General features: G+C 53.6%; 3 non-coding genes and 2 pseudogenes across 3 annotated transcripts; 1 reads left to right on the forward strand and 4 right to left on the reverse strand.

Moving 5' to 3' along the window:
* Positions 1 to 2,477: 2,477 nt before the first annotated feature.
* Positions 2,478 to 2,677, reverse strand: LOC142016240 (small nucleolar RNA U3; annotated as a pseudogene).
* A 21,741-nt stretch (positions 2,678 to 24,418) lies between these two features.
* TRNAG-CCC (transfer RNA glycine (anticodon CCC)) lies at positions 24,419 to 24,490 on the reverse strand. Its single transcript has one exon. It is a non-coding gene; the product is annotated as a tRNA-Gly (tRNA).
* A 752-nt stretch (positions 24,491 to 25,242) lies between these two features.
* TRNAS-UGA (transfer RNA serine (anticodon UGA)) lies at positions 25,243 to 25,324 on the forward strand. The gene has a single exon. It is a non-coding gene; the product is annotated as a tRNA-Ser (tRNA).
* Positions 25,325 to 26,715: 1,391 nt separating this feature from the next.
* TRNAH-GUG (transfer RNA histidin (anticodon GUG)) lies at positions 26,716 to 26,787 on the reverse strand. Its single transcript has one exon. It is a non-coding gene; the product is annotated as a tRNA-His (tRNA).
* Positions 26,788 to 34,312: 7,525 nt separating this feature from the next.
* LOC142016260 (small nucleolar RNA U3) lies at positions 34,313 to 34,512 on the reverse strand (annotated as a pseudogene).
* Between the last annotated feature and the right edge of the window lie 22,829 nt (positions 34,513 to 57,341).

A 57,341-nucleotide genomic window follows, 5' to 3' on the forward strand; every position in this document is an offset into this window, starting at 1 on the left:
ACCCAAAACCCACCCCTGCATGAACGGCTCTTGCTTTACCTCCACAGTGTTGTGGAGCGAGCAGCATGTACCCACCACATCTGGTACATTGCGTGGGATGACCTCCAGTATCCTGAGGGGGCCCTGAAAGTGCCCTTCAGCCACCTAATATTGCAAGCCCAGTTTAGGAACTAAATAAAAACGTCCTGGCTGGGCTCAGTGTGTCCCATGTAGGGCCAGCTCAGCCACTCATGCAAGGGGTAAATGGCATTGGGCATTATATCGCGGGGCTAGTGGTGTCCCCATTTGGTAATTCCCAGGTTGGGATGGGTGTCTTCTCCTGCATGCTGCAGCAGAGCCATGAGTTGGAAGATACCTGCATTGTGGGCTCACCCAGACAAACCCACACAGAATGCCATAAATTGCCCCTTGGTGTCCACGCAGGTCTGGAGCACCCCAAAATGGTACCCCTTGCAATTGATGAAGATGCCTGTGCTGCATTCTGGGGCCTGGATAGCAATGTGGGTCCCATCCAGAGCTCTGAAGCACTTGGGGAAGTCCAGCTTCTCAGCCCCCATGAGGGTGACTTGCAGATCCCAGACAAGGACAACCCAGTCAAGTAGGTTGTTTTTGATTGCCCAGAAGACCTGAATGGTGTGTGGGGAGAACATGTCCATGTGTGCGTGGTGGAGTGCCCCATGCATCCCCTTCCCCTCCTGCCACCAGGTCCCAGCCACCCCACCCTGTCCCTCTCCCCTGTCTCTGAGGGTCCCCCTTGCCTGGTAGCCATCCACCCCGTGGTGGGGAGGTGCCCCAAGCATGCCCTACCTCCAGCAGAACAGCCGCAATGGTGGCCCTGCCCACCCCCAGTTGGTGGCCAAATGACTGGTGGCTGTCCAGGGTAGTGAGCCTCCACGTAGCAATGGCTACCCCCTTGTGCAAGGGGAGTGTGGGCTGCACCTGTGTGTCATGGTGCTGGGGGGCCGGGGAGGGCCAATGACTTAGCTCCAGAAATTGCCTCTTTGTCATACTGAAGTTGTGGGGCCAGCGGGTGTCGTTCCAGTCCCCCAGAACCATCCTGTCCCATCACTCGCTGCTGGAGGGCGGCAGCTCGGAGCAGTGCCTACAGGCTGACCATGGCCTGGATGGGTCGGGCATCAGGGAGTCTCTGGGGGCCATTCTGTGCCCCCAAGTGGCTTCTCCATGTGGTTGAGTTCTCGGTGCTCTGGGTGCAAACCAGCCCTTGGCATGTGCAGAATGAGTGTGTTTTGGAGGAGCCCTTTAAAGGAGCACCAGGCTGCAGCCCCCAGAAGGGCTTATCTGCCTTGCTAGCGCAGCCATGGCATTTTCTGGCCCTTTTCTCCCAAAAGAGCACCCGGTGACATGTGGCTGCTTCCTTGCAAACCAAGGGCCTGGTCTCTTCAAAGAGAGGCTCACAATCTCCTTTCGCTTGGGGCGTGTGGACGTTCGCTTTCAAAAGCTGATCTCTCAGAAAGTGGCATTGGAAACTTTGCCTTATGACATCACTCTGTGGTGTAGACTCAGCCAGCCACGGAGAAAAGTTTGGAAAAGCAGAACCAGGTCCCCACGTGAAAATTGCAGCATAGTGGCTACGTCTACACATGCAGCCAACATCGAACTAGCTTATTTCAATGTTGCGTCATCGAAATAGTCTATTTCGATGAATAGCGTCTACACCTCCTCCAGGGCCGGCAACGTCGATGTTCAACTTCGACGTTGCTCAGCCCAACATCGAAATAGGCGCAGCGAGGGAACGTCTACACGTCAAAGTAGCACACATCGAAATAGGGATGCCAGGCACAGCTGCAGACAGGGTCACAGGGTGGACTCAACAGCCAGCCGCTCCCTTCAAGGGCCCCTCCCAGACACAGTTGCACTAAACAACACAAGATACACAGAGCTGACAACTGGTTGCAGACCCTGTGCCTGCAGCATAGATCCCCAGCTGCCGCAGAAGCAGCCAGAAGCCCTGGGCTAAGGGCTGCTGCCCACGGTGACCATAGAGCCCCGCAGGGGCTGGAGAGAGAGCATCTCTCAACCCCCCAGCTGATGGCCGCCATGGAGGACCCAGCAATTTCGACGTTGCGGGACGCAGATCGTCTACACGGTCCCTACTTCGACGTTGAACGTCGAAGTAGGGCGCTATTCCTATCTCCTCATGAGGTTAGCGACTTTGACGTCTCGCCGCCTAACGTCGAAGTTAACTTCGAAATAGCGCCAGACGCGTGTAGACGCGACGGGCGCTATTTCGAAGTTGGTGCCGCTACTTCGAAGTAGCGTGCACGTGTAGACGCAGCCAGTGTAAGAAAGGAAATGTGTGTGTACATCAAAAAAGGATAAAATTCTTTTAACAACTAAGAAACAGAAACTTTTAAACACGATTTTCACTCTGTTTGCTCCTGAACATTTCATGTAAAAGCAGCTAACGCAACTCTCCCCACTCTAAAAACTTCTTTTAAACTTTACAATAAGAACCAACCACTCAGACAAGGTTCTCTTCTTCTTGTTTCCAAAAGAAAACAAGAACAATCATCAAGAAGAAACAGCGGCACTACCTGCTTACCTCATGCTCAGAAAAGAACACTTCAATTCATCATCATGGTTAGCAAGACCAAAAACACTCACATGCAACTCTCTAGCTACACACTACAGAAATGATTCCTAAAAGTACAGTCTTAACCACATACTCCTCAGCTGCACACCCAGCAGAACAGGCACAAGCTTCCTGCCCATGGGGAACGTTTTCAAACAGCTGCTTCCACCCTCCTCAAATTAAGGGACAAAAGTCTAAAACCAACCACCCTTTTCGCTGAAGCCCAATTCACCCGCTTTGGGGTGCAGTGTATCAGAGGTGGTTGCATGTGGCTGTTTGCAGACACACCTCTCCTGATTAGCATACAGCGCCCTTTGGAGTCAATCAAACCCTCTCCCTTTTCCTTCCCCAATCTGCCACTTTTCTTACAGGCTCTCATGTGACAGGTATCAGGCACAGAGGACTCTGACAGGTTAGTTCCTTCTGGCCAGCTGTGCAGGTGATGTAAAAGGAAAGTAGAGAGGCACTGAAATCAACAGGCACCAATAGAAATGAAAACAAAAAAGCAGTCAAGTAGCACTTTAAAGACTAACAAAAGAATTTATGAGCTGAGCTTTGGTGGGACAGACCCACTTCTTCAGACCAGAGCCAGCCCAGAACAGACTCAATATTTTAGACACAGAGAACCAAAAACAGTAATCAAGGTTGACAAATCAGAAAAAAACTATCAATGTGAGCAAATAAGAGAGCAGAGTGGCAGGGCGGGATGAGGGTCAAGAATTAGATTAAACCAAGTATGCAAAAAAGCCCCTATAATGTCCCAGAAAATTCGCATCCTGGTGGAAACCAAGTGTTACTGTGTGGAATTTGAATATGAAAGAGAGTTCAGCAGTTTCTCTTTCCAAAGCAGACTGAAAATTCTTCTTCAATAAGACGCAAACTCTTCAGTCATTAACAAAATGGCCCACTCCATTAAAATGTGGACTAACTGTTTTGTGGATCAGGAGTGTTTTGATGTCTGTTTTCTGCCCTTTAATTCTTTGTCGCACAGAGTTTGAAGTCTGTCCAATATACAAAGCACCTGGGCATTGTTGGCACATGATGGCATAAATGATGTTAGCAGAGGGACATGAGAATGTGCCTGTGATTCTGTGAATAATCTGGTTAGGTCTAGTGATGGTATCTCCAGAATAGATATGTGGATAAAGTTGGTAGTGGGCTTTGTTGCAAGGAAAAGTCCCAGAACTGGTGTTCCTGCGGGCTAGACTGTAGATATTGGTCAGAATCCTCGTAAGGTTGGGAAGTTGTCTGGAGAAGAGAACAGGCCTGTCACCAAGGGCCTTCTGGAGTGTGGCATCCCGATTAAGGAGAGGTTGTAAGTCTTTGATAATGCATTCCAGTGGTTTGAGTTGGGGGCTGTAGATGATGCCCAGTGGTGTTCTGTTCTTGGCTTTTTTGGTCCTGTCTTGGAGTTGCTGGTCTCTGGGTATTCGTCTGGTCCTGTCAATTTGTTTTTTTTATTTCTCCTGGTGGGTAATTCAAGTTTATGAATATTTTGTAGAGATCTTGTAGTTTTTGGAATTAGTCAGTTGGATCAGAGCAAATGCAATTTTATCTAAGGGCTTGACTGTAAACAATGGCTCTCGTTATGTGTGCAGGAGGGAAGCTAGAAGCGTGTAGGTAAGTATAGCGATCAGTGGGTTTCCGGTACAGTGTGGTACTGATCAGACCATCCTTGATTAGTACTGTAGTGTCCAGAAAATGTATCTCTTGCGTGGAGTAATCAACGCATAAGTTGAAGGTGGGGTGCAGATTGTTAAAGTCTCTGTGGAATTCTTCTAGAGTCTCTATGCCATGAGTCCAAATCATAAAGATGTCATCAAGGTATCACAAATAGAGGAGGTCTAACAGGGGATGAGAGCTGAGGAATCGTTGTCACTTCCACAGCTAGGTCAGTGCAGGGCAGCTGACGTTAACCTAACGGTGTAATATGGACAAGGTCTTAGTCTCACTTCCCAGGTGGTGTTTCCAATTCAGCAGATGCTGGCGGTGGTGGTCGTATTTGGCTAAAATCAAGGCACCTCATCTTTTAGGCTCTTCTGGACCCAGCTCAGGCATCCTGATGCTCATGATCTTCCGGCCCCAAATGGTGAAAGCCTGGTCTGTGCCCTTTGCCTTGGGCTACAAATATTTTTTACTAAGCGATGATCCGGCTCTTTCTGGCCCAACCCAATCTGATGAGGCCATTTTTCAGGGTTGGGATGAAAATGGTGTCGGGTCCCAGGAGTTGGGGGGTCAATGTTCCCTCTGACCTTTTCCATCCAGGTGTGGAATGCATTTTATGCACACTCTGGGCTGAGTAAATGTGCACCATCAGTAGAAACAAGAAACCGAGCTGGGGATGGTCTGCTAATGGGCTGGGGAGCATTGGAAACTCTGCTGAGCACTCGCACGAGCCCACCGGTTACAGGGAACACCGACGGCGGCTGCAGCACAAAGATGGAACTTGTTCAAGTAGGTGATTTTTCTCCCCAAGTCTCTTTTTGTAAGGCTGCAAAAGGGGAACGGTGGCTGGGACCCCCCAGTCGTTTGTCTGCCAACTAGGCCTGATTTGGGACAGAAAAATTTAGGTGACTTAACATGGAGTCTTGGCCAGGGGCCTGAGACAGGGGAGCGTAAGAGGGGGAGCAGCAGAAGGCGCTGCTGGAGAGGTGCCAGTGAGTGCACTGTGGTTTGGTGGCAGTGAAGTGAGTTCGCTGGGTGTTTGCCGTTTGATGCTGATTGCAGGTGATTTCTGTGATGGTGTCAGGTGGGATTGTGTGTCTGGGAGGGTTTGATCCCTTGTTCCCTTGGTTGCCTTTGATCAGCCTGAGGCTCAGCCTGCCCCTGTGTGGCTAAGGAGGGGGAAGGCCTGAGCTGGGTGAGCAGCTTTAAAAGCCAGAGGCAGAGCAATAGGGGAGGGAAGGAAACAGGGAAGTGTAAAAGGGAGTTTGATGGGATCAAGTTAATGCCTTTGGCTCTTTCTGAGCCCCTTGATGCTGTTGAAATCTCCACAGCAGTTCCCATCCCCTGTGTGAGCAGAGAGGGACTCAGCCTGTTTTCTTTTCTCCCTTCCCTTCCACACCCCCAGGGCGTTGCAGGCACCACAGACAGGTGTGTGTCTCCCTCCCCTTCCCGTGGCATCATTCTGGCCACAGGCTGAGACCAGCCAACTAACCCAAGGCTCAGCTACCAGGTGGGGCTGGTGACACAGCTCCTGTGCTGCATTACAGAGCTGGTATTCATGCAGTTCTCAGAGCAGAGAAGAGAAGCCTGGTACAGATGGTGGGTGTTGGCCCCTTGACTGTGTGGTCACACTGCCAGAGTGGGAGGTTCACCTTCACTCTCCTAAGAGGTTTATATCTGAATTCTGCCTCACTCTTGCCCCTGCTCTAACAGAAACCCAAAGCAACCGCTGGTGCGCTGTTCGGAGAGGCATTGAATCAAGGCCAGTTCAGCATGTGGAGAAAGCCACTCGCCTCAGGAAGGGGATTTGAACCCACCTTTCCTTCTGGAGGCCAGAACATCCAGGGAAAGGAAAGACAGTATCTTACAGCAGGCATCTTAGACCACTCAGCCTTCTCAACACTGCTGGATAGAATGCTCTTGAGCCACTGATTTTCTTTAATATTTTATGAGTCAGGCAGACAGTTTCCATACACAACTGTAGCACAACTCTTTCAACACCAAACAGCCATTCTCCAGCACAGCAGGTTTTTATACACAGTCACCCTGACCTAATGCTGTGACGTGCTTTGATATTAGCTGAAAAGAAATGGATGAAGGAGAAACTGCCAGTTTCCCACCCTGAGGGTCGGAATTCTTCTATCATCATCTTTGCTAGTAGGTGGCAACCAAGCACCCAACTGATGGGAGCTCTTATTGGCTCCTATTCTCCCCCATCCTTAGATATTAAAGTTTCATTAAAGAAAAAAAAAAACCAGTGAGGAAGAAGGCAGAGCTCTTAAGGATTCTTCCAGAAATGAGTTGGCCCCCACAGAAGAGGAAGCAGGACTGTTTCTACCTGGCTTAGAACAAGCGACCAGTTACAAGTTAGACCCATGTGCTAACCACGACACTGCAGAAAATACACACTGGTGTTTTGGTGCTTTTCTGAAGTGTTCACAGGAGCCAGTGCATCAGCAAGTTTCCCTTCGAAGAACGGGCAAGCAAAGGGCACGAAGAACTTCTGAAAACTTCATCAATAGCAGTGGTGCAACAGCTTCTCCAATTCGCCTTTCTCACAAGGAGGAGAAACAGAGACAAACCCTCCAACCAACAATGTTCATATCTGCTCAATGTTTCCTGCCACCGCCCAGGGACCCCTTCAACAAACCAGGACAGCAAAATGCAAGACCCTCAATGGATTCTCTTCTTGCCATTGGTTGCACCCACAGCACTTAGGAGAGGCAGACATGGTGTTCCCAGGCTCCATCCCCAGTGCAGAGGAGGCCCAGCAGCACAGTCACAGCCCTGCCAGGCCCAGGAGAGGGAGCAGATGGAAACAAGCCCTAAAGGCAGAGTGCAGCGTGTAAGCTGGGGGAGAGAAGAGTCAGTTATACACAAGCAGCCGGTCCTCTGGTGTAAAGCACAGAGCTCAGGACTCTGCCTCTTGCAATCTGAGTTAAACTCCTCAGTAGGACTGCCTCAGTGTCCCTTCCTCACAGCAGTGCAGGCTTGTTCCACCTTTACTGCTCTACCCAGCTCTGAGCCCCTGCACAGGTAATGGCGCACAAGCTGCCTGCTTCAGTGACTGCTCCGCTCCTGTCCCCAGCATGTGCAAAAGCTTTCTCCCAATAGCACGTATGTTCCATACTGTTCAGGGGGTCACCGTCATGCCTGCCCTGCAGACAGCCACAGACACCCCAGCCAGGCTGCCACCTCCCCTCCGGCAGCCCCAGGTTTATTTAACACAAACCATCACCTTCCCCTTCTCAATGACACTTTTCCCATCACACTTTTGAACTCTCCATCTCTTGTCCTTGTGTAAGTGAGTCGGATGAGCACCGAGCTCCACATTTCTCACCGTCCCCTGGATAATCATAGCTCATGTACATGCCCAGTGCACAGCTGGAGCGAATGCAGAAAGCCCTGAAGCTGCAGAGCACTGAAGGGGGACAGTCAGCTGGGGAAAAGTTTTCTTCTCTCCTCCTTGGGCAGGTGAGGATAGAAATGAAGAGAAGAAAATCCTCTGCCACACTCCAAAGAGGATGGAAATATCCATTTGCACTGTCTTTGCTTCCACCAAATCGGAGAACAAGAACAGCCGTGTGCTACCAAAGGCCAAAACATCAGTGCAAGCTGGGAGAGAGCTGCTGTATTGGCTGAGAAAATCAATATCAATGCAAGAAAGAAACTGCCTAGGACGTGATGTGATGTGAACCCCTGACACTGGGGGGTAGAAGCCTTTCCACCATCTACCACAGATCACAATCACGACACCAATACACCTCACATTCTGCTCCCCAGCAGGTGGAGTCAAGGGTGTATAGGTGTAGATGTGTATAAGTGTGTATAAGTGTGTTGCACAAAGTTCAGATCTCCTCAGGGTCTCTCACTACTACTGAGATGGAAACACAGGTAATATCAGGCAATTCTATGATATAAATCACTGATAGCAACTCCAGTTCCCAATTTCCTCTCCTCCAGCCCAAAGGCAGCACTCTGGCGTAAACCACCCCCCAGCCCTTAGGATTTAGCCTCACTGTCCGTTAACCCCTTCCCCTCGGTCCTAAGAGGCCCCAGTTCCCCGGCGGGGGCTGCCCTGCAGAAGGGTTTAGTACCTCACAGGAAGTGCCCCACACCAGCTCTCCTTTGACACTGCAGAGTTTGCCTCTGTTCCCGCACTGAGAGATCCGTTATTTCCTTCCAGCCTCTCCTGTGCCAGGAAGGCTTCACAGGCTGAATGACGAGTGTGTCAGGAAAGTGCCAATCAAATTAGCCAGTGATTCGATTTAAATGTAAGACTGAATTTCCCGCCCTTGTGCTCCTGGGCAGCCTCCTCTGTGGGCAGCACCGTGTGAGCGCGGTGAGCCCAGGGTCCGTCACAGACCACACAGATGGGGCTTTGATCCTCTTCACAGAACAGTTTCAGAGCCTCCTGGTGCTCCCCACACACCCCGTCCCCTCCGGCTCCCTTCACTGCCCTCAAACTCAGCCCTCTGAGCAGTTCCACTACGTTTGCAGCTGCCTGTTGGGCTGGAGGTGTCTCTGCCACACAGTCTCTCTGCACTGAGGGCAGGAGGGGGCTGGATCGTCCCCCCCCCAGCACTGGCTGAGGCAGGGTGGGCAGAAGTTGTACCCACACTCTGTAATCACGGGGTCCTTGAAATGCTCCAGACAGACGGGACACGTCGCTTCCTCCTGGAGACTTTTCACAGGGCTCACTGCAGCCCTGGCTCCCTCTGGGCTGGGGAACAGGGCTAGTTTCAGCTTCCTCAGTTCAGACTAGGCCCGGCCTGCAGAAAATACTGGGCATTCCCCTTCCCGGAACTGACTCGGCTCTTGGCTGAAGTGGGCAGAGCCAGCTGGTGTCATTCCAGCCCTGGGGGCTTTGGGGAAAAACCGACCACACTTGGGCGCCCAGCCTGGAATCTGCCACTTGTGCTGCTGTGGCAGGTCACTGGGGCTGCACGTGGACACCAGAATCCCCCACTCCTGATAAGCTGCCAGAGCTGGGTGTGTCTAAGGGGTGATATTCAGCCCTAGGCAGAATTCAGTGAATTTAATCCATAGTTCTGACAGAATTAATATTTATAGTATTTCATATTTATCTCCTGACACACTCCCAGCTGCGAAGGTTTTAACCATTGCAATGGGCAGAGCCGTGGGAAGCTCTGCATTGGAGGAGTTGAAACAATACGGTGCTCAGACAGTAATTACTGAACGGCAGCAGACACCCACTCCAAACTCCAAACTTTGTAACCGTTAAAACCAAAACTGTCAAGAGCACATCTGGAACCCTCAGAACTCCACAGCCTGAAATCCAACTCTGCCAAGGGCTCCCGTCGCCTCATTCCTCTGGGCCCTGTCTGTGCCCTTCAGTAATTCCAAATCGGAAAAGAAACATCAGTTTCTGGAGTGAAATGGATATTTACTGGCATCTACTGATCACAGAATCATAGAGTGCTAGGACGGGAAGGGACCTTGAGAGGTCATTGGGTCGAGCCCCCTGCCCTCATGGCAGGACCAAGTACTGTCTAGACCATCCCTGATACACATCTACCTAACCTGTTCTTAAATATCTCCAGAGATGGGGATTACAGAACCTCCCTTGGCAATTTATTCCAGTGTTTGACCACCCTGACAGTTAGGAACTTTTTCTGAATGTCCAACCTAGACCTCCCTCGCTGCAGTTTTAGCCCATTGCCTCTTGTTCTATCCTCAGAGGTTAACAAGTACAAGTTTTCTCCCTCCTCCTTATAACATCCTTTTAGATACCTGAAAACCGCTATCATGTCCCCCCTTAATCTTCTTTTTTCCAAACTAAACAAGCCCAATTCTTTCAGCCTTTCTTCATAGCTCATGTTCTCGAGACCTTTGGTCATTCTTGTTGCTCTTTTCTTGAGCCTTTCCAATTTCTCCACGTCTTTCTTGAACTGCGGTGCCCAGAACTGGACACAATACTCCAGCTGAGGCCGAACCGGTGCAGAGCAGAGGAACAGAATGACTCCTCCTGCCTTGTTCACAACACACCTGTTCACACATCCCAGAATCACGTGTGTGTGTTTTTTTTTTTGCAACAGCATCACACTGGTGACTCATATTTAGCTTGTGGTCCACTAGAGCCCCTAGATCCCTGTCTGCTGTAGTCGTTCCCAGACAGTCTCTCCCCATTCTGTGTGTGTGACACTGATTGTTCCTTCCCAAGTGGAGCACTTTGCATTTGTCCTTATTAAACTTCATCCTCTTTACCTCAGACCATTTCTCCAGTTTGTCCAGATCATTTTGAATTATGACCCTATCCTCCAAAGCAGCTGCAACCCCTCCCAGCTCGGTATCATCTGCAAACATAATAAGTGTATTTTCAATGCCAATATCTAAATCATTGATGAAGACATTGAACAGAACCGGTCCTAGAACAGACCCCTGCGGAACCCCACTTGTTATACTTTTCCAGCAGGATTGAGAACCATTAAGAACTACTCTCTGAGTACGATTATCCAGCCAGTTATGCACCCACCTTATAGAAGCCTCATCGAAGTTGTATTTGCCCAGTTTTTTTATAAGAATATCATGTGAGACCGTATCAAATGCTTGACTGAAGTCTAGGTATACCACATCTACCGCTTCTCCCCTACCCACAAAGCTCATTGTCCTATCAAAGAAAGCTATCAGATTGGTTTGACGTGATTTGTTCTCTACAAATCCATGCTGACTGTTTCCTACCACATTACCACCTTCCAAGTGCTTGCAGATGATTTCTTTAATTACCTGCTCCATTATCTCTCCTAGAACAGAATTTAAGCTGACTGGCCTGCAGTTTTCTGGGTTATTCTTTTTCCCCTTTTTACAGATGGGCACTATATTTGCCCTTTCCCAGTCTTCTGGAATCTTTCCTGTCTCCCATGATTTTTCCAAAGATGATAGCTAAAGGTCAGATACCTCCTCTATCAGCTCCTTGAGTATTCTAGGGTGCATTTCATCATGCCCTGGTGACTTGCAGACATCTCATTTTTGAAGTGATTTTTAATTTGTTCTTTTTATATTTCAACATCTAACCCTACCCCTTTCCCACTGGCATTCACTGTGTTAGGCAATCCTTCCTCAGACTTGTCAGTGAAGACCAAAACAAAGAAGTCATCCACCCTAAGACTCTGGAACAATAAAGGAACATAAAATATAATCTGTCTGTCTGTCTGTCTCCTGAAAATCTTATGCCCTGCATGGATCAATCTCATTTTTGAATTGTTTTCCTAAATGCTGGGGTCTCAGAGGTGTGTCACTGTGCTGTGAAGGGCACAACCCCAGCTGGGTGCATAAAAGAATGAGCTAAGTCCCTGGAGGAGAGGTGCATTGATGGCTCTTAGCCAGGACTGTCAGGGAGGAGACCCCATATGCTGGGTGCCCCTGGCGTCTGAGTGCCAGAGGAGATGATGTGCTGTATAACACACAGGGCTCTGTGGTGCAATGGAAAACAAGTTGGACTGCTAAGCTGCCATGGTTGTGTGGAGTTAAGGCCAGTCATTCAAAGGCTGTGGGTTGAAATGCCACCAGAGTCACTGTAATGCGCATGGCCTGTTGGGAGGGCTGGGGAAGATGGAAGGGCAGGTCCTCCACACAGCAGGGATCTACTCTCCAGAGACCTCAGCTCTGTCCACTCCCTCACTGGTACTGCCACAGTTGCCACATGTTTAGGCTGTTATTTCCGCCAGTCACTCTGCTGCCAGGAAACTCCTCCATGGGGCAGCTGCCTCATTCACTAGCATGTCACAACTCAGGGGGCAGCTCCTGCTATGGGGAAACTCCTCCATGGGACAGCTGCACCTTTACCCAACGTGACAGCCCCACTATGAGGGATCCCTGCCATGGGGTGGCTGCTGCATTCCCTGGCCCCCCTCCTGGGAGGTTTCAGGGACCCGATTCTCAGCACCCCCCCCCACGAGGAGGCTGTGGATCCCCCATTCTCTGCTCCCCTTCATCTTGCTGTGGCACCTCTATCTCTGGGGCATCATCATGAGGCAGCAGCCCCCCATCACGGAAAAGCCCTGACACATGAGAGCAGCTCTTCTATCCCCAGAGACTGGTGTCTGGTGTTTGCCAGAGGGCCATGTGGTCACTCTCTGGAGTTCCCTTTCTACATGGTCCCAGTTTCCCTCTCCTCCGTCTCCGGGGAGTCCAAACTGCCCACCCTTAGATGGAACCACTTCTCCAGCGTGACACCAACTTCCGCACACTGAGCCCTTTTATCCCTCCCAAGGCCAGTTCCCTAAGTGCCAGGTTGCAACCCTCACACACCAGGGAGTAAACACCTGCTCCGATGAAAGGCTTCAAGTCCCAGCACGGCTACTTTGGGGCTCACCAGAGACGTCTTCCACCCGCTTCCCAAAGATCTCAGTTCAGCTCCAGTCTTGTCACTGACGTGTCTTTATTTGTCACCTCTCACACGGCCAGTGTTCCCCAATCGGTGTTCCCCAAAGTGACAGTCAGGGTTCCCCGGTCGGGGTCAGCAACCTGTGGCTCCAGAGCTGCACGGGACTTAACGCATCATTTGCAGGTCTGGGTGCTGCCACTGCTGACTCCTCTGCCACTGCTGGAAGGGGAGTCAGGCAGGTTCTGCGTTGTCCTATGTCGGGCCCTCCGGACTAGAGTTTGAGGAGCAGGGGTATATTCAAGCCTCAGATTGGGTGAGGTATTTTGGAGGGTTTGGGGCTTAGAGGGGTTAAACCTGGGGGTGAGGGTGTCAGATTTGGACTGAGAGGGATTAAGCCTGGGGATGAGCGGGGCAGATTTGGTCTGAGAGGGGTTAAAGCCGGGGATGAGCGGGTAGATATTGGCTGAGAGGGATTAAGCCTGGGGAAGAAGGGGGCAGATTTGGTCTGAGAGGGATTAAGCCTGGGGATGGGGAGGGCAGATTTGGTCTGAGAGGGGCTAAGCCTGGGGATGGGGGGGCAGATTTGGGGCTGAGAGGGGTTAAGGGGTTATTTGGGATTCTGTAAAATTCTTTCAAGTTTAAAAGGGTTCTGTGGCCAAGTAAAATTGGGAAACACTGACCCAGGCAATCACACACAGCCGGCGTCCTCCGCCTCCCCCGCCAGCCCCCCTGTGCTCAACAAGGGAGCGCAGCTCATCCCTTCCAGGGTGGGGGTCTCAGCTGACTGCAGAGAGAAAAAGTGGGTCCTGATGTCGAAAGTTTGCTCCTGCCTGATGTAAACCATCAGAACAGCCCTTATGGGTCACAGAAAAGGATCAGAAAGGCAAGTGGCCTTATAATGGCCAAAGCCAAGTGCAGCAAAACCCAACACCCAGGCAGTACTGGGAGTGGAACGTAGGGTCTCCTCTTTACAAGGCACCTGCTTTAACCAGCTAATTCATAGAGCCCGTCATCATCAACAGCCATGATCTCAGCGCCCATTGCTGCCCGACGCCTCCCTCACGATTTCCTTCCATCTTTCCCTGTCCAGTGGGTGGGAGAGGTCCTGAGTTCAAGTCCCAGACAAGCCCTTCTTCTGCCTTTCTCTAATAACTCACCTGTGCAGTTGGGGTCCCAAATCCTCAGCTGTGTCCTTCTTCCTTTGCTCAGTGCAATGGAACAGTCACTTGCCACTGGATGGCTCAGCTCTGTGAAGATGAGGCTCTGCCAGTGACTACACCCTTTGTGCCAGAGGTCACTTTCACAGCCCTGAGCAGAGGCACAAATAGGGCACATCTCCACTACTCCCTCCCTTTGGAAGGGGCAGGACAATGAGGGATTTTGGAACATGTTAATGAGGTGCTGACATGAATATGCAGAGCCTCATTAGCATAATGGTGGACGTGCAGTTTGTGAAAGTGCCGCTTTGGACGTGCAGGCTGCACACGCAGATTGGGGCCCCCAGGCTCCCAAAGCCCTTCTTCACAAACAGCTGCTGCCAGCGCTGGAAGCTCCCGAGAAGTGGAACCTTCATTTGAGCACTTGGAGCTCTGTAGAAGTGCGGGGGGGTCACTGGTTTGCTCACTGGGCCCCGTCCCCTCCACACTCCTCGCTCGGCCTCCTCCCTCTGAGGCCCCACCTGTGCTCTCCCCTCACTCCCGGTTCACCTCCTCCCATCCCTGCTCTGCCTCTTCCACTGCAGTCTGCCTGCTGCTCTCACCTCTCCTCCCACCGGCCCACCCATCTGCTGCTCTCTCCCCTATTCCCCTCAGGCCTCCCCACCTGCTGCTCATGGCTCTCCCTGCCCTACGCCAGGGGCTGCCCAGGGAAGCCCCAACATTACATGGGGAAGGACCCCTGTTTAGCCTCTCCCTTTGGAGAGCGGTGGGTGCCGCTCGTTCACAGGTCGTACCCCTCAGCCCGGGTGGGTGCTGCTCGTTCACAAGTCGTACCCCTCAGCCCGGGTGGGTGCTGCTCGTTCACAGGTCGTACCCCTCAGCCCAGGTGGGTGCCGCTCGTTCACAGGTCGTACCCCTCAGCTGGGTGGGTGCTTCAAACAGCTCTGGCTCGTGAACACACCCGGATGGGGCACTCCCAGAACAGCTCTAGAAATAAATCACAGACATGGCCAGTAATTAAAAGCGTAAAAATATGCCCCAGAGCCCCAATGTGAACCCCTCCTCCCACAGACACTGACTGTCCACCATCTCCTCTGCAGCTGCTCTCAGAAATGGTGCATCTGCCAAAGCAGCGCGTGCTACAGACCTCTGCAGTTCACAGAGCCACCCCTGTTGCATGTCGATCACCTGCCCAGGCAGCTCAATGAAAGTCTGAGCCCAGGGAGGTGATACCTGGTCAGAGGACACCAGGCTCTGCAAAGCCAGGCTGCCAGGCACCAGCACCCTCAGGCAGTGGCATTGTGATGCAGGCAGGGACTCCCTTACAGCCCTCCCACAAGACTGGACCTGCACAGCTGCCTGTGCCTGCTGGAACCTCCCCATCCATAGCAGCCAGGCCACTTAGTCAAGATGCATCAAGGGCTCACCTAGAGCTTGAAACCGCCACCGTGGCCTTATTAGCAGCTGTGTCTAAACAGCTCAGCCAGCTGATAGGAACTGGTTTTACAAGTGTCATCTTAGGAAAGGAGCCAGGGGAGCGGCAGGGACAGATGGACTCAACAATGAGGTGACTGGGGCAGAACTTCTACTTACCCAGAGGGGAGTTAGCTCAGATGGCAGAGCGCTGGCTTAGCATGTAAGAGGTAGTGGGATCGATACCCACATTGTCCACTGAAAGTCATTTTCTGCAGCCTTTTCTTCCAAGGCAATGTGAGACCAGGGCTCCCTTCCTTCTGCTTGGCTGCTCCCCAGGAAGCTCTCAGTGTAGAGGGGGCATTTGGAGCTGTCTCTGCTTGGCTCTGTGCAATGGCACAAAAGAGCATTTGAACACCTTCTCTCCCACCTGCTGAGAAGAACAGCTCTGACCTGGAGGCTGAATTTGAAGGAGGAAGCCATGGCCATGGGCTGCCTCAGGTGAGAGAAAGTGGTGATGCACATGTGAGCCATGGACCTCATATGGTGATGCCCCAGAGCGGGTAGCAGTGAGTTGTAGGTCAGTCATTGTGGTGGGCAGGCTCAGCACTGCACACGCAGGAGGTTCTGGAGTTGGGGTGACAGCTGTGGGCTCTGCTCCTCTGGGCTCTGTGCCTGTGGGTAGGAGAGCAGACAGGGCAGCTGCTGGTGCAAGGCCATGTGCTCTGGGTGAGCTGGAGCAGCTGAGCTCAGGAGCAGGCAGCAGGCTGGGGTCCCTCCATGGGAAGGACGTTGCAGCAGGGGGTGATGGTGTTACCCTCTGCCAGGGAACATGGGCCGTGTTAATCTCATGATCAAGGCAGCAGAGGGAGGGGATAGGCAGGGTCTGTGGGGACATCTCTCAGGGGCCTGGGACAGGGGGTGAGGGGCAGCAGGGTCAGAGGGAATTCCCAGCCAGGGCTCAGGGTAGTGGGGACTGCGAGACAGAGTGTGAGGGGGGGATGCCGGGTTGGGGTTCAGGGTGGTGGGGGAGGGGCAGAGGGGATGCCCAGTTGGGATTCTGAGCAGTGGGGGAGGGGTAGCAAGCTAATTCCAGAGCCCCCGTGACCCTGCAGCTCCCTGTTGCTCCTTTCTGAAAGGGCCCTTGTGAGCTGTCACTGGGCAGGCCGGCTCGCTCAGTTGCTCATTCCTATGAGCAGATGGGAACAAGGGGCCTTCGAAGTAGGCAGGGTCCTGTCGAAAAGGAGCCCCGTCGGGACGAGACGTGTGGCGGTGAGACGCGTCAATTTCGAAGTGCCGCGGCCGCCCGCATGCTAATGAGGGGTTGAATATGTATTTCAGCGCTTCATTAGTAAACTTCGAAATGGCCATTTGCATGGCCATTTCGAAGTTTTTGGCTAGTGTAGACACGGCCATAGAGACGCTCCAGTTTGGTCAATGTAAATCGCAGTGAGGCATTGCTGGTGCATGATGGCATATATTATATTAGTAGCTGTGAGCTAAAGGAACCCCTGAAAGTGTGCTTGCTGTTCGGTCCTGTGATGATATTTATGGTGTAGATATGTGAGCACAATTGGTATCAAGGTTTGTTGCAGGGCTTGGTGCCCAGTTTAGAGTTACTGTGGTGTGCCCTATAGTTGCTGGTGAGAATTTGTTTCAGGTGGGCAGGCTGTCTGCAGGCAAAGACAGGCCTGCCTCTCAAGGGCTGTGAGAGTGAAGGATCATTGTCCAGGATGGTTTGCAGACCACAATTGATACATTGGAGAGGCCTTAGGTCGTGTCTCTATGTGACAGCCAGTGGGGTTCTCTTGTTTTCTTTGCAAGGCCTGTCTTGAGGCAGGCGGCTTCTGGGTACCCGTCTGGCTCTGTCAATCTGCTTCCTCACTTCCTTAGGTGAGCATTGCAGTTTGAGGAAAGCTTGGTAAAAGTCTTGTAGATGTTTGTCTCTGATGGATCAGAGCAAATCCGGTTGTACCTTAGTGCCTGGGTGTGCGCAATGCATCGTGTAGTCTGCTCTGGATGGAATCTGGAGGCGTGTAGATAAGCATAGAGGTCTGTGGGTTTTTGGTATCGGGTGGTATTTATGTGACCATCGCTTATCTGCATAGTAGTGTGCAGGAAGTGGATCTCTTGTGTGAACTGGTCCAGACTAAGGCTGATGGTGGGGTGGAAACTGTTGAAATCCTGGTGGAACTCTTCAAGAGCCTCCTTCCCAACCAATGAAGCAGTTGTAGATGTCCTTGGTCTTTCAGCGAGCTTTCTCTGCTATTAATCTTAGTGTCTGTATATGCTCTATGGTACTTTTATCTTTCCCAAATCCCACTTACTTGCCTGTTGGATGTTCCTTTATCTTTGATCTCAATCTCTCCATCAGTATCAGCAGCAGCAGCTTGCGTCGGTGACTTGAAAGGGAATCCTTCTGTGCACTTCCTTTCTTGTGTATTGTCACCAGCGCGGATGTTGTCCTTTCCTTAGTGGACTTTCCTTCCTTCCATGCTACGTTACATAGTCGGTGTATTTCCTGACTCATACTTTCTCTGCTGTATTTGATCATCTCTCCCATGATCTTATCATTTCTAGGGCATTTGTTTTTCTTTAGTTGTACCACTAACCTTTCTACCTCTTTCCTCAAAATATCAGATAAAGCTCTGCTGTCTGCCCACACCTGACCCCCCTGCCAGCCCCAACACTTGGGGCTGCCCAGCTTTGATGGTGTTTAGATCTTATAAGGCACCAGAGGAAGCTCAACTTGTGCTGGGTGGAGTCACACAGACCAGGCAGAGCTGTGAATGACTGAGCCCAGTAGCACCAGCCCCCCTGCAGATCACGAATCTCTCTCCAGGCAGGAGGAAGTGTGGGGAAGGCTTTGGCAAAGAGAACTCAAGTGCAGCTGGTGTGTGTGTGGGAGGGGGGTGGTTGGTTTGGCTTTTGTCTAAAACTGTGACATGTGATAGCCATCTGTGGACCTAACCTCCAAATATTTATTGAGCTCTTTTTCAAACTCTGTTAGAGTCCTGGCCTTCACAGCGTCCTCTGGCAACGAGTTCCACAGGTTGACTGTGCGCTGTGTGAAGAAAAACGTTCTTTTATTAGTTTTGAACCTGCTACCCATTAATTTCATTTGGTGTCCTCTACTTCTTAAATTATGGGAACAAGTAAATAACTTTTCTGTGTTCACTTTCTCCACACCATTCGTGATTTTATATACCTCTATCATATCGCCCCTCAGTCTCCTCTTTTCAAGACTGAAAAGTCCCAGTCTCTCTAGCGTCTCCTCATGGCTACGTCTACATGTGCCCCAAACTTCGAAATGGCCACGCAAATGGCCTTTTCGAAGTTTACTAATTCAGCGTTGAAACGCATAATGAGTACTTCATTAGCATGCGGGCAGCCGCGGCACTTCGAAATTGACGCGCCTCGCTGCCACGCGTCTCGTCCAGACGGGGCTGCTTTTCGAAAGGACCCCGCCTACTTCGAACTCCCCTTATTCCCATCAGCTCATGTCCACTCTGCCCAGCTAGGCCCGTCTGCATGCGTCGGGGCGAGCGCCTCCCCAGCGGATGGCATTTCAGGGAAGAGGCAAAAGAAGAAAGTGGAGATTCTGTAGCCCACTGGGCTCTCGTGTTAGCCAGGCCTGCAAAATGGCTCCCGCTTGAAAGCAGACAGAAACACGGCATTTCATCCTTGCTCATCCCTTTCCTCTTCTGGCAAGTGCTTCTGTTTCTCCCGCCGGCCTGTGCTCTACCATCACCTCCCGGCCCAAGAGAACGCCCCTTGGTGCCATCGGGGCAAACTAGAGGCAAAAGGCCAATCAGCTCCTCTTAACAGCTTTCCAGCTTGGCCTCCTCTGCCCTTGGAGGCCAGCTTTTCCCTCGGCCTGTTTTCCTATACTTGCCAAAGCGGAACTAGAGGAAAGAAGCAAGTGCCACTAAGAAAGATGGGGTGGCTTTCGGCTCAAGACCCAGCGCCAAAGCTGCAGCTGAGCCCCTGTTGCTCTCCTGTCACCTCCGCTCAAGCTCCAGGGGAGAATCCAGCCCTCGATGGAAAAGGCTGGAAGGGACATTGTCTGTGGGTGTCCAGCAAGGTGAAGGGAGGGCTGGTCATAGTGTGATGGACCTCAGTGGGAATTTTGGGAAGGCCAGCTGGGGCTTCCGAGCTGGGTGTGCGGCTGGGTTTGTTGGTTTACATCACAGTGGTTTTCTCTTCTGGGGTATGGTGCTTTTTGGGGGGGGTGGAACTCTTAGCCCAACATCACACCTCATGCAGGAGCCGTTGCTCTTTGTGCCAAGGCATGTAGCTGGGATCCAGGACTCAGGACCCTTTCCCCAAATGTACATATTCCCCTCCCACCACACACATCTGACCCTGTTCCACTTCAGACTCTGGAGCGTTCACTTTCCCTGGCTGGTGCCTCAAACGGCTTGCAGATGTGAGGGCTTAGCTCAAGCGGTACCTCCTCCCCTTTCAGGTGAGGCGAGAGTCGGTTCCATGTCCATATCCTCCCACTGCTGGTTTTCCTTTCCCAGGAGCCCAGAATTGTCAGCCTGCAAATGTCTCTCTGTTCTGCAACATTGGCCTCCCTCTTACTAAAACCAGCCACAACAAACTTCTTCAACCTAATTTTGTAGTACAGACATAGCCAGAGGCATTTGAACCAGGCTGAATGGGATTTCTCAGGTGCCACACGAGTCTCTGCTAAAGTGTGGCTGTGTTTGGCTTGAGTAGTGGATTCCTGTTTCCATAACTTTCTTGCTTCCTCGAGAGGGAGTTCTTGAGGCCAGAAGACCTGGCAAGGAAATGAGAAGCAGAGAGAGCCAATGGAGCTGCTGTGGAGTTCTGGTGCCCTTGGGAGAGTGATCCTGCTGCTCCTACTTGAGTAAGGAGCGCTGTGCAGTGAGGGCTGGTAGCTCTGGGAGGCTGGGTCCAGGGATGTCCAACCCTCACCTGTTCTGCTTTCTTCCTCATTGGTTTTTTTTTCCTTTCATGAAACTTTAACACTTGAGGGATAGTGGGGAATAACAGCCGAAAAGGATCTGGGAGTTGGAGTGGACGAGATGCTGGACAAGAGTCAACAGTGTGCCCTTGTATCCAAGAAACCTAATGGCATATTAGGTTGCGTCAAGAGGAGCGTTGCCAGTAGATCCAGAGAACTGATTATTCCTCTTTATTCGGCTTTGGTGAGGCCGCATCTGGAGGACTGTGTCCAGTTCTGGGCCCCCTTTTACAGGAAGGATGTGGATACACTGGAGAGGGTCCAGTGGAGGGTGACCAAAATAATTAGGGGGATGGAGTATGTGACCTATGAAGAAAGGTTGAGGGAATTGGGACTGTTTAGTCTGCAGAAGAAAAGACTGAGGGGGGACTTGATAACAACCTTCAACTTACTGAAGGGAGGCTGCAAAGAGGCTGGAGAGAGGCTGTTCACAGTGGTCACGGATGGTAGAACACGGAACAATGGACTCAAGTTGCAGTTGGGAAGGTCCAGGTTGAACATTAGGAAAACTTTTCCACTCGGAGGGTGGTGAAGCATTGGAATGGTCTCCCCAGGGAAGTGGTGGAGTCTCCATCCCTGCAGGTGTTCAAGTCTCGCCTTGACAAAGCCCTGGCAGGGCTGATCTGATGGGTTTGGTCCTGCTTCGGGCAGGGGGCTGGACTCGATGATTTTTTTCGGTCTCTTCCAGCTCTTTTGTTCTACGATTCTGTGATTCTACGACCACACACACTCAGAGCCTCCTACACTCACACGTTTACCCAGATGAACCCCCACTGCTCTTAGTGACAGCTCTGTGGGAAGCTTTACGATATATTTCAACAACAGACAACAATTTTTCTCTTCTGAGCTGTGAAAACTACGTCTTTCTAAGGCTACGTCTGCACAAGCCAAACACTTCGAAATGGCCATGCAAATGGTCATTAACAAAATGGCCCACTCCATTAAAGTGCCGGCTGACAGCTCAGCAGCTCCAGCTCTAGCAAGACTTTATCAGATTCACACTGGTGTGCCAGTTCGAGGGGACTGTAACTGCGCCTGCTGAGTCGCATGGGAGGGAAACCGGCATCCATTGCGTCTCTGAGCTCCAGCTCAGACAGAGAACTTCTGCCTGGTTCTTCTTTCTGCTGCAAGTTGTTCAGGGACAGAGCTCATCAGCGCCCTTGGTAAGAAGCTGTAACATTCGCAAGTTCACCCTGGTTGTTAACACAACTTTTTGTTTCTGCCGCTGCCTAAAGCAGGGTCAGCCAGTCAATCAACTGCTCTGGGACGCTGCCAATAGGGCTGCAGAAAGGAGTCTCAGCTCGGGGCTAGACACCATGGCGAAGCGGACAGGGAGCTGCAGACAGGGGAGTTTCGGAGGCAGAGCAAGTGATCCTGCCGCGGCAGAAGCTACCAGGTGAGAGCGCTGGCTTTTGGGGCGGGTGAGTGAGTGAGTGAGTGAGTGAGTGCGTGTGCTTAACTGTTTGAATTTGAACTGCCATTTTGATTTCAGGTGGGTGAGTTTCAGTTTCAGTTTCTGAGGCGGGTGGGATACCTGCCTCACCTTTGTTCCCTTGATTGCCTTCATCAGCCTCTCCCTGTGTGACCCCCAGGGGGGAGAGCCTGACCCAGGCCAGTCGGCTTTGAAAGTCAGAGGCAAGGGCGACCAGGGGAGAGACACGGGCAGGGAGCTGCAGACGGGGACTTGAAGAGGGAGTATGACAGAGGGAGGCCTACGATGGTTAGGAAGACCCCCAACACCTGTGCGAACACGACTCCTGTCTCCTCCACCTGCGCCTGTAGCCAGACAGACTGCCTGGCCGTGGATGCCTCTGCCCAGATGCTGGTGCGGCTTTGCAGGCACTGTGGCTTGCAATTCCCACTCACTGATACCCAGGCTGGGGGCACCATCCAGTGTGAAAGGTGCCTGCTGGTGGAATCTCACAGGGGGCAAGTGGGAGAGCTACAGGAGGAGGTGGCCAGGTTGAGGAGTACCCGACTCCACGAGCAGCTCCTGGACAGTATTCATGTGGAGACAGCTGAGGTGACTGTCCCAGGACACAGGACGGCTGATAAACCACTGGTGGCGGAGGAGACAGATCGGGGGGACACTGGCAGCTGGTTACTGCTGGCAGCAGGCAGTGTTCCACCCCTGCTCCGAACCCTCCCGCCGTGGTACTAGGAAACCGTTACGCGCTGTACTTGATACAGGAGACAAAGAATCGCCCCACACAGCAGAGGAGAAGCCTTGTGCCCCCACGGCTGGGAAGTCTGCTGCCACCCCTGAGAGGAGGAAGTGCAGATTAGTGGTGCTCAGGGACTCTCTTCTAAGGGGGAAGGAGGTGCCCATCTGTCGCCCTGACAGTTCATCTCGGGAGGTGTGCTGCCTGCCGGGGGCCCGTAGCCAAGACATTACAGAGGTGTTGTCGAGGATTATCCATCCCTCTAACTACTATCCTATGCTTCTTATCCATGTGGGCACTAATGATACAGCAAAGTGTGATGCTGAGCAGGTCAAGAGCGACTTCAGGGCCCTGGGGGCACGGGTGAGCGAGTTTGGGGCACAGGTGGGTTTCCTTCCAGAAGATCCCCGCAGGCCACACGTCTGCACATGTACTTCAGAGTCAGGAAGAGCTTCTTCTGGACTCCAAACCATGTGCTGATATGCTAATGAGGTGTGGAAAATTTGCATCCATGCCTCATTAGCATTTTCCAGATAACTCATTAGCCTGAGGCTTCCAGAAGAAGCGGCACGTGTCGACACAGCCAAAGGCTATGTCTGCACAGCAGCATTATTCCTGAGTGAGGTATTCCAGAAGAGGTATTCCAGAATAGCCGATTCCAACATAGCACAGCTGCACACAATATCAAAACAAAAAGCAGTCAAGTAGCACTTTAAAGACTAGCAAAATAGTTTAAAGTGCTACTTGACTGCTTTTTGTTTTGATAGTGTATAGACTAGCTCGGCTTACTCTTTTTTACTACACATAATATGGATTTCAAAATATGGCTCAGCTATTTGGACATACAGCAGCTGCAGAAACCGAAGCCTATTCTGAATACAGTCATTGGAAGGACTATGGCTTATTTTGAACGAGGCGCTATTCCCTCTCTACACAGTCCCTTTGTCAAAAGAGCTTTTTGAAATATTCAAAATAGCTGTAGTCATGACCCCAAGACACACTCAGCCAGGGCTCTGCTCTCTCTCTCGCTCTCTGTTTCCTTTGACACCCTGGCCTTAGGCAGGAAAAGTCTCTTCTTGTCCTCAGCTCTCGTAGAAGTGAAGAGAGGAGAAATTGGTATTTCCATCATCCTCAGAGAGTGGAAGTGGATTTTCTTCTCTTCAGTTCTGTCCACACCTGCCCAGAGAGGAGAGAAAATAACCCTTCCCCAGCTGACTGTCCCCCTCAGCACCTCTGGGGCACCTGGCATTGGCTACTGTCAGCAGACAGGACACTGGGCTCGATGAGACTTTAGTCTGACTCAGTATGGCCGTTCTTATGTCTTATGTCTTTCCACATCAGCTCCATCTGTGCACTGGGCCTAGACATGAATTATGTATATCCAGGGGACGGTAAGGAAATGGGGAGCTCAGCGTTCCTGTTCCTCACTTACACAAGGACAAGAGCTGGAGGGTCAAAAAGGTGATTGGAAAAGTGTTACTGAGAAGGGGGAGGGGATGGTGCATGTTGAAGGGCTGGATGGAGATTTCTGCTTGGAGAGTTCTGATTCTTCACACCTGACACTTGTCTAGCCAGGGCAGTTGGGGCAGGTGAGCATCAGTCACGAGATTGGTCTCACATGAAAGGGCACCAGAGGCTCTCTGTAGGTATTTGGAAGAACAGAAAGAGGGGAACTGCTGGCTGGGTATTAAATATTCAGGAGTTTTCTACTGCCAGTTTTCTTGAGAAGCCGGCAAACACCCACAGCCTGGTGGTGACGGCATTTCTACCACTACTCCACTGGAGCAGAGCAGCTCGACTTGACTTTTCCTCTCCCACTTCTCTTTTCCATGTGGGAAGGTCTGTTTTGGAGACACCTGAAGCTCCTGGTGACCAGCTGCTTTGTTCTCCCCTTGTTCTGGGCTCCTTTGACCACAGTAAAGGGGTTGCACTTAAGCTGCCTGAAAGCTTTGGCCAACAGATCTTAGTTCAAACCAAGCACCACAAGTTAGAACTCCAACACCCCCCATCTCACCAAGCAGCAGATCATCCCTGCTCTCCAGTTCCAACAGAGCACTTGCTGGGGGAAGAGGAAGTAAGAAGCAAAGCTGTGCTAGCTGGGAATTGAACCCAGGCCAACTGCAGGGGAAGCAGCCATGCTAACCACTATACCACCAGCACCTCTTTTGGGTGGAGGGGGGCTAAAAGGGCAACATGCAGAAATATGAATTACTGAGCATGTGGTTTCCACCCCACCCCGGCTCTTTTTTCATTAGTTGTAGGCATCCTTCGATCCCAAGGGATCCTGGGTTTGTGCCCCAGCTGGACTGATCCGCGCAGTGTCTCCTGTGGCTGTGCAATCCAAGGCGGGAGTGGCAGTCCTTTCCGCACAGTGAGCAGCAGGAGGCAGACGTCGCTCTGGTGTCACAGGCACGGACCTCTCTGAGGGCTCTCCTCCCTTCCGCTTCCTTCACCAAGGTAGTTTCATACATAACAAGCGCTTCCTTCACTCCCTGTTTCCAGACATGCCTGTCTGAGGCGAGCGAATGCCAGGTGTTCGCACTGATAGAGAGAGCACTGAGGTCACACTTGCACGTGTCCTTGTAGCGCAATTTAGGTGGCCCTTTCGGCCTCTTTCCAGACGCCAGTTGGCCGAAGAGGAGGTGCTTCGGTATTCGGCCATCCGCCATGTGTGAGACATGGCCCAGCCAGCGCATACGCCTCTGTTTGAGAAGGGTGACCATGGAGGCGGTGCCCTCTCAAGCACTGCGCTACTGGGGACCTTGTCCTGCCATGAGATACCGAGTATGCGCCTAAGTGTGTGCTCAAAACACAGCTATCAAGTGACAAGTTGCCCCAGGGCCAGTGAACCTCCTTCTCCCCCACCGAGCATTCACCAGGGTCTCTGGCCTTCAGGAAAGAGCACTCTCGGAGCTGTGATGGCCAAGTGGTTAAGGTGTTAGACTTGAAATCCAATAGGGTTTCCCTGCACATGTTCAAATCCTGCTCACAGCGAGGGCTGTGTTTTAGCCACATCCTGGAACCAGGACAATACAGCAGCACACACCCTGAGACGCTGCCCAGGGGCTGTCTATGACCAGTGTGTGGAAGAGGCCAGGGGAGACTGTGGTTGGGTCACTGCTCTGGCTGCTGCTGGGCCCAGCTGAAGGCTCAGCAGGTCGGTTTGGCCATGCCCATGCACATAACCCTGAGGCTTCCAGGTTACATGTTGGGCAGCGTGTGGCTGGGACAGAGGAAACACAAGCCACATGGCACCAGGAAGGTCAGAGGGAGGCTGCACCTCTCCCAGGTTCCTGCTCCTCCCCTCTGGGGTCACCTTTCGACAAGCAGAGCTCTGAGAAAAGCACTGAATGACCTGCCCCAGCTGGGGGTGTGTTGTAGAGGGAACATCAGGCCTGCAAACTCCCCAGCACAGCGTGGATGAAGGCTTCTGAAGGCTTTGTATGTCTGTGACCTGCCTTGTAACACCTCCCATCCTGTTCCTTTGTTTTCTCTTGGTCACAAACTTTTGTTTCCCACACTGCAGGGGTGGGCGGCAGGGGGCCTATTGGGGTCAGAAGAGCACTGTGTACATGCGAGTGGGGAGTTTAAATCACTTCTCACTGCACCAGAGCCTTCAGCAGGAGAGATACGGCATTTCCAGGGAGGGCTGCCCCAGGCTCACAAGATCACACCAGCATCAGGACTCCAGGGATCTCTGGGCACACTGCCAAGTTCCAGTGCACCAACCGATTGCCTGAACCCTTCCATCCGGCTGGGCCAAAGACCTGGCTCCACCAGGCGCCAGTCACCCACTCACTCTCGTGCAGGACAGGAGAAGGAAGCAGCTCAGAGAGCTTTAGGGCTGTGCCTCAGTAAGGCAGCCCCAGGAGGTGCTTCTGACATTGAACTCAGACTGGAGGAAGCAGAGCCATGAACAATGGCTCCAGCCCTCCCCACCTGCCCCTCACCCTTTGGGGCTGGCTCGCATTGCCCTCTGGACACCTCTCACCCTCACCTGTCAGTATGGACTGTGTCCTCATTGCTTCTCTGGAGATCCTGTGTCTCCCAGGACTCCCTCTCTCTCCCCGGGGCTTTCTCATCACCTGGCCCCACAAAGCTTTCACCAGACAGATAATCTGCTTTCCAGGCCCATTCCTGTGGATATGGGCTTAGAGCCACAGAATCCTGGGGCTGGAAGGGACCTCAGGAGATCATTGAGTCCAGCCTCCTCCCCAAAGCAGGAGCAACCCCAACTAAATCATCCCAGCCAGGGCTTTGTCAAGCCAGGGCTTAAAAACCTCCAGGGATGGAGATTTCACTACCTCTTCAGGTAACGCGTTGCAGTTCTTCACCACCCTTTTGGGGAAAATAAAAGTAGTAACAGCCCTGTGCTGGGCTATCACTGCCATGACTTGGATTTGAACCAAGGTTTCTGCAGCCACAATGCAGAGTACTAACCACTGTACGATCATGGCCAGCTCAAGAAGTTTTCTACTGAGCTTTCCTTTCTAGGGCATCACCCCACAGTCTGGAGCCTGGACCACTGCTCCAGCTGTAGGCAGGACTTGTTGGGCTCCAGGGCACAAAGCAAATTAACAGCCAGCTGCCCAGAGAAGGACTTGAGCCCTTCACTGCCACATTAAGAGCCTCCTGCTCATCCAACTTCTGCTGGTAAAGGGGGCTTTTCCTTTTGGCCCTCGATACAAGTGCAGTCAGGGCAGCATTAGAGGAATGTACAATATTAAAGAAGCCCACATTGGAAAAGGCTGGGGGAGTTGCATCAGGTGGGAAGCAAATGGTTCTGTCTTTTGCTGCACTTCTACATAACACACGTTCTCTGTGCTAGAAAGTGCCTCATTCTTCTGGAAAGAGAGAACCCTCGCGCTTTTTACAATGTGTCTCCTTTGACGCAAATAGAGCCCTCAGCCTACTACCTATCCTCCCTGCTCCTCCAGAATACAATGACCCACAGCTTAAAAAGGAAAAAGCTGTGTCTACACGTGCACGCGACTTCGAAGTAGCGGCACTAACATCGAAATACTGCCCGTCGCGGCTACACGCGTCGGGCGCTATTTCGAAGTTACCTTCGACGTTAGGCGGCGAGACGTTGAAGTCGCTAACCTCATGAGGGGACTGGAATAGCGCCCTTCTTCGACGTTCAACATCAAAGTAGGGACCGTGTAGACGATCCACGTCCCGCAACGTCGAAATTGTGGGGTCCTCCATGGCAGCCATCAGCTGGGGGGGTTGAGAGACGCTGTCTCTCCAGCCCGTGCGGGGCTCTATGGTCACCGTGTGCATCAGCCCTTAGCCCAGGGCTTCTGGCTGCTGCTGCTGCAGCGGGGGATTCATGCTGCATGCACAGGGTCTGCAACTCGTTGTCGGCTCTGTGTATCTTGTGCTGTTTAGTGCAAGTGTGTCTGGGAGGGGCCCTTTAAGGGAGCGGCTGGCTGTTGAGTCCGCCCTGTGACCCTGTGTGCAGCTGTGCCTGGCACCCTTATTTCAATGTGTGCTACTGCGGCGTGTAGACGTTCCCTCGCTGCGCCTATTTCGATGTGGTGCTGCGCAAAGTCGATGTTGAACATCGACGTTGCCAGCCCTGGAGGACGTGTAGATGTTATTCATCGAAATAGCCTATTTCGATGTCGCAACATCGAAATAGGCTACTTCGAAGTAGGCTTCACGTGTAGACGTAGCCAAAAATTATACAACACACAAAAGCTGCGTCTACACGTGCACGCTACTTCGAAGTAGCGGCACCAACTTCGACGTTAGGTGGCGAGACGTCGAAGTCGCTAACCTCATGAGGAGATAGGAATAGCGCCCTACTTCGACGTTCAACGTCGAAGTAGGGACCGTGTAGACGATCCGCGTCCCGCAACGTCAAAATTGCTGGGTCCTCCATGGCGGCCATCAGCTGGGGGGTTGAGAGATGCTCTCTCTGCAGCCCGTGCGGGGCTCTATGGTCACCGTGGGCAGCAGCCCTTAGCCCAGGGCTTCTGGCTGCTTCTGCGGCAGCTGGGGATCTATGCTGCAGGCACAGGGTCTGCAACCAGTTGTCAGCTCTGTGTATCTTGTGTTGTTTAGTGCAACTGTGTCTGGGAGGGGCCCTTTAAGGGAGCGGCTGGCTGTTGAGTCAGCCCTGTGACCCTGTCTGCAGCTGTGCCTGGCATCCCTATTTCGATGTGTGCTACTTTGACGTGTAGACCTTCCCTCGCTGCGCCTATTTCGATGTTGGGCTGAGCAACGCCGAAGTTGAACATCGACGTTGCCGGCCCTGGAGAACGTGTAGACGTTATTCATCGAAATAGACTATTTCGATGTTGGCTGCACGTGTAGACGTAGCCAAAAAGTTTAACAAAATCACAGCATCATCCACACAGCACAGCAAGTACATTTGAAAAAAATATTGTCAAACAGCAAGCAACATTCAAGAAAATACACAAAAAACTCAAACTATTAACACATCAACCACAAACTGGAAAAAAATTCTCACATGTCCCTCTGCATAGACAGCTTAAAAAACAAACAAACAAACAAAGAAACAAAAATTACACAAGCAGGAAAGAAAAAATTACAGGGAAAATTACACACCAAACCGGCTGAAGGACCTGGAGCGGGGGCAAAGCAAGTTCTTCTCACATCACAGTGATGACACAGACAACCCACAAAGCCTCCCCTTTGTGCAGCCCATTGCCCAGAGGTGCTTCCAGACAAATTTCGGCCCCAGAACCAGAGGCTCCAGGAGCAAAGACAGCGCGTGGATGAGGGACTCTGGACACACCACGCAATGCATTGTGGGTATGCAAAGGAGCATCACTGACTCTGCCCCAGAGAGCAGAGGAGCCGGGGTCTCCCAGCTGTGGCAGCTGCCCCTAGAACAGGGGTGATGACAGTTTTTATGCTGTGCCCCCTTTTTGGCCCTGCACTAAGCTGGTCCCCACAACCTGTGGGAGAACCATAGGAAGGGATGCTGGCCTGTGTCTGGTTCTGTAGATCAGTCTATTGCTGTTGGGGCAGACAGGAGATTGTGACATTCATTCCTCATTGGGCAAGTGTCCGTCCCTTTCCCAGCTGTGTACTGCACAGCTCAGGAGCTGGGAGAGACCAGAGCCCCTGAGCCAGCCTTGGGAACAGGCCCTTCCCTTAGAGGCAGCTGCCCTATCACTGGCTGCAGCTGAACCAGGGCTGCCCACTCCTTGGCAGGGCATAACACAGGTGAGTGTTGCACTGAAATAGGAGACAGGCTGGGCCCAGCAGCAGCCAGAGCAATGACCACACCCCAGGGTCAGCATTTCCCCCAGGCACAGACTCCCCTGGCCTCTTCCACACACTGGTCACAGACAGCCCCTGGGCAGTGTCTCAGGGTGTGTGCTGCTGTAGTGTCCTGGTTCCAGGATGTGGCTAAAACAGCACCCTTGCTGTGAGCAGGATTTGAACCTGCACAGGGAAACCCTATGGGACTGCCAGTCCACCATCTTAACCACTTAACCATCACAGTTGTGAAATCACCTTTGTCCCCCCCCAGGCCAGAGACCCTGGTGAATGCTCGGTGGGCTGAGGCTGGTGAGGAACACTGCCGGACAGCTGGTGGCGTTTACTGCCCTCCCCTTTCTTCAGCCCCGGCCACCTTCAAGCCGTCTGAGGTGTGTCAGGAGACCAGCCAGGGGACGCAGACGAGGGCCCCTCCTGGAGTGAGACTGAGTTTAAGGACTTCTGACACTCTGGGGAATGAGGAGCTGCTGCTCCACATGACTGGCTGGTGCCAGGATGCTGCAGCCTTCAGCCACCTGTTCTCTGGCCTGAGCTCCGAGGGTCACCCCACCTGAACAGCTGAACTACTGGGGAGAAAAGTGAAGGAACTGTGGCAGGCCAACTGCCAGGCCCAGGATGAGGCCAGCCACCCGAGGGGCAGTGGCCGCTACCTGCCCCACTTCCAGGAGCTCAACGGCCTCCTGGGACCCAAGGAGGCAGCACTGACCACCCACGTCCTACACACCACCAGGTCAGATGGCGCTTGCCAGGGGGCTGCAGGAGGTGTCAGGACCAGTCGCAGGCAGCAGCTCCCACCCAACAGGCACAGGAACAGAAGCCCAGAGCCATGACAGGGGTTCCAGCAATGGGGTCCTCATCATCTCTGTGTCCTGAGAGGTCTCCATCTGGGCCCCCTCCACCTGGGCCTCCCTTCAGTTCCTCTAGGGACAGCAAGGTCGGTTTCGTGCATGTTGGACGCCTGGCACAAGGGGAGGGGAGGCCAGCAGTGGCCCACTCACACAGCCACCAGCTCCAGTCTGGATGCACCCCACATGGCTGTGCTCCCTGAGCCTCAATGGGGGCCTCATGCAACACTCAGCACCTGCCCCTGTGGACAGCACCACAGGCTGCATGCCCAGGGAGGGAGGCTGAGCTACACTGCATATGTCCCACCCACGCAGGGACCCCCCAGCCACACAGATCCCTCAGGGACCCCGGGCCAGATGGGGGGACATGGTGGAGTGGGGCACACAGCCCCCAGGGCCAGGTCATGGTGCTGATGGCCTTTCCCTGGGTCCCCTTCTGTCTCCAGAGCTGCACCATCCAGGGGCCAGACAAGGCCTGTACACAAGCCAGAAAGGCCCACACCAGAGGGCGAGGGGGCTGGAACTGCACCCCTAAGAGCGCCCACATGGGGCCAGTGCTGGGGCATGTGCTGGTGCCACTGTGGGGAGGAGGAAGCTGCTGCTGTCACTGCTCACACCACCACCCTGCAGGACGTGACTGCTGTCATGCAGGAGAGGCTGGTGATGGAGCAGGAGGCCTGGGGTTGGGTGGCAGGCAGCCTGGACACCCTCACACAGGCTGTGACCACGTGCCTGGCTCAGCCTCCCACCCCATCACCAGTCCCTCCCACAGCCCATGCAGCTCCTCCCTCCACATGTCCCTCACAGTGTCCCACAGTTCCCCCCACCCCTCCACCCACAGTCACTGACATTGCTGCCCTGCTCCCCCCAACTTTCCCCATCCCCTCCCTCCCTTCCTGTAGCCCCCAGTGAGCCCAAGCCTGAGCCCACTGGACCCCTTCCTTGTCCCTACCTCCTGATGGTCCAAGCTCCATCCCAGCCCTTGTAAAAATATGGACTGTGGCCTCCCAGCCGCTCCCCAGAGCCCTTTCTGAGTTCTGTTACCCCAACCCCCTCTGCAAGACCTCCTCTAAGTTGCCCCCACTACCCACCCCAGGACCCCAATTTTCTATAGTCCCTCATCCGTCTTGTCAATCGTTTACACTTCTGTTTATGCAGTTTGGAATCCATTGCCAGAGTTTAATGAAATACTTTTTTTAGCAACACTCCCTGTCCCTGGTGTCTATTGGGAGGCCGGGAGGGTTTGGGAGTGTCGGCGGGTTGGTTGATAGTGAGAGGTGGGTGCGTGGGAAGGGAGTTGTGGTGGTGGCTGTATGTTGGGGGGGTCACATGGTACCCCGGACAAAGGCCTCCCAGAGGAACTTACTGACCTGCACCCTGACCCTCTGTGCCTGACAGCATGGGAAAGCAGCCAGCTCCTTGGAGCCATGGCCAGACCCAAAACCCACCCCTGCATGAACGGCTCTTGCTTTACCTTCACGGTGTTGTGGAGGGAGCAGCATGTACCCACCACATCTGGTACATTGCGCGGGATGACCTCCAGTATCCTGAGGGGGCCCTGAACGTGCCCTTCAGCCACCTAATATTGCAAGCCCAGTTTAGGAACTAAATAAAAATGTCCTGGCTGGGCTCAGTGTGTCCCATGTAGGGCCAAGTCAGCCACTCATGCAAGGGGTAAATGGCATTGGGCATTATATAGCGGGGCTAGTGGTGTCCCCATTTGGTAGCTCCCAGGTTGGGATGGATGTCTTCTCCTGCATGCTGCAGCAGAGCCATGAGTTGGAAGATACGGGCATTGTGGGCTCACCCAGACAAACCCACACAGAATGCCATAAATTGCCCCTTGGTGTCCATGCATGTCTGGAGCACCCCAACATGGTACCCCTTGCAATTGATGAAGATGCCTGTGCTTCATTCTGGGGCCTGGATAGCAATGTGGGTCCCATCCAGAGCTCTGAAGCACTTGGGGAAGTCCAGCTTCTCAGCCCCCATTAGGGTGACTTGCAGATCCCAGACACGGACAACCCAGTAAAGTAGGTTGTTTTTGATTGCCCAGAAGACCTGAATGGTGTGTGGGGAGAACATGTCCATGTGTGCGTGGTGGGGTGCTCCATGCATCCCCTTCCCCTCCCCCCACCTGGCCCCAGCCACCCCACGCTGTCCCTCTCCCCTGTCTCTGAGGGTCCCCCTTGCCTGGTAGCCCTCCTCCCCGTGGTGGGGAGGTGCCCCAAGCATGCCCTACCTCCAGCAGAACAGCCGCAATGGTGGCCCTGCCCACCCCCAATTGATGGCCAAATGACTGGTGGCTGTCCAGGGTAGTGAGCCTCCACATAGCAATGGCTACCCCCTTGTGCAAGGGGAGTGTGCGCTGCACCTGTGTGTCATGGTGCTGGGGGGCAGGGGAGGGCCAATGACTTAACTCCAGAAATAGCCTCTTTGTCATACTGAAGTTGTGGGGCCAGCGGGTGTCATTCCAGTCCCCCAGAACCAGCCTGTCCCATCACTCGCTGCTGGAGGGTGGCAGCTCGGAGCAGTGCCTACAGGCTGACCGTGGCCTGGATGGGTCGGGCATCAGGGAGTCTCTGGGGGCCATTGTGTGCCACCAAGTGGCTTCTCCATGTGGTTGAGTTCTTGGTGCTCTGGGTACAAGCCAGCCCTTGGCATATGCAGAATGAGTGTGTTTTGGAGGAGCCCTTTAAAGGAGCACCAGGCTGCAGCCCCCAGAAGGGCTTATCTGCCTTGCTAGCGCAGCCACGGCATTTTCTGGCCCTTTTCTCCCAAAAGAGCACCCGGTGACATGTGGCTGCTTCCTTGCAAACCAAGGGCCTGGTCTTTTCAAAGAGAGGCTCACAATCTCCTTTCGCTTGGGGCGTGCGGACGCTCGCTTTCAAAAGCTGATCTGTCAGAAGGTGGCTTTGGAAAGTTTGCCTTTTGACATCACTCTGTGGTTCAGATTCAGCCAGCCACGGAGAAAAGGGTAGAAAAGCAGAACCAGGTCCCCACGTGAAAATTGCAGCATAGTGTAACAAAGGAAATGTGTGTGTATATCAAAAAAGGATAAAATTCTTTTAACAACTAAGGCTACGTCTACACGTGCAGCCAACATCGAAATAGTCTATTTCGATGAAAAACTATACGTCCTCCAGGGCCAGCAACGTCGATGTTCAACTTCGACGTTGCTCAGCCCAACATCGAAATAGGCGCAGCAAGGGAACGTCTACACATCAAAATAGCACACATCGAAATAGGGATGCCAGGCACAGCTGCAGACAGGGTCACAGGGCGGACTCAACAGCAAGCCGCTCCCTTAAAGGGCCCCTCCCAGACACAGTTGCACTAAACAACACAAGATACACAGAGCTGACAACTGGTTGCAGACCCTGTGCCTGCAGCATAGATCCCCAGCTGCCGCAGAAGCAGCCAGAAGCCCTGGACTAAGGGCTGCTGCCCACGGTGACCATAGAGCCCCGCACGGGCTGGAGAGAGAGCATCTGTCATCCCCCCAGCTGATGGCCGCCATGGAGGACCCGGCAATTTCGACATTGCGGGACGCGGATAGTCTACACGTTCCCTACTTCGTCGTTGAACGTCGAAGTAGGGCGCTATTCCGATCCCCTCATGAGGTTAGCAACTTCGACGTCTCGCCGCCTAACGTCAAAGTTAACTTCGAAATAGCGCCCGACGCGTGTAGACGCGACAGGCGCTATTTCGAAGTTGGTGCCGCTACTTCGAAGTAGCATGCACGTGTAGATGCAGCTTAAGAAACAGAAACTTTTAAACACCATTTTCACTCTCTCTGCTCCTGAACATTTCATGCAAAAACACCTAAAGCAATTCTCCCCACTCTAAAAACTTCTTTTAAACTTTACAATAAAAAACAACCACTCAGACTAGGTTCTCTTCTTCTTGCTTCCAAAAGAAAACAAGAACAATCATCAAGAACAAACAGCAGTACTGCTTGTTTACCTCATGCTCTGAAGAGAACACTTCAATTCATCATCATGGTTGGCAAGACCAAGAACACCCACATGCACTTCTCTAGCTACACACTACAGAAATGATCCCTAAAAGTACAGTCTTAAACACATACTCCTCAGCTGCACACCCAGCAGAACAGGCACAAGCTTCCTGCCCATGGGGAACATTTTCAAACAGCTGCTTCCACCCTCCTCCAACTAAGGGACAAAAGTCTAAAATCAACCACCCCTTTCGCTGAAGCCCAATTCACCCGCTTTGGGACACAGTGTATCACAGGTGGTTGCATGTGGCTGTTTGCAGACACACCCCTCCTGATTAGCATACAGCGCCCTTTGGAGTCAATCAAACCCTCTCACTTTTACTTCCCCAATCTGCCACTTTTCTTACAGGCTCTCATGTGACAGGTATCAGGCACAGAGGACTCTGACAGGTTAGTTCCTTCTTGCCAGCTGTGCAGGTGATGTAAAAGGAAAGTAGAGAGGCACTGAAATCAACAGGCACCAATTGAAATGAAAACAAAATAGCAGTAAGTGGCATTTTAAAGACTAACAAAAGAATTTATGAGTTGAGCTTTGGTGGGACAGACCCACTTCTCCAGACCACAGCCAGCCCAGAACAGACTCAATATTTTAGACGCAGAGAACCAAAAACAGTAATCAAGGTTGACAAATCAGAAAAAAACTATCAATGTGAGCAAATAAGAGAGCAGAGTGGCAGGGCAGGGTGAGGGTCAAGAATTAGATTAAACCAAGTATGCAAAAGAGCCCCTATAATGTCCCAGAAAATTCGCATCCTGGTTGAAACCAAGTGTTACTGTGTGGAATTAGAATATGAAAGAGAGTTCAGCACTTTCTCTTTCCAAAGCAGACTGAAAATTCTTTTTTAATAAGACGCAAACTCTTCAGTCATTAACAGAATGGCCCACTCCATTAAAAGGTAGACTAACTGTTTTGTGGATCAGGAGTGTTTTGATGTCTGTTTTGTGCCCATTAACTCTTTGTCGCAGAGAGTTTGAAGTCTGTCCAATATACAAAGCACCCGGGCATTGTTGGCACATGATGGCATAAATGATGTTAGCAGAGGAACATGAGAATGTGCCTGTGATTCTGTGAATAATCTGGTTAGGTCCAGTGATGGTATCTCCAGAATAGATATGTGGGTAAAGCTGGTAGTGGGCTTTGTTGCAAGGAAAAGTCCCAGAACTGGTGTTCCTGCGGGCTAGACTGTAGATATTGGTCAGAATCCTCGTAAGGTTGGGAAGTTGTCTGGAGAAGAGAACAGGCCTGTCACCAAGGGCCTTCTGGAGTGTGGCATCCTGATTAAGGAGAGGTTGTAAGTCTTTGACAATGCATTGCAGTGGTTTGAGTTGGGGGCTGTAGGTGATGACCAGTGGTGTTCTGTTCTTGGCTTTTTTGGGCCTGTCTTGGAGTTGCTGGTCTCTGGGTATTCGTCTGGTCCTGTCAATTTGTTTTTTTTATTTCTCCTGGTGGGAAATTCAAGTTTATGAATATTTTGTAGAGATCTTGTAGTTTTTGGTCTCTGTCAGTTGGATCAGAGCAAATGCGATTATATCTAACGGCTTGACTGGAAACAATGGATCTCGTTATGTGTGCAGGATGGAAGCTAGAAGCGTGTAGGTAAGTATAGCGATCAGTGGGTTTCCGGTACAGTGTGGTACCGATCAGACCAGCCTTGATTAGTACTGCAGTGTCCAGGAAATGTATCTCTTGCGTGGAGTAATCGAGGCATAAGTTGATGGTGGGGTGGAGATTGTAAAAGTCTCTGTGGAATTTTTCTAGAATCTCTATACCATGAATCCAAATCATAAAGATGTCATCAAGGTATCTTAAGTAGAGGAGGGCTAATAGGGGATGAGAGCTGAGGAATCGTTGTCACTTCCACAGCTAGGTCAGTGCAGGGCAGCTGACGTTAACCTAATGGTGTAATATAGACAAGGTCTTTGTCTCACTTCCCAGGTGGTGTTTCCAATTCAGCCGAAGCTGGTGGTGGTGGTCGTATTTGGCTAAAATCAAGGCAACTCATCTTTTAGGCTCTTGTGGACCCAGCTCAGGCATCCTGATGCCCATGGTCTTCCGGCCCCAAATGGTGAAAGCCTGGTCTGTGCCCTTTGCCTTGGGCTACAAATATTATTTACTAAGCGATGATCCGGCTCTTTCTGGCCCAACCCAATCTGATGAGCCCATTTTTCAGGGCTGGGATGAAAATGGTGTCGGGTCCCAGGAGTTGGGGGTCAATGTTCCCTCTGACCTTTTCCATGCAGGTGTGGAATGCATTTTATACACACTCGTGTCTGAGCAAATGTGCACCATCAGTAGAAACAAGAAACCGAGCTGGGGATGCTCTGCTAACGGGCTGGGGAGCATTGGAAACTCTGCTGAGCACTCGCACGAGCCCACAGCTCACAGGGAACACCGACGGCGGCTGCAGCACAAAGATGGAACTTGCTCAAGTAGGTGATTTTTCTCCCCAAGTCTCTTTTTGTAAGGCAGCAAAAAGGGAACTGTGGCTGGGACCCCCCAGTCGTTTGTCTGCCAACTAGCCCTGATTTGGGACAGAACAATTTTGGTGACTTAACATGGAGTCTTGGCCAGGGGCCTGAGACAGGGGAGCGTAAGAGGGGGAGCAGCAGAAGGCGCTGCTGGAGAGGTGCCAGTGAGTGCACTGTGGTTTGGTGGCAGTGAAGTGAGTTCACTGGGTGTTTGCCGTTTGATGCTGATTGCAGCTGATTTCTGTGATGGTGTCAGGTGGGATTGTGTGTCTGGGAGGGTTTGATCCCTTGTTCCCTTGGTTGCCTTTGATCAGCCTGAGGCTCAGCCTGCCCCTGTGTGGCTAAGGAGGGGGAAGGCCTGAGCTGGGTGAGCAGCTTTAAAAGCCACAGGCAGAGCAATAGGGGAGGGATGGAAACAGGGAAGTGTAAAAGGGAGTTTGATGGGATCAAGTTAATGCCTTTGGCTCTTTCTGAGCCCCTTGATGCTATTGAAATCTCCACAGCAGTTCCCATCCCCTGTGTGAGCAGAGAGGGACTCAGCCTGTTTTCTTTTCTCCCTTCCCTTCCACACCCCCAGGGCGTTGCAGGCACCACAGACAGGTGTGTGTCTCCCTCCCCTTCCCGTGGCATCATTCTGGCCACAGGCTGAGACCAGCCAACTAACCCAAGGCTCAGCTACCCGGTGGGGCTGGTGACACAGCTCCTGTGCTGCATTACAGAGCTGGTATTCATGCAGTTCTCAGAGCAGAGAAGAGAAGCCTGGTGCAGATGGTGGGTGTTGGCCCCTTGACTGTGTGGTCACACTGCCAGAGTGGGAGGTTCACCTTCACTCTCCGGAGAGGTTCATATCTGAATTCTGCCTCACTCTTGCCCCTGATCTAACAGAAATCCAAAGCAACCACTGGTGCGCTGTTCGGTGAGGCATTGAATCAAGGCCAGTTCAGCATGTGGAGAAAGCCACTCGCCTCAGGAAATGGATTTGAACCCACCTTTCCTTCTGGAGGCCAGAACATCCAGGGAAAGGAAAGACAGTATTTTACATCTGGCACCTTAGACCACGCAGCCATCCCGACACTGCTGGAAAGAATGCTCTTGAGCCACTAATTTTCTTTAATATTTTATGAGTCAGGCAGACAGTTTCCATACGCAACTGTAGCACAACTCTTTCAACACCAAACAGCCATTCTTCAGCACAGCAGGTTTTTATACACAGTCACCCTGACCTAATGCTGGGACGTGCTTTGACATTAGCTGAAAAGAAATGGATGAAGGAGAAACTGCCAGTTTGCCACCCTGAGGGTTGGAATTCTTCTATCATCATCTTTGCTAAATAGGTGGCAACCAAGCACCCAAGTGATGGGAGCTCTTATTGGCTCATATTCTCCCCCATCCTTAGATATTAAAGTTTCATGAAAGGAAAAAAATAACCAATGAGGAAGAAGGCAGAGCTCTTAAGGAATCTTCCAGAAATGAGCTGGCCCCACAGAAGAGGTAGCAGGACTGTTTCTACCTGGCTTAGAACAAGCAATTATTTACAAGTTCAACCAATGTGCTAACCACGACACTGCAGAAAATACACACTGGTGTTTTGGTGCTTTTATGAAGTGTTCTCCGGAGCCAGTGCATCAGCAAGTTTCCCTTCGAAGAACGGGCAAGCAAAGGGCACGAAGAACTTCTAAAAACTTCATCAGTAGCAGTGGTGCAACAGCTTCTCCAATTCGCCTTTCTCACAAGGAGGAGAAACAGAGACAAACCCTCCAACCAACAATGTTCATATCTGCTCAATGTTTCCTGCCACCACCCAGGGACCCCTTCAACAAACCAGGAAAGCAAAATGCAAGACCCTCAATGGATTCTCTTCTTGCCATTGGTTGCACCCAGAGCACTTAGGAGAGGCAGACATGGTGTTCCCAGGCTCCATCCCCAGTGCACAGGAGGTCCAGCAGCACAGTCACAGCCCTGCCAGGCCCAGGAGAGGGAGCAGATGCAAACAAGCCCTAAAGGCAGAGTGCAGCGTGTAAGCTGGGGGAGAGAAGAGTCAGTTAAACACAAGCAGCCGGTCCTCTGGTGTAAAGCACAGAGCTCAGGACTCTGCCTCTTGCAATCTGAGTTAAACTCCTCAGTAGGACTGCCTCAGTGTCCCTTCCTCACAGCAGTGCAGGCTTGTTCCACCTTTACTGCTCTACCCAGCTCTGAGCCCCTGCACAGGTAATGGCGCACAAGCTGCCTGCTTCAGTGACTGCTCCGCTCCTGTCCCCAGCATGTGCAAAAGCTTTCTCCCAATAGCACGTATGTTCCATACTGTTCAGGGGGTCACCGTCATGCCTGCCCTGCAGACAGCCACAGACACCCCAGCCAGGCTGCCACCTCCCCTCCGGCAGCCCCAGGTTTATTTAACACAAACCATCACCTTCCCCTTCTCAATGACACTTTTCCCATCACACTTTTGAACTCTCCATCTCTTGTCCTTGTGTAAGTGAGTCGGATGAGCACCGAGCTCCACATTTCTCACCGTCCCCTGGATAATCATAGCTCATGTACATGCCCAGTGCACAGCTGGAGCGAATGCAGAAAGCCCTGAAGCTGCAGAGCACTGAAGGGGGACAGTCAGCTGGGGAAAAGTTTTCTTCTCTCCTCCTTGGGCAGGTGAGGATAGAAATGAAGAGAAGAAAATCCTCTGCCACACTCCAAAGAGGATGAAATTATCCATTTGCACTGTCTTTGCTTCTACCAAATCGGAGAACAAGAACAGCCGTGTGCTACCAAAGGCCAAGACATCAGTGCAAGCTGGGAGAGAGCTGCTGTATTGGCTGAGAAAATCAATATCAATGCAAGAAAGAAACTGCCTAGGAGGGGATGTGATGTGAACCCCTGACACTGGGGGAGGGTGGAAGCCTTCTCACCATGTACCAGAGGTTTCAGTCACTACCCCAATTTACCTCACAGTCTGCTGCCCAGCAGATGGAGTCAAGGGTGTATAAGTGTAGGTGTGTATAAGTGTGTATAAGTGTGTTGCACAAAGTCCAGGTCTCCTCAGGGTCTCTCACAACTACTGAGATGGAAACAGAGGTAATATCAGGAAATTCTATGATATAAATCACTGATAGCAACTCCAGTTCCCAATTTCCTCTCCTCCAGCCCAAAGGCAGCTCTCTGGCGTAAACCACCCCCCCCAGCCCTTAGGATTTAGCCTCACTGTCCGTTAACCCCTTCCCCTCGGTCCCAAGCGGCCCCAGCTCCCCAGCGGGGGCTGCCCTGCAGAAAGGTTTAGTGGACACTCAAAGGAAGTGCCCCACACCAGCTCTCCTTTGACACTGGAGAATTTGCCTCTGTTCCCGCACTGAGAGATCCGTTATTTCCTTCCAGCCTCTCCTGCGCCAGGAAGGCTTCACGGGCTGAATGACGAGTGTGTCAGGAAAGTGCCAATCAAACCAGCCAGTGATTCGATTTAAATGTAAGACTGAATTTCCCGCCCTTGTGCTCCTGGGCAGCCTCCTCTGTGGGCAGCACCGTGTGAGCGCGGTGAGCCCAGGGTCCGTCACAGACCACACAGATGGGGCTTTGATCCTCTTCACAGAACAGTTTCAGAGCCTCCTGGTGCTCCCCACACACCCCGTCCTCTCCGGCTCCCTTTACTGCCAGCAAACTCAGCCCTCTGAGCAGTTCCACTTCGTTTGCAGCTGCCTGTAGGGCCGGAGGTGTCTCTGCCACACAGTCTCTCTGCACTGAGGGCAGGAGGGGGCTGGATCGGGCCCCCCCAGCACTGGCTGAGGCAGGCTGGGCAGAAGTTGTACCCATACTCTGTAATCACTGGGTCCTTGAACTGCTCGAGACAGATGGGACACGTCGCTTCCTCCTGGAGACTTTTCACAGGGCTCACTGCAGCCCTGGCTCCCTCTGGGCTGGGGAACAGGGCTAATTTCAGCTTCCTCACTTCAGACTAGGCCCGGCCTGCAGCAAATACTGGGCATTCCCCTTCCTGGAACTGACTTGGCTCTTGGCTGGAGTGGGCAGAGCCAGCTGGTGTCATTGCAGCCCTGGGGCTTTGGGGAAAAGCCGACCACACTTGGGCGCCCAGCCTGCAATCTGCCACTTGTGCTGCTGTGGCAGGTCACTGGGGCTGCACCTGGACACCAGAATCCCCCATTCCTGATAATCTGCCAGAACTGGGTGTGTCTAAGGGGTGATATTCAGCCCTAGGCAGAATTCAGTGAATTTAATACATGGTTCTGACAGAATTAATATTTATAGTATTTTACATTTATCTCCTGACACACTCCCAGCTGCGAAGGTTTTATCCATTTCAAAGGGCAGAGCCGTGGGAAGCTCTGCATTGGAGGAGGTGAAACAATACGGTGCTCAGACAGTAATTACTGAACGGCAGCAGACACCCATTCCAAACTCCAAACTTCGTAACCGTTAAAACCAAAACTGTCTAGAGCAGATCTGGAACCCTCAGAACTCCACAGCCTGAAATCCAACTCTGCCAAGGGCTCCCGTCGCCTCATTCCTCTGGGCCCTGTCTGTGCCCTTCAGTAATTCGAAACTGGAATTTCAGTTTCTGGAGTGAAATGGATATTTACTGGCATCTACTGATCACAGAATCATAGAGTGCTAGGACAGGAAGGGACCTTGAGAGGTCATTGGGTCGAGCCCCCTGCCCTCATGGCAGGACCAAGTACTGTCTAGACCATCCCTGATACACATCTACCTAACCTGTTCTTAAATATCTCCAGAGATGGGGATTACAGAACCTCCCTTGGCAATTTATTCCAGTGTCTGACCACCCTGAGAGTTAGGAACTTTTTCCGAATGTCCAACCTAGACCTCCCTCGCTGCAGTTTAAGCCCATTGCCTCTTGTTCTATCCTCAGAGGTTAACAAGTACAAGTTTTCTCCCTCCTCCTTATAATGTACTTACAGAACACTTTACTATTGTTTTTTGAATTTTTGTCTAACTGTTCCTCAAAATGTTTTTTGTCTTTTCTGATGACATTTTTATGTTTAATTTGGTAGTATTCATGTTCCTTTCTATTTTTGTCACTAGGATTTGACTTACACTTCTTAAAAGATGCCTTTTTATCTCTCACTGCCTCTTTTACATGGTTGTTAAGCCACGGTGGCTCTTTTTTAGGTATCTTAAGCTGTGTCTACATGTGCACGCTACTTCGAAGTAGCGGCACTAACTTCGAAATAGCGCCCGTCGCGGCTACACGCGTCGGGCGCTATTTCGAAGTTAACTTCGACATTAGGCGGCGAGACGTCGAAGTCGCTAACCTCATGAGGGGATCGGAATAGCGCCCTACTTCGACGTTCAACGTCGAAGTAGGGACCGTGTAGATGATCCGCGTCCCACAACGTCGAAATTGCCGGGTCCTCCATGGCAGCCATCAGCTGGGGGGATGAGAGATGCTCTCTCTCCAGCCCCTGCAGGGCTCTATGGTCACCGTGGGCAGCAGCCCTTAGCCCAGGGCTTCTGGCTGCTGCTGCGGCAGCTGGGGATCCATGCTGCATGCACAGGGTCTGCAACCAGTAGTCGGCTCTGTGTATCTTGTGTTGTTTAGTGCAACTGTGTCTGGGAGGGGCCCTTTAAGGGAGTGGCTTGCTGTTGAGTCCGCCCTGTGACCTTGTCTGCAGCTGTGCCTGGCACCCTTATTTCGATGTGTGCTACTTTGGCGTGTAGACGTTCCCTCGCAGTGCCTATTTCAATGTGGTGCCACGCAACATTGAAGTTGAACATCGACGTTGCCAGCCCTGGAGGACGTGTAGACGTTATTCATCGAAATAGCCTATTTCGATGTTGCTACGTCGAAATAAGCTATTTCGATGTTGGCTTCTCGTGTAGACGTAGCCCTACTGTGTTTTTTAATTTGGGGTATACATTGAAGTTGGGCCTCTAATGTGGTGTCTTTGAAAAGTTTCCATGCAGCACACAGGGATTTTACTCTCGTTACTCTACCTTTTAATTTCTATTTAACTAACCTCCTTATTTTTGTGAAATTCCCCTTTTTGAAATTAAATACCAGAGTGTTGGACTGTTGCGGTGTTCTTCCCAACACAGGAATATTAAATGTTTGTATGTTATGGTCACTATTTCCAAGCGGTCCTTTAATAGTTACCTCTTGGACCAGATCCTGTGTTCCACTCAGCACTAAATCAAGAATTTCCTCTCCCCTTGTGGGTTCCTGTACCAGCAGCTCCAAGAAGCAGTCATTTAAGCCATCAAGAAATTTTCTCTCTGAATCCCTTCCTGAGGTGACATGTACCCAGTCAATATGGGGATAATTGAAATCCCCCATTATTAGTGAATTTTTTATTTTGATATCCTCTCTAATCTCCCCTAGCATTTCAGCATCACTATCACTGTCCCGGTCAGGTGGTCGATAATATATCCCTAGTGCTATATTCCCATCAGAGGAAGGCATTGCTAGCCATAGTGATTCCATAGAACATTTGGATTCATTTAGGATTTTTATTTCATTTGAGTCTATATTATCTTTCACATACAGTACCACTCCGCCACCCGCTCGGCCCATTCTGTCCTTCCGATATATTTTATATCCCGGTATGATAGTGTCCCACTGATTGTCCTTATTCCACCAGGTTTCCATGATGCCTATTATGTCAAACTCCTCCTTTGATATGAGGTACTCTAATTCCCCCACCTTATTAGACAGACTTCGAGCATTTGTGTAAAAGCACTTTAAAAAACTACCGCTATTCATATGCCTGCCCTTCCCTGATGCATTGGATTCTTTTACATGTAATTGTTTCTCATCTGATCTGGCCCATACTCTATCATCTCCCTTCTTCTCTTTCTGACTGAATTCTAGAGAATCTCTATCAATGGAGTCTCGCCTAAGAGAAGTCTCCGTCCGATCCATGTGCTTCTCTGCACCAATCGGCTTTCCCTCATCTCCTAGTTTAACCACTCCTCTACGACCTTTTTAATGTTTAATGGCAGCAGCCTGGATCCACCTTGGTTTAGGTGGAGCCCATCCTTCCTGTATACACTCCCCCTACCCCAAAAGTGTCCCCAGTTCCTAATAAATCTAAACCCTTCTTCCCTACACCATCGTCTCATCCACTCATTGAGACTCTGAAGTTCTGCCGGCTACCTGGCCCTGGACGTGGAACTGGAAGCATTTCTGAGAATGCCACCATTGAGGTCCTGGATTTCAGTCTCCTTCCACCAACCTAAATTTGGCCTTCAGGACATCTCTCCTGCCCTTCCCTATGTCATTGGTACTTTCATGTACCACGACAACTGGCTTCTCCCCACTACTGTATATAAGTCTGTCGAGATGCCTTGAAAGATCTGCAACCTTTACACCGGGCAGGCAAGTCACCATACGGTTCTCCTGGTCATCACAAACCCAACTATCTACATTTCTAATGATCGAATCACCCACTACTAACACCTGCCTCTTCCTAACAACTGGTGTTCCCTCCCCTGGAGAGGTGTCCTCGGCACAAGAGGATACCATAGCACCCTCTGGAAGGAGGGTCCCAACTATGGGATGGTTTCCCTCTGCCCCCATTGACTGCTCTCCTTCCCTGAGCCTTTCATCCTCCTTAATAGCATCGGGGCTGTCAGATTGGAGATGGGACAGCCCTACTACATCCCAGAAAGCCTCATCGACATAGCTCTCTGCCTCCCTTAGCTCCTCCAGTTCAGCCACCCTGGTCTCCAAAGCCTGCACTCGGTCTCTGAGGGCCAGGAGCTCCTTGCATCGAGTGCACACATAAGCCACCCACCCACAGGGTAGGTAATCATACATATTACACTCGACGCAATAAACAGGATAGCCCCCGTTCTGCCGCTGGTCTTCTGCCTCCATTTCCTCCTCTGATTTAATTTAATGCCATATGGGGTTCTTAAGTAAAAGTTTCAGATGGGGATGTTATAAAAGATTTTAGGACATTAGAAGTAACTAGCTCCCTCTAAGCTCCCCCTCTAAACTTCCCTCTCAAAACTCCCTCCTGTTAGCAGTTGGCCTGTTTGCAAGAGCCCTGGTCGCATGCGCCCTGGTAGTTTACCAGCGGGGTTTAAAAGGCTCTGTCCTTCCTGATATCCCCTCCCTCTGGCTACAGCTCAGCCAATCAGCACAGAGGTTTAGATTTCAAACCTAATCAAGACTCACAGCTTCCAACTGCCAGCCTGAGCACACGGCCTTTCAAACAGACAGCCCAGCACTCCAAACTCCAAACAAACAGACAAACACAAGCCCAGAACCCCCAAATACAAACACCCACACACTCTAGACAGCCACTTACCTCAAGGTGCTGTAGTTTGCTCCCTCCTTCGCTATGAGAGCCCCTCTCAAAACTCCCACCTGTTAGCAGTCGGCCTGTTTGCAAGAGCCCCAGTCTCAAGGTCTTGTGCTCCAACCCCTTCACCATTTTTGTTCCTCTTCACTGAACCTGCTCCAGCAAATCCACATCCTTTTTATACTGGGGGGACCAAAACTGGACACAATATTCCAGATGTGGCCTCACCAGTGCCGAATAAAGAGGAATAACTATTTCACAGAATCGCAGAATCATAGGGCTGGAAGGGACCTCAGGAGGTCATCTAGTCCAGCCCCCTGCTTCAAGCAGGATCAACCCCTACTAAGTCATCCCAGCCAGGACCTTGTCCAGCCGGGACTTAAAATCCTCAAGGGATGGAGAATCCACCACCTCTCTAGGCAACGCATTCCAATGCTTCACCACCCGCCTGGGGAAGAAGTTTTTCCTAATATCTAACCTACACCTCTCCCTCTTCAACTTCTGACCATTACACCTTGTTCTGCCATCTGACACCACTGAGAACAGTTTCTCACCCTCCTCTTTAGAGCTCCCCTTCAGGAAGTTGAAGGCTGCTATTAAATCACCTCTAAGTCTTCTCTTCTGGAAACTAAACAAGCCCAAATCCCTCAGCCTATCCTCACAGGTCTTGTGCTCCAGACCCTTAAACATTTTTGTTGCCCTTCGCTGAACCTCCTCTAGCAAATCCACATCCTTTTTATACTGGGGGGCCCAAAACTGGACACAATATTCCAGATGTGACCTCACCAATGCCGAATAAAGAGGAATAACTACTTGTCTAGTTCTGCTCGAAATGTTCCTCCTAATGCACCCCAGTACGCTGTTGGCTTTCTTGGCTACAGGGGCACACTGTTTACTCATATCCAGCCTTTCATCCACCATAACCCCTAGGTCTCTTTCCATCGTATTGCTGCTGAGCCAGTCAGTCCCCAGACTGTAACGATGTTTGGGATTCTTCCCCCCCAAGGTGCAGGACTCTACACTTCTCCTTATTGAACAGCATCAGATTTCTTTTGGCCCAGTCCTCCAATTTATCCAGGTCCCTCTGGATTCTCTCTCTACCCTCCAACGTATCTACCTCTCCCCCTAGTTTTGTGTCATCCACAAACTTGCTGAGGGTGCAACCCAGTGCCTCATCCAGGTCATTAATAAAGATGTTGAATAACACTGGCCCCAGAACCGAGCCTTGCGGCACTCTGCTTCAAACAGGCCACCATCCAGATATTGAGCCATTGACCACCACCCGTTGGGCCTGACCATCAAGCCAGCTTTCTATCCATCTTATAGTCCAACGATCCAATCCGTATTTCCTTAACTTATGGACAAGAATGTTGTGGGAGACTGGATCAAAAGCCTTGCCGAAGTCAAGGTATATCACATCCACTGACTTCCTCGTGTCCACAGAGCTTGTTACCTTGTCATAGAAGCTAATCAGATTGGTCAGGCAGGACTTGCCCCTGGTGAATCCATGTTGTCTCCTTTTGATCACTTTCCCCTCTTCCAAGTGCTCCAAAATGGATTCGTTGAGGATTCCCTCCATTATGTTCCCAGGGATTGAGGTAAGGCTGACGGGTCTATAGTTCCCTGGATTGTCCTTCTTTCGTTTTTTAAAGATGGGCACTACGTTTGCCTTCTTCCAGTCATCTGGTATCTCCCCTGACCTCCAAGAGTCTTCAAGGATAATGGCCAAAGGCTCAGTAGTGACCTCTGCCAATTCCCTCAGTACCCTGGGGTGCATTAAATCCAGACCCAAGGACTTGTGCACATCTAGTTTTTCTAGATAGCTCAGAACTTGTTTCTTCCCACAGATGGCTGCCGTCCACCTTCCCATACTGCATTGTCTAGGACCGCCACGTGGAAGTTGACTTTGTCCGTGAAGACTGAGGCAAAAAAAGCATTGAGTACTTCACCTTTTCCTGCATCATCTGTCACTAGGTTACCTCCCTCATCCAGCAATGGCGCCACACCTTCTCTGATAACCTGTTTATTGTTCACATGCCTGTAGAAACCCTTCTTGTTACTCTTCACATCCCTTGCCAGCTGCAGTTCCATTTGTGCTTTCGCTTTCCTGATAAATGCCCGGCATTCTCCAGCCATATGTTTATACTCCTCCTTAGTCAACTGTCCCTGTTTCCATTTCTCGTATGTATCCATTTTGAGTTTAAGCTGACTAAGTATTTCCCTGTTAAGCCAAGCCGGTTGCCTACCATGTTTCCATTTCTTACTATGTAGCTGGATGGTTTGTTCCTGTGCCTTCAGTAAGACTTCTTTAAAGTACTGCCAGTTCTCTTCAGCTCTTTTCTCCTTCATCTTCGTTTCCCAAGGGATCCTGCTCATCCAGTCTGTCAGGGAGTCAAAGTCTGCTCTTCTGAAATCAAGGGTCTGTATGTTACCCCTCACCTTTCTTCCTTTTGTCCAGATCATGAAATCTACTATCTCATGGTCACTGCAGCCCAGGTTCCCGACCACTTCTACTTCTTCTTTTAGTCCTTCCCTCTTTGGCTACGTCTACACGTGAAGCCTACATCAAAATAGCTTATTTCGATGTAGCGACATCAAAACAGGCTATTTCGATGAATAACGTCTACACGTCCTCCAGGGCTGGCAACGTCGACGTTCAACTTCGACGTTGCGCAGCACCACATCGAAATAGGCGCTGCGAGGGAACGTCTACACGCCAAAGTAGCACACATCGAAATAGGGATGCCAGGCACAGCTGCAGACAGGGTCACAGGGCGGACTAGCGCTTCCGGGGCAACAGCTAGCCGCTCCCTTAAAGGGCCCCTCCCAGACACACTCAGTCTGCACAGCACACGGTCTGAGGAGCCATAGGCACACAGACCCCGGGCAATGCAGTCATGGACCCCCAGCAGCAGCAGCAGCAGCAGCCAGAGGTCCACCCAGCCCTCCCAGCAGGAGCAGGGCTTGCCCTGATCCATGCCATGTGGGAGGCAGCTGAGCACCTCCTTGCTACACCAGAGGAGGAGCTGCCCCCAGGGCAGCAGGGCTCAACCCCTAACCCTGCAGCACCCCACCCCACCCCGCCTCACACGCCGGCGGCTGTGGAGCTACCCCACCAGCACCGACTGGTGGGAGCGGCTGGTGCTTGAGGAGTGGGACGACGACCGCTGGCTCAGGAACTTCAGGATGAGCCGGCAGACATTTATGGAGCTGTGCCAGTGGCTCACCCCCGCACTCAGGCACCAGGACACCGCCACGCGGCGTGCCCTCACAGTGGAGAAACGGGTCGGCATCGCTGTCTGGAAGCTGGCCACTCCAGACAGCTACCGATCCGTGGGACAGCAGTTTGGTGTCGGCAAGGCCACCGTCGGGGCTGTCCTCATGGAGGTAAGAGGACCCACGGGGGGAGGGCAGGGCAGGGGAGGGGGGCCCAGGCAGAGGAGGGCAGGGGAGGGCAGGGCAGGGCAGGGCAGGGCAGGGGAGGGCAGGGCGGGAGAAGGCGGGGGAGGGCGGGGGAGGGTGGGGCCACGCACACCCTGCTCACCCCTCATTGGTGCTCTCCCATGTGCTTTTCCTGCAGGTTGTGTGTGCCATCAGCACCATGCTCCTGCACAGGCTCGTGAGGCTGGGGGACCCAGATGCCACCATCGCGGGCTTTGCCACCCTGGGCTTCCCCAACTGCTTCGGGGCTCTGGATGGGACTCACATCCCCATCCGCGCCCCGCATCACAGTGGAGGACGATACCTGAATTGCAAGGGCTACCATTCTGTCGTCCTCCAGGCCTTGGTGGACAGCCGGGGACGTTTCCAGGACATTTATGTGGGCTGGCCTGGCAGCACCCACGACGCCCAGGTTTTCCGGAACTCAGGCCTGTGCCACCGGCTGGAGGCGGGGACCTACATCCCCCAGCGGGAGCTCCCTGTGGGGGACACCACCATGCCCCTCTGCGTCATCGCAGATGCGGCATACCCCCTCCGGCCCTGGCTCATGCACCCGTACACGGGCCATCTCTCCGCTAGCCAGGAGCGCTTCAACCAGCGCCTGAACCACGCGCGCCAGGTGGTGGAACGCTCATTTGGCCGCCTGAAAGGACGCTGGAGATGTCTCCTGACCCGCCTGGATGCGGGCCCCACCAACATCCCCCAATTGTGGGTGCCTGCTGCGCCCTGCACAATTTGCTGGAGAGCAAGGGGGAGACCTTTCTCCAGGGCTGGGCTGTGGAGGCTGGCAGGGCCAACGTGCAGCCTCCCGCTGCCCCCAGTCTCCAGGTGGACCCCGAAGGGACCCAGGTCCAGGAGGCCCTGCGGGCCCACTTGGATGATGAGGCCGCGGGGTGAACTCTGCCAGGCCCCCCGCTGCCCACCCCTTCCTCCACAACACTCCCTGCCCCAACACCCACACCATGGAGCACCCAACTGCACACCCCCCCCACTTTTCCTGGACAAATGACAACACGCACTTGTGGCTGAACTTAAACCGGTTTTTCTTTGAGAACTTTGTTTTTTTGGAACTAGAATTAAAACAAGAACAAACTATATACAAGATGTGTGTCACAAAAGTAATGTGTACAAAGAAAACAATAGTAATAAAAAAGTTTGTTCACTAAAAAGAAAACCAGGGATGATAAAGGGGCGAACTATTTACATGGGGGGGGGGAACGGGGCAAAGGGGGGCACAAAAAAAGAGAACTGCAACTGTCCATCATCCTTTTTTAAAAATCAACTATATACGAGGGGGGGGGGCCACGTCCCGGGCCCCACGCCCCTAAAGTCCGGCACCGGGGGTGGGCGGTCTGGAGCCCCGCCGTGGCCGCAGCCCTGTCTGGGGCTGGCTGGGGGCGGGGCGGACCGGAAGATATGCCCGGCGAGTCTCAGCTGGCTCCAGGGGTCCCTTGGCGGTCCGGCCCTCGCTGGTGGATGGCGGGGCGACGGCAGACAGGACGACAACGAGCGGAGCAGCAGGTGGTGCGGCGGGTGGAGCAGTCAGGGCGGGCGCTGCGGCGGCCGGCGCGGCATGGGGGGCCAGGTAGTCCACAAGAAGGTTGAATGTCTCCATGTAGGCCCCCCATGCCTCTTGGCACCAGTCCAGCGCCCGCTCCTGCAGGTCCAGGCGGTGTTGGTCCACCCGCAGGCGCTGCTCCGCCACCTCCAGCTGCCAGCGATGGATGGCCGGCAGCTGGGGGTCCGTCGCCGTCGGGTGCTGTTGCAGGGTCCACCATCTAGCCCGCCGTGGGGCCGGTCGGTCCTCCGCCGAGGGGCTTGCCTGGAGCGATGGCCCCGGAGGGGATTCCGGGACCACTGATGCCTCGCCGGCGCTCTCTTCCGGTCCTTCCGATGGTGCAGCTGCAGAACACAGGAGAAGGGGGGGAAGAAGAATGGAGACAGGCGTTAGTGTGGGCCCCAAGCCGTGACCCTTGTCCCCCCACCCCTGTGCTGCAGGTTCCCCATCCCTGTCCCCGGGAGATGCTACTGGGATGGATGGGGTTATGGGGTCCCCCTGCACTGCAACCCGTCCCCTGGAGGGAGTGACTCTCACTTCACTCAGCAGGGTCTGACAGGAGAGGTTTCTTAGGCCACAGATGCCCGGTTTCTCTCGGGAGTGACCGCACAGCAGTCAGAGACAGTCCTTCCAACCCGTCCTGGGGAGAAGACCCCAAGGGGTGCCCCTCTGGGGTGTGGCTTTCCCCCTCCTCAGGCTGGCTGCCTTCCAGCTCTCTCTTCCCCTAGCCTCTACCTGCGGCCCCCGCCCCGATTCAAAGCCAGCTCGGCTCCTCCCTCCTCTTTGTTCAGGGCAGAGATGTCACCTGCCAGCTGTAGCCCCAGGATCATCCTTTGCCCCGGGAGCTATTCAACTTGTTGCTCATATCTAGCCTGGGTCTCCCTTTTGCACTCCCCCCACTCCATCACATGCTGCTGCTGTGGGGTGTCCCACCCCCTCCTCCCGGGGGACCCTCGAGTTTCCGCTCCCCCCACCCCCGGGGATGGGCCATGGCACTGTCGTGCAGGGGGGGCGGGGCAGGGGCTGATGCACTGCTGTGAGGGACATGGCCCTGCTGTCCTTGGGGCCATGGCCATGTGGGCATGTGGGGGGCCCTGGGCACATATCTATTACCCCTGCCCCTCAACCCCGGGGGTGTACACCAGAGGGTTGTACATATCTGTCGGTCCACTCCCATGGTCCGGAGATCCCTGGGGGGCGGATGCCCGGCTGCTGCTCCGGGAGGGCGGGAGGAGGATCTGCAGCCCAGACTCTGGAGAGGAGGAGCCCCCCTCCTCCTCCTCCTCCTGCCGCGATGGCCCGGGGGTGGGCTCCGGGGGGGGGGCCGCCGGGGTGCAGGCCTTACCTCCGGGGCGGACTCCGGCTGCAGGGCCTGCTGGGGCTCGTCGGCCGAGGTAACAAGGGTGGCCCGAGGGGAGGAGGTGTGCCGGGGGCCCAGGATGTCCCTGAGCTCCCTGTAAAAGGGGCAAGTGACGGGGGCGGCCCCAGATCGGCCGGCCGCATCCCGGGCCCGGGCGTAACCCTGCCGCAGCTCCTTGACCTTACTCCTGACATGGTCAGGAGTGCGGGCAGGGTGACCCCGGGCAGCCAGGCCGTCGGCCAGCCGAGCGAACGCATCCGCGTTCCACCTCTTGCTCCCCATTACCTGGAGCACCTCCTCCTCGCTCCAGAGCCCCAGCAGGTCCCGCAGCTCGGCCTCCGTCCAGGAGGGGCCCCGCTGCCGCTTCCCAGCCTGGCTGCCGGGCTGGCTGGCCTGGCTGCTCTGGCTCCCCTGGGGGGGGGCTGCCCTGGGGCCCTGGGGGGGCTGCCGGGCAGCCATGGCAGGTGCTGGCCCTGTTCTGGGTGGCTGAGGGACGTGCAGGCTGGCCGCGTGTCTAGGCTGCCGCCTGCACGTTCCCTCAGCTTCCTGCACAGGAAGGGAGGGGGAGGGGACCTTTAAGGGGCCGCTCCACATGGCCACCATTGAGCTGAGGGACTGGAGAGAGAGCGTCTCTCAACCCCTCATCTGATGGCCGCCATGGAGGACCCTGCAATTTTGACGTTGCGGGACGCGCAACGACCACACGGTCCCTACTTCAACATTGAACGTCGAAGTAGGGCGCTATTCCCATCTCCTGATGAGGATAGCGACTTCGACATCTCGCCGCCTAACATTGAAGTTAACTTCAAAATAGCACCCCACACGTGTAGCCGCGACGGGCGCTATTTCGAAGTTAGTGCCGCTACTTCGAAGTAGTGTGCACGTGTCGACACGGCTTCAGAGGCAGAGGAGGCTGCGCAGAGGCCCTGGTGGGCGGGCCCAGAACCAAAACACCAGAGGCCCGGCCCTCAGAGGGTGGGGCCCAGGGCTAGAAGGGCCAAGGGCAGGGCTCGGGACCCATTAAAGCCTGGGCCTCCGGGCAGGGAGGATGCACCTGCACGAGCTCCCCGGCGCCAAGGGCAGAGGGCCTGTTGCCGCCCGGCCGAGCTGGAGGAGCAAGCCCCCAGCGGCCCCGAACAACCCCGGATCCAGATGCCCAGCGGGACTACCCGGAGTTCCCAGACCTGCCAGAACCCTCATGCCGGCGGAGACCCCCTGCCTTGGAGGAAGCCCCGGACACAGCCAGACCAGCGAGGATGAGTGACCACGAGGCCCCAGGAGCAGCCTGCCCCAGAGTCCCAGCGGACCCCTGCAGTCCCCAGGCCCGGGATCGCCTCGAGCTCCCCATGCTACCGCCTCCAGACTGTCCCAATGATATCGACATGAGCGACTGGCCGGAGCCCCCGAAGGTGGACGATCTGGAGGAGACCGACCCCGCGGAACCCCCTGACCAGATGGACTGGGACCTTCCCCCGGTGGAGGTAGAGGTAGGAAGTGGCCCGGGGAACGACGCTCCCGAGCCCATGGCAGCGTGTTGCGGCCTGGATCCCCACTGCCGTGGTTGTGTGTGAGCGACCCCCAGGGCCCCGGGCCGGGTCTCAGTGGAGTGGGAGGGCCTGCGACCCCCTACCCCCTCCTTGACAGGGCCGGCCCGCGCTGGGCCTGTGCTCAAACCCGTGTGCTGCTGCCCCGCCCCGAACTGAGGGCTGGGCCTGTGCTAAACCCTTGTGTTGCTGCCCGCCCCGGACTGAGGGGCTGGGCCGGTATTATAACGCTTTTTTGGTTGCCGCCAACCCTAGGCCAAGGGCTGGGCGTCCCAGGACTCCTACACGTGGTGGAGAACGTGGGTATTCGATCCCCACCCCTGACGTAAGGGGTAAGGGAGTGGGCTCGCAAGCCCACAGAGTAGAAGAGACCCCAGCCGGTGCAGGTAACTATCCACTGCTTTTTTTTTTGTTGTTGTTGCTGTCCCCACTCCAATGATGGAGATGGACAAGCTGCTGAAGTACTTAGCAGAAAGTCAGCAAAAGCAGCAGACTGCCCAGCTACAGCAGCTGCTCCAGCAGCTGGGAGCCCAGCAGACACAGCTGTTGACTGAACTGATGGCCCAGAACCGGGAGCACCAGAGACAATATCTGCAGCAACTGGCAGCCCTGGTGCCATTGCCAGCCGAGGCATGGCAGGGAACTCCAGGGGAGGGCCCTGCATCAGTCCTGCCGGTACGGCTGACAAAGATGGGTCCAGTGGATGATCCAGAGGCCTTCCTAGTCACCTTTGAACGAGTAGCGGTGGTGGCTGGGTGGCCTCGGAACCAGTGGGCTACATTGCTGGCCCCTTATTTGACCGGGGGGGGGGCCCAGAGAGCTTACCGGGCATTATCTGTTGAAGACGCCCAAGATTATGACCGGGTGAAGGCAGCCATCCTCGACGCCCTGGACGTTAGCCCTGAGACTTTCCTCCGGCGGTTCCAGACCCTGACCTATGCCCCAGGGGCTCGGCTGTGGTGCGTGGCACAGGAGCTGAGGGACGCGTGCCGGCTGTGGCTGCAACCGGAGGTGAGGACCCCCACAGAGCTCATGGAGCAGGTCGTCTTAGAACAGTTCCTCTGCATCCTCCCATCCAGAGGGTGGGCTTGGGTGCGGCGCCACCGACCTACCACTATTCAAGCTGCCATCGACCTCATGGAGGACTTCCTCGCCGCGGAGGAGCCAGAGGCACCCACCAGCTCGGCCCCATCATCACGGCCCCCGCATCGGGGAGCTGAGAAGCTGGGGAGCCCCACTCCCAAATGCCCGGCCAGCTGCGGGAATCACCCAGTCTTCGTCAGAGGCCACCACGGAAGCCAGGCCCCAGTAACCCCCAGGGGGGACCTGAGGGGGCCACCAACACGCGGCCACCAGGTCCAGGGGGGCGCCAGACCCACGGGGGGCCCCAACCAGCGCTAGGACCCTGCTTCATCTGTGGTCAACGGGGACACCTCCAACGGGACTGCCCGGAACATTTCTAGTTTTGGCCAAGTATGGGTGGCCGAAAAGAGGGCGCGACCCCCACAGGCGCCCACAATTACAGTCCCGGTCCTCATGGGGACTGAGGCCACGGTTGTCTTAGTGGACTCGGGGTGCAGCCAGACCCTGGTCCGCCAACGGGCCGGCCTGGAGGCTGACCCCACTCTAGGGACCATTCGGCTGCAGTGCATCCATGGCGACGTGCATCCATACCCCAGCGCACGGGTGCCCCTGACGGTGGCAGGGGTGACCCATCATTTGGTGGTCAGCCTAGCGCCCCGACTGGCGTACCCAGTGGTGTTAGGCCGGGACTGGCCAGGCTTCGTGGGGATCTTCCGCCCAGCCACCGGACTCAAGGGGGAGGCGGCCCCTGTCCTGGAGGGGAATAAGCCAGAGGATCCACCCGAGGAAGGGGTGGGGCCGGGCCTGGGACGCCTAACTGGAGGACCTGCTGAAGGCTCAAAGGGGACCAGCCCTGAAGACGGGGTAACCTCAGATTTCTGCCGGGACCAGAGAGACGACCCCACGCTAAGCCAGGCCTATGCCCAGGTGGTGGCCGTCAACGGGGTGGCAACAGACCCCCAGCTCATGGCACAGTGGCCCCACTTCGAGCTGCGCCAGGAACGGCTATACCGGGTGGACTGGGACCCCCCAGACCCGGGAACAACGAGCACAGCTACTGGTGCCGAAATGCCACCAACGGGCTGTAATGAAGCTGGCCCACGACATCCCCACTGCCGGCCACTTGGGCCAAGAAAAGACCTTGGCCCGGATACTGTCCCGATTCTTCTGGCCAGGGGTCCACCAGGAGGTGAAGAACTATTGTAGCTCCTGTCCCGCGTGCCAGCTTGCTGCTCCCCCGTGGGTCCCTAGGGCCCCGCTGATCCCGATGCCAGCGGTGGGGACCCCGTTTGAGCGGGTGGCCATGGATCTGGTGGGCCCACTCCCTAAGAGCGTAGCCAGTTACAAGTTTGTGTTGGTCCTCATGGACTATGCCACCCGCTTCCCAGAGGCCATCCCACTGCACAACATCATGGCCCGCACCATCACGGGGGAACTAACGAAGATCTTCGCCCGAGTAGGGCTGCCAGGGGAACTTCTCACCGATCAGGGAACCAATTTTACATCCCGCCTGATGAAGCAGGTCTGTGCCCTCCTGGGGATTAAACAGCTACGCACCTCTGTGTACCACCCCCAGACGGATGGCCTGGTAGAGCGCTTCAACCGCACGCTGACGGAGATGATGCGCAAATTCCCCCCAGAGGACCTGCGCCGGTGGGATCAGTTGTTACCTCCCTTGCTTTTGGCCATCGGGGAGGTTCCCCAGTCCTCCATGCGTTTCTCGCCGTTCGAGCTACTGTATGGACGCCGTCCCCGGGGAGTACTTGACCTTATGCGGGAGGTCTGGGAGCAAACTGCGTCCCCCTCAAAAGGACTGCTGCAATACGTCTTCCAGCTCCAGAAGTACCTGGAACAGGTAGGGACCCTCGCAGAGGAAAACCTGAGAGCTGCACAAGCGTCCCAAGCCCGAACCTACAACCAGGAGGCACGGAGCCGCAGTTTCGAGCCAGGTGATCGGGTCCTGGTCCTGCTACCCTCCAGCGAATCTAAGTTGCTGGCTAGGTGGCAGGGACCGTACGAGATTATTCGAGCCGTGGGGCCTGTCACCTATGAAGTTTACCAACCCAACTGCCGTAAGAAGACACAGCGATATCACATCAACCTCTTAAAACTGTGGCGGGACCGGGAGGGCTTCATAATAAACCCCTGCCCCCCGGACCCTGAATTGGGACCTCAGGTGCCTCACGGGGAGGAACCTGCACAACCGGCCCTTGGGGCAACGCTGACCGACGAGCAACGGGAGCAGGCCCAGTGCCTCCTCCAGGCGTTCCAGGAGAACGTCACCGCTCTCCCCGGACACACCTCCCTGGTCTGCCATGTCATCTGTACAAAGCCTGGGAAGGTGGTTCACGACGCCATGCGCCCACTACCCTTCCGGAAGCGGGAAGTAGTGGAAGAGGAGGTACAGGCAATGCTGGCCCTGGGAGTGATAGAACTGTCCCAAAGTGAGTGGCGCAGCCCTGTGGTACTCGTCCCTAAACCCGACGGCACTCAGAGATTTTGCATCGACTTTAGACGAGTGAACGATCTCCAAATTCGATGTGTATCCAATGACCTGGGTTGACGAATTGTTGGGACGTCTGGGGGCGGCCTACTATTTCAGTACCCTTGACCTCAGTAAGGGGTACTGGCAGATCTCCTTGGCACCTTCTTCACGGGAGAAGACAGCCTTCGCAACTCCATCAGGCCTGTACCAGTTCACCCGAATGCCCTTTGGTCTCCACGGTGCCCCGGCGACCTTCCAGCGGCTTATGGACCATCTCCTCCAGCCCCACCGGGACTACGCCGCGGCCTACCTCGACGACATTGCCGTATATAGTCGCCACTGGGAGGAACACCTGGACCGGGTGGCAGCGGTCCTTAGGTCCCTGAGGGCAGCAGGCCTGACGATGAACCCGAAGAAGTGCCGCATTGGATGGCAGGAGACGACTTATCTCGGGTACACTGTCGGAGGGGGCCAGGTAAAGCCCCTCGTGGACAAGGTGCAGGCCCTAGCGGCCTGCCCTTCCCCCAGTACCAAGCGGCAGGTACGACGGTTCTTGGGATTGGCAGGGTATTATCAACGTTTCATCCCACAGTTTGCTTCAATTGCCGCCCCCCTGACGCAGCTTTTGACAAAAGCCCAGCCACAAAGGGTGGTATGGACAGCAGCCACAGACAAGGCCTT

Source organism: Carettochelys insculpta, chromosome 7 (assembly GCF_033958435.1).
Source record: "Carettochelys insculpta isolate YL-2023 chromosome 7, ASM3395843v1, whole genome shotgun sequence".
Lineage (NCBI taxonomy): Eukaryota > Metazoa > Chordata > Testudines > Carettochelyidae > Carettochelys > Carettochelys insculpta.